The sequence below is a fragment of the Antedon mediterranea genome, chromosome 5, assembly GCF_964355755.1.
Source record: "Antedon mediterranea chromosome 5, ecAntMedi1.1, whole genome shotgun sequence".
NCBI lineage: Eukaryota > Metazoa > Echinodermata > Crinoidea > Comatulida > Antedonidae > Antedon > Antedon mediterranea.
The window spans coordinates 12,031,274-12,093,145 of NC_092674.1; the positions used below are offsets into that span (position 1 = coordinate 12,031,274).

The 61,872-nt window shown below is 33.0% G+C and overlaps 3 protein-coding genes across 3 annotated transcripts; 1 reads left to right on the top strand and 2 right to left on the bottom strand.

Annotated features, from left to right (window-relative positions):
• Positions 1-17,240: 17,240 nt before the first annotated feature.
• Positions 17,241-57,033, bottom strand: LOC140049693 (uncharacterized). The gene is made up of 43 exons (XM_072094643.1): positions 56,720-57,033; positions 56,125-56,238; positions 54,968-55,078; positions 54,328-54,576; positions 53,445-53,684; positions 53,012-53,125; positions 52,576-52,686; positions 51,842-52,090; positions 50,690-50,803; positions 50,484-50,543; positions 50,040-50,150; positions 49,340-49,588; positions 39,770-40,123; positions 39,147-39,389; positions 38,302-38,436; positions 33,046-33,192; positions 32,345-32,470; positions 32,024-32,176; positions 31,474-31,782; positions 31,075-31,142; positions 30,565-30,799; positions 29,904-30,176; positions 29,524-29,732; positions 29,150-29,228; positions 28,505-28,589; positions 28,091-28,176; positions 27,556-27,701; positions 26,844-26,931; positions 26,291-26,400; positions 25,919-26,006; positions 25,428-25,504; positions 25,009-25,045; positions 24,383-24,480; positions 24,041-24,163; positions 23,268-23,431; positions 22,816-22,951; positions 22,095-22,241; positions 21,572-21,650; positions 21,360-21,442; positions 20,827-21,090; positions 20,342-20,493; positions 19,496-19,631; positions 17,241-19,129 (listed from the first exon to the last, which is right to left on the bottom strand). The coding sequence occupies exons 1-43, from the start codon at positions 56,808-56,810 to the stop codon at positions 19,064-19,066; spliced, it is 6,309 nt and encodes a 2,102-aa protein (XP_071950744.1). The 5' UTR covers positions 56,811-57,033; the 3' UTR covers positions 17,241-19,063.
• On the bottom strand, positions 40,316-41,800 carry LOC140048880 (E3 ubiquitin-protein ligase XIAP-like). The gene has a single exon (XM_072093685.1). It carries the CDS (start codon positions 41,567-41,569, stop codon positions 40,316-40,318), a length of 1,254 nt encoding a protein of 417 aa, XP_071949786.1. The 5' UTR covers positions 41,570-41,800.
• Positions 57,034-58,232: 1,199 nt separating the features above from the next.
• Positions 58,233-58,601, top strand: LOC140049694 (uncharacterized). Its single transcript, XM_072094644.1, has one exon. The coding sequence runs from the start codon at positions 58,233-58,235 to the stop codon at positions 58,599-58,601; it is 369 nt and encodes a 122-aa protein (XP_071950745.1).
• Positions 58,602-61,872: the final 3,271 nt, after the last annotated feature.

The window sequence follows — 61,872 nt, forward strand, 5'->3', positions numbered from 1 at the left end:
GAAATTTCACCAATCAATATAGGCCTACTAAATTGAAATGGTATTAAATAAAATGAAATATAGTATATTCAGTAACATATGTAATGAAACGAGGATTCAGATTTGAGGTCTCATTTATACACAATGTAGCTATACAATTTTGTCCTGCATAGTATCCCAGTGAAGGTACTTACAGGCAACCATTGTCCTGATTGTTGTATTGTCAGTTGACCCGTTGACGTTTTGAAATGATGCAGATACTTCAAATGTATAAGTAGTACATGGTTGTATATCGTTGTCAAATAGAAGCTGAGTTTCTTCAGTAGATCCTATTTGATTATTACCATTGTCTGTGCTGAGTGAGTAATGATACACTATTTTGCTATCTTCTTGGCTACATCTTGATTCATCCCATGATATAAAAATGGATCGTTCCTCAATTGATGTATGTTTTGGTCGTATTTTAACATCTATGAAAATGTTAACTAATATTAATTTCTTTAATGCTATTAATGATAATATCATTAGTAAGATTACGATTACTTGCCACATTTAATTCATGATATTCATATACCACAGCTCATTGGCTGTAATATAAAATTACCAACCAACACTATGGTATGCCAATTAAAATACACTCCATCGCAACTCGTTATTTAAATTGTATTATTAATTAGCAAGTAAACTGTAATCAAGATAGCAACATACCGGATGGTGCTGTTTGTTGAATATAATCTTCACTCCATGGTCCGATATACTTCATATTATTAAATATTCTTGTATTCAAACGGTATTCAGTGCATTCAGATAAATCTTGCACATTATAAATAGTATTTGTTGTATTGAAATAGTTTACATCCACATTGCTTAAGGTAGTTTTAACTTGATAAAGTAGAATATCATCACATTGAATGTTGTAAGTACTGTCATCAACCACCTGTAATGAAGAAGCAGTACGTCCGGTAAAGTAATTTTTATTCAAAAAATGATCTTCATTAATTCTAATTCTTACACTATCTACTGTAGCAAAATAAAAAATAACTAAAATATGGCTAATATTGACGAAACATAAATACAACTAGTTAAAGTTTAGTATACAATTTAGGTATCGCTTCATGTTGAATATCAACACATACAGTAAAATGAATGTAATTGAATGTCCGTAGTTAAGCTAGATGTTATTCAAATAATAGTTTAAGACATCTTTACACATTCACAGTTTTTATTAAAATATTTCCGTTTACCTGAATATCAAGCCTCAATTCTTGTCCAGAGACAGAGATAACTTCTAAACTCGGTGAAATTAGCGGTTCTATACAAAAAATGAAAGGTAAACAGTTTCCAAAATAAAATGTAAGTAGGACAAAAAAGCTAATTAATAAATTTGAACCTCAAAATGGCAAACGGATCTAGAAAAAGTAAAAGCAATTGCATAAAAAAAAGTTGAATGGAGAGATATTGTCTAGCTGAAGAACGGCGACGAAGCTGTAAATTATAGTGTAGGTAATATTGATAGCCGACGAATTGTAACGTGTACACGAATGTATACAATATAATACTAACTCAGCCACATGTTATTTACATTTTTAAGAAACGAAAACCTAAATGTTCGATATTAAAATAGAAGCAGAAAGTGAAAAGTACACATCCGGGTTACTTTCTCACACGATCTTTCTAATAAAATAAATATAAAGTTATAGCTCCATGATAATACGTTCTAAAACTAACTTCAGAATTTGATAACTATATGTAAATAGTATGAAAGTACATATATAAGCCCACCTATGTTATGGTAGTATAATAGATTTTTGTTTTTGTCATCATTTCATACATTCAGCTATCATCAATAATAGTTATAAATAAATAAGTAACAACATTCCTAGTGTCGAGATTAAAGATATCACACAAATGTGTAATGAGGAAATGTTATCTAAATTAAAAAGTATTTTAGCTGATGAATCTCATATTCTCAACATTAAGTTAGTAGTTACCAGATCTGGAAGATTAACAACAATTACAATTAAAACAAATAGACATACATTTTCATTCTTACCTAGCGCTGAATGACTTAATAAATCGAATTTGAATCTGAATAATAATGATAATAATAATAATCTAAATATACTATTTTCTGCAGGAAATATAAAACAATACCCTACTGAGTGTGCCTAATGTCTAATATCGTCGGAGCTTCCTCGACCACTTGACGGCTCCAGAATGGATGCTAGATTTGCGGAGCTGCTACCACTGTTTGGTAAGTTTGAGTAAATTTATATGAATAAGAAACGAGTATGTTGAATATCACATGATGGATATTACACACGCAGAGTAAAAGTAGACATGTAGAGCGAACTGGTTACCTGAGCAAACTGTCTGTGTTTCTCCTAGTGAACTTGGCGGACCAGTAGATTCTGTATCATGAACGTCTCTAGAATGTCGAGCGTAAATGTGAATTGTATCATGAAGTTCAAGACCAGTTACATTCACAATATCATCTCGGCTACTGACAACTAACCATTTGCTATCTGTACTCAATCTGTACCAAAGTTGATGTTCTGTGATGATTCCTGTTCCATAATCTTCACCATAGATCCAGTTTACGTCAAAAGAAATGGATGTTGCCATCTGTTTAATGACTCTTGGTGGTTCTCTCAAGTAAGGCAAAGCTTAATAACATTCAGAAGGTTACAATTAGTTAGTAATATCCATTATTTAAAATGTCTTAATATTGAATAAACACTCAATAGATATTTAATTATCTATAGTACCCATTTTTATTTAACGCGATTTACTAAATGGAATTTATTTCATTGGTTTTAAAGGTAAATGTAAATACCATCACTTATTTGATTACCGTATGTGACAGAAAGCGTATAATTTAAAACTAATAACATTTTCCATTAAGTCTTGTTTCTGCAACAATTAGTGATATTTAAAACTAATAGGCCTAAAAGTCACGTTAAACCTATTTAAAAATAAATAGACGTACCGATACTACAGTTTGGTCCATCCCATGCTTCATCACATCCATTATCACAGCTTCCGTCCTCCCGATTACAACTATCAGAGTTGTTGCAATGGCATGGGTAGTTACATAATTCGCCGAAATAACCCATCGGACATGTGCCATTTTGCAATACTGTAGTTAAATAATAAGAACATCTTTCGATGATTCTGTTTTAAAACTAATTAAATCTAACACTGCGATAGTACAGTTTAAAAAAAAAAAAAAATAGTTTTATTTTATTCTCTCCTAATGTCACAGGCCTAAAATAGATTTAAAAAAAAAAAGAGGTTAACCAGTACACACACCGAATATTGTTTATAATACTGATTTTACCTCACTTTAAAGGGGTAAATGTATGGTAGGACCTAAATGTTAGAATTAGGAAAGATTGGTATAACAATTTATTTCAATGAAGTATAATTTATTGATCGATGCTGTTATATAAATTAAAATAATTCTACAACATTTAAGATGAGAAAAGAGAGTAGTACTAAAAGCAAAATAAATTTAACTTTGACTAAAAAATATTTGCCACGAGATGAATGTTATACCTTGGCATTGTGGGCCTTCGTATCCCTCAAAGCAACTAGAAGGAGAACAACCTTTTGCATTGTCACAATTGTTACAATTACATTTAATTTGACATCCGGCACCATAATATCCGTCATCACAATCTTAAAACAAACATCAGTACGTATAACCTACCATTGTTATGAATGCACATAGTGTTAGGCCTATATTTCCAAATCTTTTTTTTTCGCACACAAACCTCGAAATTAATTCAAATTTGTATTATGTTTGTAATTATAAGCAGCCTTCACAATTTTGTATTATTAAACATGTACATAACTTCAATTAAATTTTAAGCGAAACCATATTTTTTTATAATACAATTTTATATCAATTTTTAATAACACACTTATTTATTGTTTACCATCTTTGCAATCCAATCCTTGGTATCCAGCAGTACAACTGCAGCCGACAGGATCTGGAGGACAGACCAATTTACCTCTACAACTATCTCTATTGCCAGAACATTTATTTGGACAATCACGGCCCAATTTATTAAAGCCACACGCTATAAATAGAGTAACTTCTAAGTGTGATTATCATTCAAACAATTTTTAGTAGTAATAATTTTAATTTATTTGACTTGATATATTTGCATCAACATTTCAAGATTCACTGAAAGATTCTAAAAATGTATAAATACAAACAATTCTATCATGCAGCATTTCCAATAATTCTAAAACAAATGTATATAAAATCAGTAGAGTATTATCATACTATGTATTTAAATAAATCTCAAAATTTGAGATTTAATACCTATTTCACATTGTGTTCCTTTGAATCCAGAAGTACAAATACACAACCCCGTTTTGTCATCACAAACTCCACCATTGTAACAAACTGGACAATCCATTTCACAAGCTGGTGGATTCCACTTTGGGGATGGGCAATCTGGAATTTGTATTTGTGCAAGTATTATTTCAAATTACTTTCTGATTGCTACATCGGCCCAATTAAAAACTTGAAACTATTGATAAATGTAATTTCGTTGGACTTATTATGGTTTTTAATTTTAAAAAGGGTTACGGATTATATATTCTCAAATGTTTCCACCTCAGCCGAAACAATTATGGTGGTTTTTATTGTGGTTGTTAGTGTAAGGGTACAATTTCTAGGGAAGTATAAGTTCATATTTATTTACCGAACGAACAACAAAAAGAAAAACATAACAAATAACCTGGCATATATAAAAGCAAACAAAGAAAAGCGTACTGTTTCCTACTGAGCGGTGAAATAATTTCTAGTCCATCACACAGTGGTTGCAATGTTACTGTTCTCTCGTACACATTCGTACATTTTTGTAGTAGGCCTCCATAATTATAACACAATATACGATTGAGCCAACAATATCGCTACGATACTGAAACTATGCATTTCGTGCATTTCACTTACAACACGTCCCTATTATCGGATGCACTCTTAGTAATATTCCAATTTTTTCCGAACACAAACCAAACTCTCATCAATATATCAAATCTACTATTAGAAAGTGGTGATAAATATACTTATAAATCTATGTTTACCTCTTACAATCAGTCTCATTATACCGTTATTACCGTCAGGTTCATCGCCATGGAAACATTCATATACGCCGCCATCTTGTGCTCGTAAATTATCGATCTTGATTGAATGTATGTTGGTCCATGTGATATTGTCATAATTGTGTCTCCATTTGAGGTCACCAGTCTGATTCACACTAACATTCAACGTAACTGATTCTCCAACGCCAACTGTCACTGTTTTCTTTAAAAAAGTGATAGTGGCTAGAAACAAAAAAAGGTTGATATTAATCCTTCAGTATTCTATCAATAATATTCTGAATCACAAAAAAAACACATTTATTTTATAGTCAACATTATTTATATTTGCCCAACCAAATTTAAACTAGAGAATACATGTTTAATAGAACATGTATCCAGTCAGCCATTATTCATATTATTCATCCTTCACATTTACTTCTATTATTGTATTGGCAATAACTGGGGTCTGAAAAAAAGTTGGTGGCGTTTTGAACGTATAAGTACGTCAAAGTTACCAGTATTAAACACTTAATTTTTTGCACTGATTCTGGAATAAAAACCGCAATCGAGTTTAATAGTAATCTATATTAGTGATTGATAAACGTGATTCAACCAGTAAGTGCTGTATTTATAACTTCAGATCGCTTTTTGAGCCCGGTTTTGAGTTAGGCTAGCAAGTGCTTTGGGAGTTAGCTGATCGGATTACGAACGACACAGGTAAATAATCTCCGGTTAGACCCTTTGTTATTACCTAGCAACCGATCAAACACTTATTGCACAAGTTACGCCTCATTGAACAAGAAGTATACATATTGTTCGACGAACCGCTTGTAACTATGGATACAGCAGATAAAGTCAATATAACAGTTAAACCGGTTTTCGCAAAAGATGACGAAATTCGAAATAATCATGAAGAATATCTAAAAGAAAAAGAAATATACTTTGCTCTAAGCAAAATAATCAATTGTGAGCACTTAGTTGGTGTACAAAAAGTAAAGAACCTTTGGCGAATATACATAAATGATCATAACCAACGGGTGAAAGTTATAACTACGGGTCTAAACATCAAGGGTAGACACGTAAACATATATGACACTAATCCATATCTCAACCGCACTGATAATGCAATCAGAATCTTGATAAAAGATGTACCTTTATCAGTAAGGAATGAGGAAATACTCGACACTCTGAAAAAAATGGGCTGCAAAATTGTAAGTACTGTACAATACATAAAGTTTAGAATCGATGGGAAACTATCACGTTTTCTTAATGGAGACCGAGCGATAGTTGTTGAACCGTTTAAAAACAGTTTGCCAAGATTCTGCAAAATTAATAACTTTAATGCCAGGTTATTCCACAAAGAACAAGTAGTTGACTTCAAATGTTTCGAATGTGGTATGCTTGGACATAAGGTAAACGCGTGTCCGAAGAAGCTAGCCATAGTCGTAAGTCATCTTTGCAACAAACCCGGGCATACCGCCAACAATTGCGACAACAAAGTTTTTGATGATGAAAACGAGATAGAGAGAAAGAAGCAAGAAGTTACTACTATTATAAGTAGTGATGAAGGGAAAGATGAAAGCGAAAGCGAAGAAGAACAAGAAACCATTGTTGATGACAGTGACACAGAAAATGTAGGTAAAAAAGTTCCAACTAAAGCAGAATATGTGATCGAAGTGCTGACAGATTTGCTTAACAAACCGGCAAACCCAGAAAATGCATCAGATTCCTTGGAACTAGACGGAAAAGTTCAAGAAATTGTGGAAGAAGCCTATCCAAACGGAAATTTGAGTCAAGAGGATAAGACACCACAAGATTCACAAGAAGTTAAAAAAACCAAACAAGAAAAGGAAAAACAAAAGAAACAACAGAAAAAAAAGGTAAAAAAGCAACAAGTGTCGACAGTTGAACAAAAAGGAGAAAGAAGCTGCAATAAAACAGTGAAGGGAATGCGACCAATAACAGACTTTGCTACTACAGGAAAAGCTGATTTAGCCAGTGCAGACGCTGTGGTAGCAGCCAGACAAAACTTTGCAGCTAGTAAAAGAAAGAAGCTCACAGAAAGTGGAGAGAAAAATGCAGAAAAAAAAGAAAAAAGGTCAGATTCTGTAAATAAGGTGTAAATTTTTTTGAAAATTAACTGTATGAAAAAGAATATTTAAGGTAATAAATATGTGTATAAAATCAAGATGTAACTAAAAAAACACTATTATGAATTGGCTTCATTGTATCACCCTCAACGTTAGAGGGATTAGATCAAAAGATAAAGTGAAAAAAGTATTTCAATGGTGTAAAGACCAAAAAACAGATATAATTCTTTTACAGGAAACACATTTAACAAATGAATTAATCAATAAGTCTTTTTTTAATTGGGAAGGAGAAGCCATACACAGTGTTGGTAGTTCACATAGTAGAGGTGTTTCTGTTCTAATTAGAAAAGATTTAGAATGTAGCGTTATTAAATCTTTAATTGATAAAGACGGAAGATATATTTTTATAAAATTGGTTGTACATGGAAAGCCACTTATTATTATTAACGTATATGCGCCAAATGAATGTAAAAATAGAAGTACATTCTTCAGAAATATTCATAAAATTTATAAAGATTTTAATGATGAGAGTTGTAAAAAGGTTATCATGGGAGGAGACATGAACTGTATTTTAGATATAGATGTAGACCAAAAAGGAAGTGTAAATAAAATAGATAAATCTGTAATTACGCTTAAAAATCTAATAAAAAATGTAAAGTTGATAGATGGTTGGAGAACAATAAATCCAAACAAAAGGCAGTTCACATGGCGACAAAAACTAAAACATATTTATCGTAGGTTAGATTACTGGTTTATATCAGAAGATTTAGTAATAAATGGGGATATTATGTTTTGTGATATACGCCCGACGTTCTTTTCTGACCACCAAGCGGTCTCTATTAAGTTACATATGCATGAACCAAGACATGGTCCAGGGCTCTGGAAATGTAATAATAGTTATCTGCAAGATAAGACATACACAAATTCAATAAATAACATAATTGAAAAAACATTAGCGAACAAGGCAAATAACTGGAGTTCAGTCATGAAATTGGAAATTATAAAAACGAAAGTTAAAGAATTTTCAATTCAATACGGTAAAGCAAAAAGTAAAAAACAAAATATAAAAAAAGAAAAATTACAAAAAGAAATAAAAATTCTAGATCAAAACATTATTAATGATTCTAAGTATAATGTAGATGTTGAAACTATTATGGAAAACAAAAAAAAATGAATTAGAAAATATTTATGATGTTGAGGCCAGAGGTGCTCAGATAAGATCGAGGGCTAAATGGATTGAAGAAGGTGAACGTAGTACATCTTTTTTTCTTGGTCGTGAAAAATCAAACTGTAAAAATAAACAAATTAAGAGCCTGTTAAACAATAATGGAAAGATTGTAACAAAACCAGAAGATATACTTGATGTTCAAGTAAAACATTTTAAAAGTTTGTATGAAAATGTTAAAATATGCCCCAAAAAAATTGATGAATACCTGAAAAAAACAAAAGTGAATACACTCACTGATAAAGAGAAAGAGTTATGTGAAGGTAAAATCACTATTGAGGAATGTAAAGGGGCTCTTTTAAGTATGAAGAAAAATAAATCGCCTGGCTCAGATGGACTAGGTGTAGAATTTAACATTTTCTTTTGGGACGGTGTTGGACAACTGTTATGTGATGCGTTAAATGAATCATTTGATTCAAAGGAACTTTCAAACTCACAAAGAATAGGTGTTATTACCCTTTTATTTAAAAGTGGTGAAAAACAAAATTTAAATAACTGGCGTCCAATTACACTCCTAAATACTGATTATAAAATTCTTGCCCATGTGTTAAGTTATAGACTACGCAGGGTCATTAAGTCACTAATTGATTCAGACCAAAAGGGTTATATTAAAGATAGGTTTGCGGGTGAAAATATACGTTTAGCTAAAGATCTACTTTATTATACGGAAGAAAATGATATTGAAGGGGCTATGATGGTTTTTGACTTTAAAAAGGCTTTTGACTCGGTTAGTAGAGAGTTTATGTTTGCGGTATTAGCAAAATTAAAATTTGGTAATGTGTTTTGTGAATGGGTAAAAATTCTGTATAACAGAGTAGAGAGTGTCACAATTAATAATGGATGGGTATCAGAAAACATCAGAATGGAAAGAGGCGTTCGGCAAGGGTGTCCGCTATCGGCACTTTTATTTATTCTTGTGGTCGAAATAATGGCTTCTAATATAAGAAATAGTAATATTTACAAGGGAATTAAATTACCAAATGTAAATGTCGAAGCTAGAATAAGTCAGTTTTAGCTGATGACACAATACTTTATGTTGGTAATGAAAAGAGTCTTCATACAGCGGTTAAAACTGTGGAAGAATTTTGTGAAATGTCAGGCTTGAAATTAAACAAACATAAATCAAAAGCTATGTGGATGGGTAAATGGAAAAATAGAAGTGATAAACCACTTGATTTATGTTGGGAAAAAAAGCCGATAAAGATATTAGGAATATATGTGGGATATGATTACAAGACTTGTGAAACAAAAAATTGGAGTGATAAACTGGTTGATTTTGAAAAGATTTTGAAATTATGGAGTTCTAGAAATTTAACACTTTATGGGAAAGTAATTATATTGAAGTCACTTGCACTAGCAAAACTTACATACAATGCAAATATTATTACTGTTCCAAATTATGTTTATGACATAGTTAACAAACAAAGTTATACATTTTTATGGAGTAACAAATCTGAAAAAATAAAAAGGAAAACCTTAATTGGAAACCTAAACGAAGGTGGAATTAAAATGCCAGATTTTAAATTGCATACAAAAGCACTTAATGTCACATGGCTAAAAAGGTTGTTACATGAAGATGAAGCAAAATGGAAATTTATTCCAAAATGTTATATTAATAATTTATGTTCAGAAAATATTCTTTTTAACATGTCAGATGAAAACCACTTGATACATAAAATTCCTATGTTTTATGAGAGTATGTTGAAAGCATGCATAAAGTATAATAATTGCAATAAAAGAAGTGTAGACACATATGATGATATAATGAATGAACAGTTGTGGGGTAATAAGTTAATACAACTTAAAAAGCAATCACTATGTTATAAACGTTGGATTGAATGTGGCATTATTTTAGTGAAGGATATTATAAACGAAAATAGATTCATAACTTCAAAAGAATTGTTGGTAAAATTAAAGTACAAAGCAAACTGGTTAAATGAATACATGTGCTTATTAAAAGCGATACCAATACAATGGAAAACTATAATCAAATACGAGGAAAATTGTTATTATAATATAACAGAAAATGTCATTAAGAATAGATATAAGGACATCACAACAAAGAGTATTTATCTCTGTTTTGTGGAGGAAATTTTTGTCCCTCCGGTTTGTCAAGGAAAATGGGAAAAATATTTTCATAATTTGAATATTGATTGGAAGTGATGTTGGTTATCTAAAGTTTGTAAAATGAAAGATAAAAAATTAATACACTTTAATTACAAACTGTTAAATAGAATCTTAGCAACAAACAAAAGGTTGTTTATCTGGAAACTAAAAGATAATAATATATGTGGTAGATGTGGAGAGGTACAAGATGAGGAGCATATATTTTTTACTTGTAAATTTATTCAAGGTTTTTGGACAAAAATAGAGATTGTTTTAAAAGGTACCAATCATATAAACATGTCTTTTCAAAATCTGGTAATTGGAACAAGAAATATTCTTACTGATTTTATATATACATTTGCTGCTTTCACGGTTTATAAACAAAAGATACTGGCTGATGTTACAAATAAAAGTTATTTTAATTTATGGAAATCTTTTAAACAAGGAATTCTATTCAGAATGGAATGTGATATAGTGTATAAAAGAGAGGAAAGCATAAAAAAATGGGAAAAAGTAAAAAATATTATTTTAGCAATGTAAAAATGTATAATTGTTAAACAATAACAGGCTAAAAACACGAGAAAATATTATTATAACACGATACTTAGTATTCTAGTATGGCTTCTACCTTACTAGTTTTATTTACTGGTGCTATATGAGTTACAGTATATTTTATTTTGTGATGTTGTAATGGCAATTGTGAACCTATATTATGTGATGTATACTTTTATATAACTGTTGTCTATTTTTTTAATGCTTTAACTTTTTATATATGTAAAAGACTAAAAATAAGAAAAACAAAAAAACTTTAAGCTGCAGAGATAGTTTTCTACTGAAACAAAATTGATATAGATTATTGTAACAATTGTAAAGAATGAAATAAAAGTGAGTGAATCTCACAAAAGACAAAAAAAAAATAACTGGGGTCCCTCATTTGAAGAAATTTGCCAAAGCAGCAGCTGACATAAATTATTAAAAAAAATTTAAATATTATACACCATTAAAAAAAACCATGTCAATTTATTAAATTTACTTGTTTGTACACATTTGATAAAATCAGTAGATAATGGAGAAATGTATGTATTAGGGGGATTACCACCTATCTGATAGGACAGTGATTAATTTACTATTGGTAATCCTTGGCCACATTGCCTAAAAGTCATAACATAAAAAAAAAAAAATTGTTAGCAGGATTACTCAAAAAGTTATTGCAAGATCTTTACCAATTCTGGGACACTTTTTAATAATATTTTCAGATCTGCTAGCAGAAAAAAAAAGCCTTCGAGCAGTCTTAAAGTAACAAGTAAACTGAAATTGCATTTTCTCGAGAGCTACTAGACCAAACAACTTCATTTTTGTACAAGAGGCAAGAGTTATAATTTGTGATTTGTAATTTTAAAACATAATTTGATTTAATGTAAACGAGTAGTTTAAAAAAACATATTTTCCAATTCGTGTTATGTTGTTGGCTTTCTATATAAATCAATTGTGTTGCGTAGCACTGTGTAAATTATATATAAATCATACTGTCAAATTATAGAAACAGTGCTCATATTCGGAACATGATCTTATAATCGCGTCGAGCATAGCTCATCAGCGAAAGTTCCGTATTTTTAATTGTATGTAAAAATGTGGAATTCGAACCTGTGATCTGTCGTTTACCTATCATACCATAGATCACAGAGCCAAATGTGGTATTATCACAGATATTTACCGACCAGATACATTCTCTCATACAACAAACGCCCTCACAATCAGTGGAGGCTTAACTAGTCAGAATAAATTCCAACTGTGTTGTATGAGAGAATGTTTGTTGTATGAGACAATACACTAACATTCTTTTACCTGCTTTACGAATTATAACAATTGCCGTCCGTGTGCTTACTCCTTCAAATTTTGCCTCAATTGAAAAAACACCAACTTGTTCTGGTATATTGGCTGATTTAATGACAACACCAAGTCTAGAGAGGGACCCGGCATATTTTTGAATTAAAGAGCCAGATGGAAAAAAGTAGGAGTCGTCTTTAATTGGTGTTGGTGTGGTCCAATTTACATTTTGTTTGCCTCGTTTATCATTCAGTATTCCTAATGTAATGTCTTCAGTAACATCATCTCCAAATGTATAGCCAATAAATTTTGAATCCTGATTTCTCATAACTTCCGGTTTCGCTGACCAGCCTACCATATTAAGTATACGACCTGTAAGCAAATATAAACAACTTTGAAGCAAATAATCGCTTATGTCGGTATTATTATACCTTGGATGTTCTTAGATACAAAGTGTCCTGGCTGCTATCTTAACGAAATATCTACATTACTCCAGCCCCTGTGGCCAGGGTTAAGTTAAGACAACTTTGAAAAACAGAGCTGCTAGATCCTCTGAAATATGAAACAAAATAGTCTCCAGTACCTTAGACCCATCATGTGTGAACATTTTGGAATGGAAAAACATTTTGAAAAATACAGCAGCTAAGTCAATAGAAATTGGATTTTGAAATATGAAACAACATAAGTCTTATGTAGTTCAGTTTTAAAGGTAGGAAATATATTACTGACTACCTTTATAAGGCCAAATGACGTAAGCATGCGCACGATAATTCGATAATTTAACTCTTCCCTGGTAACAGTAAATGAGTAGTTTATTATTATGTTGAAATGCCTTATAAGGTCGATACTAATGCATATATATGCATGCAATTACAATTTCCTGTTTTCTTTCCTTACTAAATGTATCACTGAGTACTCTGGGATTGGCAATATACTATACGGCACTAGTTGATTACAGAATGTGCTACAGTACATGTCCCCGACGTTAACAGCTGGTATTTCCAGCTAGAGGCCCTAATTTTGTGAAAGTGTACTGCGATAATAATTACGATATTGAAATATATCAACATCATTGACGACGTTTATACACTGAGTAAGTACATGCCCAGTTTATTGAGAAAAATACTATGACACTAAATGCAAATTCCAATTAAATTCTCTCAGAGTAAATTGATTAAATCATGCATTTACTTACCCTGACATTTCAATATTAGAAGCATTAAACAAAATATTGTCAACGTATACTTAGTCAAGTACTTCATGTTTCGACCTGTATATTGATAGTGAAAGATAACGTGCTTTTATCACTATATATGTGTACAAGCTACAGAAGGCAAAATCAAACAGAAACAATAGCTTGTGTAAAATGACGTAATTGATTAAATGTTAAATGTTTAACAATTTATTAAAAACTGTACATAACGAAAGAGAAAAACTAAGGCTAAAATAATGAAAGGGAAGTATATGTTGTGCTATCATCATCAATGGAAAACGCCGAGTCAAATTGTGGTATATAAAACATTTTGAATCTATCGAAGTAATTTAGATACAAAATGAATATTCTTAGGCTAAAACAATCAGTAGGTCTATAAGTTTATTAATATACACTTATTCTAAAAATATAAAGTTAGTATCTATTTTAATTTTCTTTTGTTCATGATAGCTTGTTTTATATTGTCAGGATCAATTTCAATAATCCATTATATTTTTGCCTTGTGTTGATAAAAAATGTTTCGTTTTATGTTTTTTTTTTCAATCCTTTTTTTCTTTTTTTTCTTTTTATTTTGTTACATTTGTTAAAAATTTAAAATACAGGTATTAAACTTCCTCTAAAACTGCTACTGGTATTTAAATGCTAACAGTATCATCAAGTAAATATTTGATCCAGATGAAAACCGTCGACTCCCCCTGTTTCTGTTGTTACCCATCCCAAGCTTTGTGTACTTACATTCCTGGACACATATGCATGCACGTATCAACCTCCAAATGTTACTACTTTCTGGGTTTTGCCTCTTAATTATTTATATTTAAATTGTTATTTTGTTTACTTTGAAATGATAAGAAATAAATGTTATTATGAATGAATGGATGAACATTCCCATCTATTAATACACAAAAGTGAATTAACTCATGAAATATCAGTAACAATAGTAATATATTATATAAACTAGATGGTACGCTCGCTTCGCTCGCGTACCATCTAGGTCGTGCCCACAGATGGTTCTCAAATACATAATAATTTCAGCGTTAAAGAACTGGCGATTTCAAATGTACGTACCGCAGGACAATAATACATGTCGTTTACAGGAACGAATAAATAGACACTGTGATTTATGTACTCAACTAAAATTAGCACCCTGGGAATTACTTCCGAAAGAGAAACTTGTCACAAAATGAGACAAATTGTTTAAGTCAAATTTAAACAAACTTAATTTGTGTTTTGTATGTAACATTAGGGTTGAGGGATGGGGAAGAGGATGGGTGCAAAGAAGAACAATTTTTAAATATATTCTTTATCCATTTAGTAACGAAATATTAATTGTTTTCATGTTTTACAAATAATATACCACTATACACAGTAAAACATTGCGATTTAATACTTTGTTGAAACTATCACCGTCGATTGAAATAGTATAGGCCCTAGTACATGTAACGATACATCACTACGACGTGTATATGTTTATATAATTTAAAACAATTTGTGAAAACCACCTCTATTCGGGTAAAATCATGAATTCGATTTAATGGTCAATAATATTAAATTATCTAACTCAACTTAATTAGTAGGCATAATGGTTTTCAATTGTTTCTTAGAGCCAATTCATACTTAAGTTGGTTCCTATACCCTACCCTCCAAAGTTGTTCTGCGTTTAGGGCATGTGATGTACCGTAGGCCCATCCTCTACTGGTTTTACAACGCTACTCATGCCAGTGAGGGAAGGCTGGTGATGTGGGTGGTTTAACTGCAATAATAAAGATGTGTACATAATATACGGCGAGTGAAAGCGCTAGCTCATTATCTGTTTAAAAAAATGTATATCCAACCTCTGCAGCACAGATTGAAATGGTTGGGTTGGTTGAAAAAAAAAATGGATCGAATTTCTGTTATGAGTAGGCCTATACAGTACTTTCCTTTACGACGCCTGAGTGAATAGACACTTGTGGAACAGAGATTGGAATGTTCCATTCATCGCAAATCAATACATTTTTGTATAAACGTATATTAAATCTATCAAAATGGTATTTTAAAAAAAAATCGGCCTGTCTTCAACATTATGATGCTGTACTCGAGCTTTTCAACCGGTTTTCAGCCATTAAAAACAATTATCGTAGGAGGAGATAGGAAAATGCGAAGCATCCTCGTATTATTGTCTGCGGGTATTTTTCAAGACGGACATCCATTAGACAGTGTATACCACGATCGACAAACACCCCTATTTGGGGCAAATCGTTGAACCTAAATTCGTTTTAATCGTCAATAACTAATTATCGAACTCAATTTAATTAGTAAACAGGGTTACATCTGGTGGTTAAAATCAGTACCGAAAGTACGAACCAACTTTATATACCATCGAGTAAACATTCTAGAAATAACGCGCGATTTACCGAATTTTGCCCTTACGTAAATTTATATATAGATATCAGTTAAAGTAATACAGCGCCAACTAGAAAAAAACGCAATGTATAGTAACTAACAACCGGAAACATTAGCAGATGAATAACTTATAATTATATAGATGATTATTAGACAAGGGATCAAGCAAGTACATATATATACAGGCGGTTTAGAATTAATGTTCTTGCCTGATTTGTTTATATATATATATTTGTGGCAAACAGTACGTCGGAGAAACAAAAAACACTCTCCGTATGAGAATGACACAACATAGATCAGCTATCAAAACATTAAAGCTTGATCAACCTGTAGCCGAACATTATAATTCAGCTGGTCACTCGATTGCAAATTTCAGAGTTATTGCAATAGACCACGATGTCAAATGGAGCGACAAAACTCGCAAAGACAAAGAAAACCACTGGGAATTACTACTTAAAACCACAAAACCTTTTGGACTTAACATTAGGAACATACTCCCAGATCGGTAAAATTATTCCATTGACTACCAAAATTTAAGTTTCAATATTAACCTCCATTTAAGCTGTTTTTTAGTCTCATTCCAAAATTGTTTATATCCCTACCAAGCTACCTTCTTTGTTTTCCACTCTTATTCAGACTCCACCCTGGCTCCCTTTGTTATATTTCTTTTATTCCTGTCCACCCAGGCAGCACTTGCCAGCTTTATACTATGACGTTTCATTGATTTTCAGTAATTTGCCTTTGGATTTATATATATATATATATATAAATCCAAAGGCAAATTACTGAAATAAATGACAATGCTGTGGGTATCAGTGGCTGGATCTCAATGGAGATACAAAAATAAAAAGCGAAAAGCTAAATCAAAACGATAAAGTAAACAGCCAGAAAAGTTAGCAGAGCTTTCGGGCAACACTAGCCATTCATCAGTGCAAGTGAAGGAATTTGGATAACGTCATAGTATAAAGCTGGCAAGTGCTGCAAGTGCTGTAATTTGCCTTTGGATTTATATATATATATATATATATATATATATATATATAAATCCAAAGGCAAATTACTGAACAAAATGACAATGCTGTGGGTATCAATGGCTGGATCTCAATGGAGATACAAAAATAAAAAGCGAAAAGCTAAATCAAAACGATAAAGTAAACAGCCAGAAAAGTTAGCAGATATATATATATATATTACATCAAAATCCACCTAAGCAATATATGACAATAAAATAAAATTTGGTACTCATAAATTTCAGGTCCTATTTCACCATATGGCAATACAATTACGTGCGTATCGCATATAACGCATGCGTACGCGTGCTTGAAATTGTCAAAATTTATTTTCGATGAAATTAGAGTAGTTTCAGGCAATTTTAGGCGTTTAAAAAATTGCAATGAGTGCACAGTTTTTCCAAAGCGCACTGCGCTTTAAGCCTTAATATGCACTCTTTTTGCCCGATTTCTGTTTTACAACCTTTCTTTAGTAATATCATCAAGAATCTCCATGTAGGGCTTTCTCTTTCCAGACCTTGGTTTTCTCCTCTTGCCACCTCTTCTGATAATCTATAAGATTTCCTTTGTCATCTAACACCTTCTTCTTTAAAGCAAATTACAGCATCCACTGTAGTACTTTTCCTCTACTCTACAGCTCACTATGTCGGTCGGTTGGTGGGTCGGTCGGTTTATCGGTCGGTAAACACTAACTCAAATTTGAGCACGCGACTGCATATGGCTTTTTTTTTTCGAGACTCTTGGTTTAGGCCATTTACTTACATAATACATAGACCAGCGTCCCGTAGCATATAAACAATAAATACAAAAATTAGATGCAATTTGAATTATTACTATTTTAAATGCACACAAAAATAAATGTATACACTTTTTTCTATTCTATTAAAATTTATTGAAGCTAATATCAGTATGAGGATGTACTCCGTAATAATATTAAACAAATTGCAGTATTATTTGTATTATTCTATAGATAGTTTCTCAATATTTTTAGATGTAACTTCCTATTTGATAACATTATTACAAAATCTAGAACAAGAAGTTTCAAATGTAAATATTTCGCTACCACTTAAAATGTTCAAGAGTTTTTTTGATAACACACATTTATTTATTTATACTACACTGCAGTAATGTTTTATGGTTATTTTGGTATTAATAGGCCTACAATCTTTCATTTTATGTAGCTCTAATTTTACAACCAATTATAATAATAATATTAATTATTCATTGAAACTAAATTCCCATTTTTTTTGTTTATCATAAGAATTATTTCCTTTAGACACTTACTAACATTGTCAATATAAAAAAAAGACGACAAAGCGTTATTGATTATCTATGTTTTGTTACAATATGCATATTTCCAGTATTCCTTATAATAAATTTAGTTTGTAATGTTTCCGTTCAAATTGCTATACAATAATGTGCATACTAATCATCAATAAAAACCATCGTGTATTTGAGTTTGTTTGTTCTTGTGTACAATAGGAGGTCTATAATATTTTTGTAGGTAAGTAATGTAGAAAATATTATTCATTATTGATATTCCTGTATTATTGAAAAGTCATTGAAAAGTTTATTATTTATAGATCGCTATCTTTGACAATTAATGCTGAAAATAATATATATAAAAAAACGATATACATAATATATAACTACCAGTTTAGTATTATGCTCTAAAATAGTTCAGAATAAAACAAAATCCAAAAGTACCGTAGTGGATAAACAACCGTTCGGAAGATATTAGTGTACATGTTAAAGAATTTTTTAAAAGAATTTTCGCACAGTTACTTCAATCATTCTACATAATAAAACGTTTATTATTACGCAACACACAACTTTATGATAAAATATGCTTCCTGCCTATACACTGTTAATATTTCTAATTATTTTATTGGCAGAGGTTAATATGGAGATAATTAATTTGGGTTTACTAAATATAAGTACAAGTTATGATAGTGTGACTACCCTAATAATATCCACAGTAACATACTATAAACAAACTCGTTGAAAAAATACATATTAAATATTTTAATCGATATTGTATTTTTACGTTTTCGTAATGTTAGAAATGTTATAATTTATGATATTAAACTTTCATTTGTTGCTGGATATCAGATTGCAATGATTTTGAATTTGTTTAAATTTTCGTAATTTTGCGAACTAGCCAGGATGCGGCCGCATCGTAGCAAAACTTATACTGCTCCTAGAGTAAAAAATAGAAAGGAAAACAATATGAAAAAAATATACCATTCAATTCTGATAAATGTACAGAATCTAGTATTTTAGCATTAATCATGTTCTACACATGAGTTGAGCTACGCAAAAAGCATTGTATATTATTTGGTAATATGTATTTCTCTTTCTGTGAGTTTAAATACAAGAAAAAGTTGCGTTATGGGTATTTTAAATTATGCTATATTGAAATTTCTTTTCTTTTCTCTTTTCTTATGTACATTCTTATAATAAGAAACTACAGGCATTAACATACTGAAAAAAAACAAGCACATATAACACATGGATACGAATCAACACACTTTAAAATGTTAAAAAAGACGAATACGATACTAACCATGTTGTCAACCATATATGGACATGATTTACGTAATGTTTTTACTGTATGGTATACATCTACTAAAGTCTCCTCTTTGATCTTCTGAATAATCGATGACACTGCACAATAAAGTCCGCAACACATTGCGCCGTCCCTTTTGGATGGATGGATGGATGGAAGAATGATTAAAACAATTACAAATAAATTAATAGGCCTACAACTGTTATGGACACTGGTGCAATATGGATTCAAATTCGTAAGTATATAATAAATTAAGGCGATTGGTGGTAGATATAATAATATTTAGGGAGTACGTCGTTGAGAACTACACCTCTCTATAATATCATTATTTTATTATGATATTTTTTGTATTTTTACACTTCATAGAAATATTTATTTGTGTATCTATAAAACTAGACATATCGTTTATACGAGGAATGAGTGACTTGATTCACTTTTTATCACATAATTAATGCATATTTAGATAATATTATACTGTGTGAAGTCAATATTTGTGTTTTTAAGCATACTTAAGTTACTTTAGTCTTCTGTTACCGATTATATATAAAGTTGATATAAATAACAAAATTTCAGTCTCAATCTTATTAACATTCGTTTTAAGTCATGCAATTTAATGATATAACTTAATTTATTTCAGAAAGTCTGGTTGCTTCAACATTATCCCTTTCTCTAACACACTTACAAGTGAGTAAAACAAGATAGCACAGTCTATTTTAACAATTATTTGAACGTGTTACGTTTATCATCTTCTATATCATTTTCTGATCATCAGCACACTTTATCGTTATTTATCGTTGTTAAGACTCTTTACTGAAATAACAATTATTACATTCCACGACTTACTGGCAAACAATGACTGCTGGGAATCGTTTACAAGACTGTTGACGTCTCTCCACACTTGATATCAGAGATAGAAACGAATCCATGTCTGGTACGCTGCTATTCACCTGCCATTGTGTGTATACTAAACGAAATATCTGTTGTTTTGTTTTACCCTACAAAAGTAATGACATATTACTTTTAAAACGTGTAGTTCATAGAGTGCTTGATATCACAACCAAAAATAAAAAGATATGGTACTTCTGTCTTGCTATTTTAATGGAAATGTAAATCGTGGCATTCTTTTATGTTTTTTTAATTTTTAAGGTATTACTTATTGTTGTGACATTAATACAATATGAATATTCTACTGATAACAATAGAAGGTGTGATTACACGTGAAATGATGAAGATGATAATAATGATGATAATGAAGATGATGATGGTGATGATGATTTTTAATGGCACTATTTCTACTACATTTGATAAATATTATATTGTTTCTATACCTTCTGTAATTCGAGTGTCTGTTGAACGATAGCTTCATCTTTACGTTCAAACGACTTAAGTGTGACAATATACTCTCCACATTCAAGTTGTTCATTAATGTTTTCGGGTATGAAATTTGCATACGACTTGTCTTCCAACTCATTCAATGATACTATTATTTGAGACTCATAATCAAATACCATGTTCCAAAAGTCAGCATATGTGTTTACAGAATCCGAGATCGGTGACTGAGCTGTAACGAATGCCTTTGATCTATTGTACAGCTATAAAGAGTAACATAACACAATAACACTACACATTGATTTCTTTGGGTTTCAAATACATGCAACACAATATTAGGATTGTTGACAAAGTATACAGTATATCTGATGATCATCCGCTAGTAATGTCAAAAAAGAAACAATATTCTGTTTTTTAAACACCTAGAAATGTTCAACAAAGAAAAATTTAACTGTGCTATTGTTTATACTTTCTAGGTCTTAAGGTATTTTTATTGTATACTTATAGTTTTTAAGCATAAGTAATAGCATACATCACATATCGATGTGATTCCAAGGTAATATCCATCAGTCGACCGGTTCAGTCGACGAGGGTAACCTACCAGTTCCAGGTATTCTGAAATAAAATACGTAAGTGTAAACAATACGGTACAGCTTAATTATAGTACGAACATAGCAATATGCCTGTGTGTAAATGTGTTTAATTTACTTCATACAGTGAAAAATAAAAATACAAACAGCTTACCTGGTAGACCCATATACATTTTGTCTTTTCCATTCGATACAAATTCTCCTTTTGTGTTTGGTGTCATGCTTTGTAGGGTCTGTGCGATAATAAAACATCTATATATTTACAATTGTGTTATACAGCATGAAATTGAATCACATACCAGTGGAAAAAACACACAATGAAAAGACAAGAAATGAAAATAAATAAGTAGGCATACAACATGGAAATGATCTCCTTCTTAGGAAATATTGCTGTTTCAACATGCAAGTATCATAGGAATATCTGGTAATACAGCTTCTCATTTCTATCACATATAGTGCCTGTATCATGTAAGGTTAAGGGATATGTTAAGGTATACGGCACTAACGGAAACATGTGAAACATAATGATTTGTATAGACAAATATTCCTATGATACAACATAACGCCAGCATATAACATACATTGTTTTTAACAGAAATATACTATTAAAATGACGCTCTATTGTTTGCTATATGAAAGATGAGAAATAAGAAAAAAACAAACAATAGTGTAGTTACCGTAAATTGTTGAGATATTATGGATTCTTCATTAACTCCATTAGTTGTGAGATTACGTAAAGCATAACCCAGTTCCATTGCTGGAATTGTCGTTTGTCCGCAGAACAACATTTCAAGTAACACTTCGTAGATGAATATATACTGTTCCTACAGTAGATAAGATATGGAACTTTTATTTTACTGCTGTTAAGTAAGTACCATTTATAACTAAACGTTAAATCATTATGGTATCTTATAAGGATATAAATGTATTACACAAAACAAGAAATATAGACGCAAATTGTAAAAAATTTTCTATAAAGAGTGTTACCTTCTTTATTTTCTGCTGATAAATGTTGATAATTTAACTTTCTATACACTTTATACTTTCTATGTATAGAATGGGTTTCAACTATCCGTGACTAGACATATTTTAATACAGAATACATAAACTTTATGATAAAAATCATGCACACTGAATATACCGTATATAACAATTAGAGAAATACTATATAACAAAACGTTTTCTATTGAATTTAAAAATACAAATAAAAAAATAAAAAAAGATAAATAAAAAAAAAACGATTAAATTCCGCCTGGCCATCGCATTGTAAATACCTAGGCCTATAACAATTTGTTCAAAATGGTAGTACATATAATATTGATGTGAGCACAGAGTTTAATTCCTGATAATAACATATTATACTAAAATGATGTGTATTTCTTATTATATTATCATTACTTTTGTTTCGACCATCAGTATACGTTTGTCTCTCATGCTTCGCACAAAATTAAAAACATCAACACTTCCTTCATGTTTCGCCATATCCAACATAGCGAAGATGGATATGATAGTGCCAGTTCGTCCGGCTCCAGTGCTAAATAAACAACAATAATAGTAACATATTTATAAAAATATGAAAATTAATATTTTGATGTGGAACAAACAAATTACTTGAATTCAATATTATGAAGCACATACACTCATTTGATGATGTATTTTGTATTTTAACTTGTGATGTATAATACAAGACTGTAATTATTAAAACAATTTTAATACAAATGCATATATCAAATAGGCCTATTACCTACACCTTTATGAAATTATCAAAATTAGTATTATATAAATTATTTGTATTTATTCAAACATTTAAGATCTAACACAACCTAGTGAAAGCAATTTCTGTAACATACCTGCAATGAACAATAACAGGTCCAGTGTTTGGTGGTGCTTTTTTCTGTTCATCTTTAAATTTGTGAATGAAATCCACGAGATGTGTCACCTCACTCGGTACACTCTTGTCTGGCCATGATATGAAGTGATAGTGCCATACACTACGGATTTCTTCACATCCAGCCTAAACACATTGAAGTAAAAGTGTCTATATTACTAGTACCATGGCATCGTATTTTAGTATAGTTTTTAGTCGCGTTCGACTCTACAGCTCACTATGTCGGTCGGTTGGTCGGTCGGTCGATTGGTCGGTCGGTCGGTTGGTCGGTCGGTCGGTAAACACTAACTTGAGCACGCGACTGCCGCCATGTATATCGCCTTGTTTATTTAGTTTTGCACTAATAATTAGAAGGAAATCCTAATTATAGGCTTGATACCAGCTATTTTCCCACAAATAGCCAAAAATTGAAAAAAAAATGTCGAAGAGAAATATAATAATGATTGTAAAAATATTATTGTCTTTCTGAAAAAAAGAAAAAAAATAACTATAGCAAGGATAAGTTAGACAATGATTGTAGGGCCGTTACTGAACGTGTAATCTTAAGCTAACAACATGGTTGCGGACCTTACGCTTTACATGCTTCCGTGATTTTGGTCCACAATAACAAAAACATTAATCACAAAATGTCATTAATAAAACGGCCACTAAACAGTGCTAAAGTAACATTGCCAACTGCATCAGCTTGAGACTATTATCATTGTAAATAAATATCAACATTATTTTCGAAATTACCATTTGAACTTGAAATTTTCGAATAACATAATGTTTATGTTCCTGTTCTTCAGCATTTGTTACAATGATTTTTCCATACAGATTGACATGAGAAAATTCTGGCCAATATTTCTCAGATTCTTTCTGAAAACACGAACACATTTATGGTTAGTGTATAATGATAGCAGTGTGCGTGTGAAACACATGTGATGTTGTATTCCGAAATATTCTATGATACTAAAGAAATATAGATACAATATCGAGAATCTGTGTTTTTGCAGTATTTACTCTAATTACTATAAAGTTTGTTTTAGCAATCTGATTTTGATGCTACTCAAATAAATACATTTTTAAATAATTTACCTTTATTCCTTCTAAAACATTTGTTACCATGACGATAACCGTAGAATTCCCTTGCCAAACCATCCTCCACATATCATTTGCTGATGCTAAATTCGGTTCTATAATTAATAAAGGATTTATTAAATATTAAATTGTAGTTGTGCCGAAGGTAGCCTAAGGTAAATAAAATCTTATATCCTAAGTGAGTTAGTAATTTTTAAAAGGCACAAATCCCACATAGTAGGTTCATTATTCAATATAAGCAAAAAATACGATTACATTGTATAACTGTATTCTGACATACCAAGATGTGACTCGACTAGAATCTTTGACTGATTACAAACCATTCTCATGTGAAAATAGTTTTTTTGTTATCCAACCAAAAATAGATGATAAGTTACCTTCTTGACACGAATAGCAACTGTTAAGAAGGTAACTACCATTCTTACTGTTGATTTGATAAAAAGAAATGTCTATATTGATTTAGTATTACAAAACAGATGGCCATTTACAATAAGTACACCTGTGTGTAAACATTTAAAATTTTAAATATTGATTACGTGTGAGATTTTTTTTTTCAACACATAGATTAAAATAAAGATATTTGTAACGTTTCAAGTTACTCAATTATCTTCATAATATCGTACCTTGACATGCAATAAATTTGTTTGGTCGTTCAATTCCCTATAAACAAAAACACGAATTGTTTTGATATGTTTGTTGTGTATTGAAAAAAATAATATATATTTACATTTAAACTGATTTGCGATACTTTTGTTTTTTTCATTATACAAAGTTACAACATTGATTTGAAAAAGTATAAATGAAAAAAAAAACACTAAAACAATGACAAAAAGTGGAAGCGTCAAGTAAATCAATAAAACATGCCAAAAAAAAGAAAGAAAAACAGATTTAGGTTAAAAAACCGGTCAAAAAATAATGAATTTAATCTTAATTATACTATCTTATCTAACTGTACACGGCGTATAAACTAGGAAGTAGAAAAATATAATAACTAAATTACGAAATAACTCAGAAAAAATTGAATTTAAAAAAAAACACTTGCATCTAGATATGAAGCATTGATATAATCGGATCCGGTAACGATTTCTACAGAATGCAAAATAACTCGGGAATGATCATCTGAAACGAGATATAATATTAATTATTGTTATTAGTTAATGAATCCAATTGGATCTTTTATCAAGGTGATGAATAAACCGAATATTACATTAGAAAGAGTGATAAAAGTATAGATGGATGGATTTTGGGAAAAAAAATTGGAATTTATTAAGTACTGCTAGAAAAAAAGATAATAGTACAGAAAGGATTAAGTAGAGACTTGATATAACTACCGTAATAATTCGATGGTTGGAAAATAAAGAATAAGATAAGGAAAATTGTTCTCTTTACTTTCGCTGCCGATAAAGAATATTTACATTGGTGTAGATTAGTAGGCACTAAAATCATACATACAAAAATTACAATAAAAAATAATATAATACATGGTATGAACATTATAATCAATAATAGGTATTAAAATAGATATACACTCACATGGAATAATGTCATCGCATCTGTTTTTTGCCTTGTTTACAGAGCTCTTAGCTTCAATCCATTTATGAAGTTGTTGATCACCAAGGTTCTTAAAAAGAAACATTGCTATTCTTTTAGGATTATGATTGAAAGTATACGATTTATTATGATACTAATAATAATATGACAAGGTGATGTTTTATCCACCTGCCATTAGCAATGTTTTCTCTTTTTCTGTCACATGGTTAATCAATTGTATTTAAACTAACGTTTACATTCAGCAGAACTAGATTGAGATCCGCAACCAAGAAATCCAGACTATTGTTGGATTTGTTTCCGGATACCTCAATTTGCATTTAACTGTTCATTCAGATAGAAAGGTAAACAACAAACCTCAAAATCTTTCTCAAAGCCGTTTATTGGATCAACATTTTTTGACAAGACGTACGATGGAAGATCATGTATTGCTATTCCAAGTAGGCTTTTGTTGCTTGGTTCCAAGTCTAATGATTTGTTAAAAATATCTTCATGATATTTTGATTTATTTGTTTTATTAGCTGAAGCTTTACCTGGAAATTGACCTTATAAAGTATAATATGTTGTTTTAAAGTTTTTCTAAATATTAATATATTTAGTAATATAAATTGCTGGCGTCGTGCACTAAAAATATAGTACTATGGTAAGTAGAGGGTTTCTAATCTTATCCATCCATGCTGAATAATTAAAAACACTAAAGCATAAAACGATTCTATAATAAATTAAATCTTAGTAAAATGATTTTCAAGAAAAAAAATTCCCGATCGTAACATCAGTCCTGTAGGCCTACAGTATTGTATAAAACCAACCTAAATAATAATGTTGTGTATGGTTAAAAGCTAGGAAAAATATATATCACAATTCATAAATTCATTTTCTATTTTATTGCAGCACTAAAAATTCGACTTACTTGGCTCGTTATAATATATGCTTTCAATCTTAGTTGCAGTGCTCTTGGTTGTTTTCGGCAGATGTAGAGGGTTATAGTTGCCAAGTTCCTTAACAAAAATCGTATAAAAGATTAAGCTTGGTTCGCACTTGTTCGCAAAGCAATGACGTATGCGCAATGCTAATGAGTTGACCAATCAGAAGCGACAGTTCGAATAATCCAACTCATCGTGATTGGTTAATTACTAACTGCGTATGTCCTCACGTTGCTTTCAAGTGGGAACCAATCGCCATTATAATGCTAATTGTCACAAAACATGTATGTTTTTTAATAATAAAACCAACATGTAAAATAACATTAATTAAGATTTTAGGGAGTAGAATGGTGACACGTAAAAACGCAATGTATGCAATCGAACTGGCGTTTTCCCATTTTTTTTAAAAGTAAATATATACATGGATTAAATTGCGAAAGGATACGCATCGACGGTAACATCATAAAAAGAGTTTCCAACGCGCTAGCCTATGCTAAAGCACTGCCACCAATAAACAAACATTATGTTTAAACAATAATTATTGCGTTTTCTGCGAATATACTGCTGGCACGTAAACATAGATATATTTTTAAATATAATTACTTAAACATGAAGTCTTTATTATTATTTTCGATTGAGAAACTCAATAAACAGTTTTATTTGTAATATTTAAATGTACTATTAAATTTACTATTTTACCTCGTAAAAGTTATCAGAATCGTCGATTGTCTGATTGATAACTTCAGGTGAACGATTGCTGGGAATTGTCGGTTCCAAGTATATATCATTGTTGGAAATAACTATATCATTGTGTACAGTTCTTTCTGTCTCTTCAACAGTTGCAACTAAAAAAGTAACATACAGAACATTCTATGAATTGATGAGACGATTGTATGATTTGAAATTATCAGTGATACAATTGAGCATAGTATACAGGCCTACAGATGCCGAATAATAATTAATAAACCTATTACTTTATGTAGTATTATCAATCTTTTCTTCATGCGCTTAGCAATTTTATACGTAAATTTTCAAATAAATTGTATCCTCGCTCGCTAATCTGGGATTAGCTGGCCAGTTTTGATACGTCACTAACCGTTCCACTAGCGCTCGTTTTTTAAGAAGACGCCTGCCATACTTCAACGTACATGCGCTCTGTCGGTAAAAAGAGATGGAACATCTGATGTCAGACTGATGCATATTATTGTGCTATTTTATCCATGATTTATCTAACCTTTTCTGTTTGGTTTTTGATTTGAAATAAGTTCAATATCTTTCGCTGTAGCTTCTTGGTAGAAACGTGCACACAGCTGATACTTTCTGAAAAATTAGAGTAAATACATACAGTTAGGTTTATTTTAAAAGGTATAGCCGTTAAGATAATTGAATTTAGATTTTCTGTTGTCACCTTCTGTATACATAGGAATGTTCTAGTTATGTAACTATTAACCTATGACCAATAATAATACTTTATTAGTTATTAATAAATAATTCTTATAATGTTACAATGTTCACATTCACAATTCCCGTTTAATGACTTGGGCACTAACGGAAATAAATGTGTGAAGCACAGTGTTCTGTCGTTAGATAACATTGAATCTACGAATTTGTTTAACACTGCCACTAGAATATTATGTTAAGTGCATACCTTTTCTTAATCAAAACTATCGTGATAAGTATGGCAATCAAGCAAGCTACAGATCCAGTAACTGATCCTATAATAACACCTAGGCCTACAGTAAGAAAAATATATATTGTGCTAATGACCAATGTGTACATGTATGCTATAATATCGCATACAAATAATTTCCAGTTTAATGTACAGTGCATTCCCCGAAAATGAAATAACAATGAAAATGAATATTAATAACAATAGTATTACACTTACCACTCCAGTAACTATATAGTATTTACACAAACTAGTTATGTAAGTTTTTAAATTATTTTACATTTTCCTATTGTTGCTCCACAAATAAATTTGTCTGCGTCAAGGATTTGACAAGAAGGTATTGCAACTATTTTTAATTTCTTCAAAATCAGACAACGGAAACTTCCCTTGCTTACGACCGTATTTTAAAGTTGATATTAATATTTAATAAACTATGAAAACATTAAAAAAATGTAAAATTACGTTAATCTATAGAATATCTAATAATGCATTTGACCATGTATGTCTTTACCGTGTGCGGTGGTGTGCAGTGCAAAAATGTTGTTAATTATATGGATAAAGAATGCAAACAAATTTGATTTTTTAGTTTAAAAAAATAGCACAGTAATTAAAATCGGCACACACCTGTATTTGGTGATTCTAATGTTGTTATACTCGTTTCCTCTGAAAAGTTGCCATACCCTTTTAATGTCATTGCTGCTACCTATTTAACAATTAAACAATATAAATTATAAAACCAATAAATGATACAAAGCCATATTTTACAATGTTTAATTTATAGTCTTACAATTCAAAATTGTAAATAAATGTGATGTATGCTTCAGATTAACCTGGTACTGCTAATCGTATAGATAATTAATTTGGGTTAGAAACATTCTATTTTTAGAAAGAGGATGGCCTGTTTGACCTTTTGGAACTGGCATCTTTTCCCTTAATATTTCAAGTAAATGAACAGGTCTTTTTTTTTTGTCAACAGGTATGTTTCTAAATCAACTTACTTTTACCAAGTAAATAGTATTTGGAAGAACGTCATCTTGTATTTCTATGTTCTGTGCTGTAGTTGTCTTAAACATCTCCTCAGTGTTATCCGAAGTTATAGAGATATTGTACAACTCAACTTTACAAGAATTTATAGAAGATGGAGACCATTCTAACGTAATAGACAAGTGTGTAGATGACGTTTTAGTTATAGTTGGTATCCCTGGAACTAAAAAGAAGAATATTAATTTGATATATGCATACTGTAAATACGATAAATACTGTACATGACATTAAAAATAACAAACTATTATTATCATATCATTATAATTTTTAAATATTTTGTATCGGAAAATAGAGTTTATAATCAATTTAGCAAGGGCGTTTTTTCTAAACATACATGCGGTCAGTGTTGTCATTTTCGTTTTGTCGGCGGGACCAGTGATGTTTTCAAATGATGCAGATACTTCAAATGTATAAGTAGTACATGGTTGTATATCGTTGTCAAATAGAAGCTGCGTTTCTTCCGTAGTTCCTATTTGATGATTTTCATTTTCTGTGCTGAGTGAGTAATGATACATTATCTTATCTTCAACTTCTTTGCTACATCTTGATTCACCCCATGGTATAATAATTGATAGTTCCTCAACTGTGTGTTCTTGTAACTTGACATCTACATAATATGATTGTATATGTTATCATTATCCATTGTATCAATATTCTATTCTACGATATTTCAGACTCATTCCCTCCAGATATAAAAATCAAAAATTGAAAATATAGTAGAAAGGAGACTTTATAACATGGGTGCGATCGATTACTATATAATAATACATAAACTTTTATTCTTAGCATAGAGAATTTGATTATCTGACTATGCTTCAATCCGTGCAACTAATCACAATTATAAACACTAATTCTGAATAATCTATTTTATTGTGATTGGTTGTGGGGTAATGAGACAAATCAAATTTAGTGGAAAAACAGGGCTTTAAAAAAGGTATATCAACGACCAGTTATGCTTATTAAGTGTGACCTGTGTCTTGAGATACATAGCCTACCTGACGGTGCTGTTATTTGTTTATATGCCTCACTCCATGGTCCAATAAAATGTTCATTATTAACTAATCTTGCTTTAAAACTGTATTCAATGCATTCCGATAGATTTTGAAAATTCAAAGAAATCTCGCTATCTGTTTCATTGGATATGTTTATTTCCGCATTTGGTAATTTAACTTGAGCTTGATAAAGTATAATGTCGTCACATTGAATGTTCTCAATACTGTCATCAGCCACCTGTAATATTAATCAGAAGCCTACCGAATAATTTTTCATTTTGCAACCATTAGTTTTCATTTGAATTTGAATAAAATGTTTTTCTGCTGCATACTTACCTATGTAAGACGATAAATGCAAACTCGTTTCTTTACGTTTTGAGGCAAGAGATTCGTAAGCGCTTATGATAAATATTTGAACTGATGTTATTTTTCTTGTTATAGTTGATGGTACTGGTACTAATTACCATTTGTGTTGGTTTAAAAACAATATAAAATAAAACAGTTTACGTTTACCTGAATATTGATCCCAATTTCATTTCCAGAAACAGACGTGAATAACACGTTCGGCGAAATCATTGGTTCTATACATAAAACAATAGGCATTAAACAAATGTTACAGTATTAATACAAAAACATAAACTGCTATACTGCTTCATGCATAATGCATAAGGCATTATTATAAGCCATTCTATTATAGATATACGTTTGTCATCAAGTCAATAATAAAATATAAATATTTATTAGTAAAAGTAAAAGGAAAAAGGCAAATGAAACTAGCCATAATCACATAATTCTCTTGTTCTTCATAGTATACCATTTTTTTATATATAATAATGTTGATCCTCATATATTTATGAAGATGAGGCTACAAAAAATATAATTAAGTAAGAAATAGATACGTTATATGTTTACCTGAGCAAACTGTTTGCGTTATCCCGTGTGGACTTGATGGACCAGTAGATTCTGTATTATAAACGTTTCTTGAATGTCGAGCGTAAAATACAATATTGTCATTGAGTTCAAGTCCGGTTAAATTCACAATGTTAGTATTTCTGCTATATACAACTGACCATTTGCTATCTTTACTCAATCTGTACCAAAGTTGATGTTCTGTGATGATTCCTGTCCCATAATCTTCACCATAGATCCAGTTTACGTCAAAAGAAATGGATGTAGCGATCTGTTTAATGACTCTTGGTGGTTCTCTCAGGTAAGGTAAAGCTTAATGATAATATAAAAGAAGTGGTGAAATTGCCCAAAATGAAAAATGCATTACACATACACAAAATCATTAGACTGGAAACAAATCAAATATGCGTCCATTAAAATATTTATATTATTTGTTAATTGTTTAGATCAATTATTTTAACCAAGCCAAATCGACGTTATTCTGTATATTTTTATATTTCACCATCATTTGGATTATATTAGAACTTAGTAAATAACTAAAGAATATGCATACCGATACTGCAGTTGGGTCCAGCCCATGCTTCATCACATCCATTATCACAACTTCCATCATCACGATTACAAGTATCAGAGTTATTGCAATGACATGGGTAGTTGCACAATTCTCCGAAGTAACCCATCGGACATGGCTTTGTTGATAATATAGCTTTAAAAAAACACGTCTACAATATCAACCAGTAAACACCCGACAAGCGACACAATAGTGACTAGTTCAGTTCAAATGTTAAGGTATATTGTAACGTATTAAGCTACAAAACAAAACAAACTAACTTTATCTCTTTTAAAAAGGTTCATTTCACAAAAATACAAATACCTTGGCATTGTGGTCCTTCATATCCTTCAAAGCAACTCGATGTAGAGTTACAACCTGTTGTTTTGTCACAATTGTCACAATTACATTTCATGTTGCATCCGGAACCATAAAATCCAGCAGGACAATCTTAATACAAACACGTTAATTTACATTCGTAAGCAGAAGATAAACATGAATATAACGTTTTGTTAAACAGGGAAGAGAAGAGAGGCCTTTAAAAACAAAACAACCGAGACGCCGACATTTTCCTGAATATTCATATTAAACTTTACAGTTAAATTAAAAATTATTTGAAGTATTGATGAATTCAATTTAACTAAATTCAAGTTTATTCATCGTACAATATTAAAATAGGAAAAAATATTCAAATAGGAAAATTGATAAAAATTAAACAGACACAAACAAAGTTCAAACTTGCTTACAACAACTATTATTTTAACCCTATCTCTATTCAGGCAACACCCATGTAAAAGAGAGGGGTGCCACTTAATAGGTGTTATACTGTAATGAATTCATGATGATATGCATATAATAGGATAAATATACGGGATGTAATATCAATCTTGTTCAGAAACATATTAATATTTGTGTTTCAGATTATTATATGTTATCTTATGTTACTGTTCAATTTATAGCAAGCATGCATTTAATAAGATTGATATTATTGTTGCTATACATTAAAGACATTAGAAATTACTTACCTTCACTACAATCTAATCCTTGGTATCCAGCAGTACAGCTGCAGCCAACAGGATCTGGAGGACATACCAATTTACCTCTGCAAGAGTGTATATAGCTGATAGAGCACCTAATGCCACAACCACGGCCCCACAGACTATAGCCGCATGCTATGAAGAAAAATGGTCGTGCCCACAAATGGTTCTCGAATATACAGTAATTTCAGCGTAAAAAATAAAAACTAGCGATTTCAAATGTACGTATCGCAGCACTATAATAATGTCGTTGATAGGAACGAATACATAGACACGGTGATGTTTTACACTAATCCCCAAACTGTTCAGACACACATTCTTTTAGCGTCTAATGCTATGGGTCTGAACAAGGCCTGACAGATTTGAATGTTCCATTCATCGCCAATCAATACTTTTGTATAAACTTAGGGCCTGTTCAGACATACGGAGGTATGCTTTCGTATTGTACGCAACGTACAACTCCATAGGTCTGAACCAGGAAAAGATTAGTGGAAGCCACCTCGTACGAAACTGATTACGTTACGACAGCTCAAGATACAATTTCAATTTCAATTCAACTTTATTTAAGACAAACTGTCCATATGAAACATATAAATACAATAAAAAATAATACAAAGCATTATTTGACAACCGTCATGGAAAGAGGACTAATAAGTATTTGTTGACATATAGTGCATCTTAAAATACATATGGATTATGTTTTGGGATTTATTGGATTTACAGGATTAGTGAACTCCGCTTACGAAACGAAAGTCATGCATCAACGATTTTGACTTGTACCCAATTAAATTTACTACTGCATACCAGATGTTCACCCAAATCGGTGACAATTCAGTTTGAAACGAAAGCATTAGGTAGGCAAATCTGAACACTTTGCTGTTACGCCGACGCTAATTATAATATGACATTGCTTGCGATACAAAAGCATAACTCCATGGACCCTTATGTAAATTCTATTAAAATAGCATTTTTTCAAATAAAGTCGATTTGTCGTCAACATTATAATGCTATACTTACTCGACCTGTTTAACCGATTTTCAGCTATTAAAAAACAATTATTGTAGAAGGAGGTAGAATGCCAAGCATCCTCGTTTTATTGTGTGTGTGTGTGTGTGTTTTTTTTTTCAAGATGGACATCCATTAGACAGTGTATACCACGATCGGAAAACATCTTTATTTGGGGGTAAATCGTTGAACCAAAATTCTTTTTAATTGTCAATAACAAATTATCTAACTCAACATAATTAGCAAACATGGTTAAATCAGGTGGTTAAAATCAGTACCGAGATTTTAACCAACTTTATATACCATCGAGTAAACATTCTAGAAGTAACGCGCGATTTACCGAATTTTGCCCTTACGTAAATTTATATATTAGACCATGGGCTGAACACTGAAAAATGGCTTAGTTGTTTAATATCGTGGCACCCGTCTGGCAGCTACCTCATTTTTTGCAGAATTTTTCTACACATATATCTTATCATAAAAACCAAACTCGCCAGTGAAAAAAGTTGCACATTAATTAATTAGAACGATTTTAAGATTATTAATAAAAAAACATGCGCCCTCTATTGCCAAAATGTAAAACTCCCTATTCTTTTGCATTATACAATATCTATGTTTGCCAAAAGAGGGCGCATTTTTATAAATTAAATAAGCTCACAATACTGTACCTGTATCTGTATAGCAAATACAGTAGTGAGACATAGCAGTACCACAGATATTGTATTATATTACATTGGAAGTTGTTGATTTTGTATCAAAACGTTTTAAATTATAAAATAGAGTATGTATCAAAACGTTATAAATTATAAAATAGAGTATGTATCAAAATATTATAAATTATAAAATAGAGTGGAAACGTGATTGAAAAGGATTATTTTATATCAATTTTAAACAACAAACATGATTTGATTTGATTTGATTTATTTCGGCATCAGTACATAAAATATCACAGACATACAATTAAAATTAGCAAATATAAAAATACCAAAATAAAACAAGGATGCCAAGGATAACTCATAAAAGTCCTCTACGAACTTGTTTCCAATGAGGTCCTTTGAAAGAACAGCAAAAAGACAAACAATGCAACATATAACAATTACAAAAAACAGCAAAATAGGACTATCGAAAAAAGAAGAAGCGCTTATTAAATAGTTTCTAGAGCTAGTGAACGTTCATGTAGATACTTTTTAACTTTACTTTTATGTCAATGTATTGCGTGTATAATAATTGTAAAATACTATAGACAACCTTTATTTATATACTCATCACATTTATTAGAGACTTGGTAACATAAATACTATATACCAAGTTACAATTATCACAAAATTAATAAATTTTACTTGGATATTGCATATATTATTACAGGATATTACGAACAGTTTTTTAAAAACACCATCAAAAAGATATGTTATGTATAGCATGTTAATTTTTTATGATAATATATTTATTATTAGTAATATTTATTTCTACACAAATAAAAGAACATTATTAGGTGAATATCAATTTAACATGAGTTGCTAAAATGTATAAAGTAATCATAATTAGCTATGAAGTACAATGCATTACTTACAATATATTGGTAAAAATGTCGTTAGTAATATTAAAGTACAAGATATATGGAAACAAAATCAATAGATATAATATTATATATATTTTTTTGTAATTTGTTAATGCTATATAATATTTCCTAATTAAATTATTTTTCCCAGCAATCAAAGGCAGAGTTAAACCATTAACTGACTGTTGATCTGAAATTTCTTAGATTGGTAGATACGGTACTTGCACTGTAAAATAAAAGACATAATGTTACGAATAAGATGACATGAGTTGTCTGTGATCAGCTGAATTGTGAACTTAACAAGTATAGTAACAATTCACCTGATAACAAGGACTATAGTGATAATAATTTTTTATTTTGTATGAAAAATATAAAGGAAACATATAGGATAATGGAAGTACTGTAGATCATGTTTTTATGTGAACTGTATGTACTTACACTGTACAGTAAATATAACTGCAAACTACTTTTTTTTGTCATTGTCACTGAATCTGTATTCTTCAGCTCTTTAAATTCAAGATGTTGTGGAATTCTTGTTGACTTTCTTGGAAAAAAAAAGAATAACGTTACAAAATATAGGTAGACTTAGAGGTCTAAAGCTAGTCTCAATCTGTCAATGTTGAAATCAGTCAATGTTGAATGACATGATGACCACCAACTTAGCTGTATTATAACTATTAACACCATGGCATTATTGTGATTTATTCTAGGCATACCCAAGGCCTAGAATCAATCACAATAATGCCATGCTAGTAGGCCCTAGTACTGTACCTAGGCCTACTAGAGGCTAGTTAGGTAGGCCTATAAATAATATACATTATTATAATAACAGTATTAACATGAACAAATAGGCCTATATATAAAATAGCTGTAAAAATTACACACTCTTTTGTAGGCTTACCTAGTAGAAGGCAAATAGAGTACTGCTTGTTAACCATCTTCCAATCGAATAGGGTGCCTCTCTCTAGCAAGTAAGGTAGGATTAGCTAGGCCTAGTAGGCTAGCCCTTATCACTCTGCTGGTGGTGGCATGATGGAGTGAAGTCAAAATGCATAACATTTAGTAGGTAGCTTCCACCATGCGTAACATTTTTAAAATTTAGCGTGTGTTGCTGCTGCTAGTTTTATAAACTTTTTCACAGAGTTAGATACGTCAATACAACACTAATGTAATATAATGATATACTTTTATAATTAAGAAATTGACCTTTGTATCAGAATTCAAATAAGTTCACAAACTTAACACAGAAAGTCCAGAGGAGAGTTTTTCCAGATGTTTTAATGACCATTTAGTTTACAATCGAATCACTAAAGAATAACTTTGTGACTGTTCCCATCGTAAAACAATTAGATATTGACAGTTTATAGCAGAGATTAGACAGGGCCAATTCATCATTGTAACCTCCCCAGATAAGATCAATCACTTCTTAGTTAAACACCCCTGGATCAACTTAGGACCAATCGTTACCATCACAGATTACGTAGTGACATATGCAAATGAACCAAAGCCAATATACCCCCAAGTTTCAGAAGAGCACAGACACACCTTACAGCCACCTCACGGAGCACACACCTTACAGCCACTTCACGGAGCACACACCTTACAGCCACCTCATGGAGCACACACCTTACAGCCACTTCACGGAGCACACACCTTACAGCCACCTCACGGAGCACACACCTTACAGCCACCTCACGGAGCACACACCTTACAGCCACTTCTTCAGAAGCAGACCTACACACTTCACACCTCACCGAAAGCATCACTGATCCTCCGTTCCTTATCTATACTTATAGTTGTATATTGTACTGAAGTATTATACTGAATAAACAATATGTGTTACGACAGTTAAGCGAGTAAGAGTCTTCATTAGTACCTCAACACAACACTATATTACACTAATTCGGCATATTATATCATAAAAGTCACAAAGATTAGGCCTACAACATGTGTGTGACCGTCTACTAGCCTAGTGTTTTTTTTTTTTTTTGATACCAAGCTAGTACCGAATAGCTATATCAGAAGGCTTCTCATTGGTCAACATTTAATAAAACTCTCCAAACGCATATGGAAGCTTATTCGTGATTGGCTTATAATTTATATTCAACAACTCATAATTTGTTCCTAATTTGTAATTTTTTACAAAAACAGTGCCTTATTGGCGATGGCAAGTTTATGATTAATGTTGTAAATATTATTTTGAAACGTTATATGTAAAGAATATGTAGTTGCCAGAGGGGGCACCATGAAAAGTAACAATTTTGATGTTCAGCCCATGTCCTATATAGATAAATCAACACAACATTTAGTTCATTAACCAGTGGTTAAAGAATATTGGCTAATGATAAAATAAGGTTAATGTTAAACGTTTTTTTATCAATTAATTAATCTTTATTTCCATCATAATCACCAAAGTAAAAAGAAAAACACAATATTAAGATGGAGGACGTACAACAAAAGCAAAGCCAGAAAAACACAAACAAAGAACAAAGAAAAGACAATTAAATAAGATTGCATAGACCACCCACCCACCCCCATGCAAAGCCATAAGTAAACGGATGTGCTTAGAGATCTGCGAGTTTTTTGATTGGCAGACTATTCCAATATTTGAGTCCTGTCGAAAATACAGATTGAATGTAGTTTTAGTTTATTCAAAAATATAAAGAAACGTCAACAAATACCTGTTTCGCATTGTGTTCCTTGAAATCCAGGTGTACAGATACACAACCCTGTTTTGTCGTCACAAACTCCACCGTTGTAACAAACTGGACAATCCATTTCACAGGCTGGTGGATTCCACTTTGGGGATGGGCAATCTGAAATAGTTTTTTGTTTTTTGTTTTTTGTAGCCTGTGGACACTCAAAACACATAACAAAAATATCCCACAATGAATTTACTTTTAACTCGCAACAAAAATATTGTTAAGTGGGGTGCTTATAGGCACAGGGCAATAATAATATTGTTTATACCCTTTAATAAAGAAAAACACAGAATAGACCTACCAAACAAAGGCAATATATTGTATGATCACATAGAAGTAGATTTATGCAGAAAGGAAAATAGGTAGTATTAAAATGCCGAAAAGGTTTATAAAGGTTTTATTGAAGGATAGCTTATTAAGAATGTTTTCTAAATTTACCAGGTCTACATGGAATATATAATTTCTTTAAGTTGAAAATTGGATGGTGAGTCTACAATTTATTTGCATAGAATCATTAAATGAGGTATTCATAAATAATAGCTATGATGAAGCTGTTGTATTTGTCACTACATACTACATAATATTTACATAAAGCAACTATTACAATTTTTAAAATGTTAAACATTATGAAATTATAATATTTCAAACAAAATATTTGAGTGTGATATTTAAATAATATAAAGGCGAGAATGCTGATGATACGTTGTTAGCGTTTTTTCAGTCCTGCTATGCAGAATTGCTACTGGTCTACGTCCAAAAGGATATACTGTTATTAAATATATATACAAACGTCCTCTACAACCCAACCCATCCAAGCGTCTTACCTCTTACAATCAGTCTCGTGATCCCGTTATTACCGTCAGGAGCATTACCCTGGAAACATTCGTATACGCCGCCATCTTGTGCTCGTATATTCTCAATGTTGATTGATAGTGTGTTGTTCCATATGACGTTACCATAATTACGTCTCCATTTGAGACCATCAACTTGTGCTGATGATTCAGCCTGTATGGTGACAGAATCACCAACGCTAACCGTTATTGTTTTCCTTAAAATATTGATATTAGCTAAAAATGATATTGACAAAAAACATTATCATTAATATTATATTTTTTAATATTATTTTTTTTTAATAATTATGTTTATTACCGTACATCATGTATTTGATTATAAACTGTATTACAATAATAAGCAAAATGTATACACAAACTGCCTGGCAACTAACATGGTGTCACATTACATTTGTAATTGTCCTACATTATATTTTTTACGGAAGCCCGTTCGGGCCACTAGTTAATTATATTTTAAGAGCTGTTATATCTGGCGGCTGCCAGTTGTCTAATGTTTATTGAAATTTGTTAATTAATTTTTTTTTGAAATAACATTCATTATCATTAATAATATTATTATTAAGCGTTCGGTTTAACAATGCAATGGCATGTTTCACCTGCTTTACGAATTATAACAATTGCCGTTCTTGTGCATACACCTCTTAGTTTTGCTTCAATTGAAAATACACCAACTTGGTTTGGTATTTTAGTCGAGTCAATAATAACTTGAAGACGATTTAATACCACCGGTGCCATTCTTTCGTCTCTTCCAAATCTAGTATCAGCTGGAAAAACGTTCCCATCTAGTGAGGTTGTGTTCCAAGTTATATTTTTTAGTCCTCGTTCGTCATTTAGTATTCCTATTGTAATGTCAGTTGTACGATCATCTCCCAGTGTATAACCATAAATTACTGATGCCTGAGTTATAACTTGTGGTCGATCTGAATAACCTGCTATGTCAAGTATAGGATCTATTAAAAACAGTTCCAAAAAGATAAATATTATTATTACAGTAAATTTCAATTAAAATAGTACATATGCCTAATCATTTATCACATTCTAATAATACTAATTTAAGTTGAACTTTGTTTACTATAGTTCTATTTAATAATAACTAGATGGATGGATTCGAGAACCATCTAGGTCGTGCTCAAAGATGGTTCTCAAATACATAGTAATTTCAGCGTTAAAAAACTGGTGAAATTAAATTTACGTACCGAAGGACAATAATACATGTTGTTTACAGGAACGAATAAATAAACACGGTGAATTATGTACTCAACAAAAATTAGCACCTTGGGAATTACTTCCGAAAGAGAAATTTGCAAATTTGCAAATTTAAACAAACTTAATTTGTGTTTTGTATGTAACATTAGGCTTGAGGGATGGGGAAGATATTGGGTGCAAAGAGGAACAATTTTGCACGCTGCACGACCCGCCTCGACGTCGATCGCGAAGAATCCGGCTTCTGCAATTCTGCCTGCCGCAGGGATCTTCCAGCGTGCAAATGTCCGTCGTCTTTCGTACAAGTCGGCGAATTTAGGGTAGCACATTTTTAGAACCGATGACGACGACGATGACGTTTGTTTGTTCGTGGTGCTGTCGTCGACCCGGTAGGCGTTGCAACGTGACGGCAAGTACCCGCAGTGCGGGTAAAGTCTCTCGTGTTCTTGTTCCACGTTATCTCCAGATTTCAATCCTTTCAGTCGACCGCGGCAACAGAAGCATTCAACGCAGTCGCCGACTCCGGTGTAGTAGAATCCGGAGCGAGCCATGGAACTATAAGGCGCGACGCCGTTTTTTTTTGCCAGCCAGTTTTTGTAGGTTGCCAATCTGCTCCACAATGACGACATCCTGGCGATCTCCACCCGAGTCACGACGGCATCGTTGCTGCTCGTGCTGCTGCGGTTTGCTTCCTTGCGTTTCTGCGACAAAAATTCGCAGGTCCGGTTGAACTTTCCGTGCTCGACGTCAGCGACGTCCCCTTCCTCCCAGCCTTTAAGACCGACCATGCAGGAGAAGCATTTGACGTGGTCATCCGTGCCGGTGTAGTAAAATCCGGAACGAGCCAAAGAGATCGACGACACAACGTTCTGGATGGGCCAATTCTTGTAATATGCCAACCGAGCAACGTAACTGGACATGGGAGGCGGGGATGTGGGAGGCGGAGACGGTAACACGGACAGAGACGACATCTTGTCGGGTAGCGACGACGTCGAAGAACGTGGAAATGGTTCGTGTGCGTTTTCAGCGTTTTGCTTTTTCGTTTTATTCTTCACGACGGCGTCGTTGCTGCCCGTGCTGCTACGGTTTGCTTTCGCGAGTTTCTGCGACAAAAATTCGCAGGTGGGAGAAAATTTTCCGTGCACGACGTCTGCGACGTCCCCTGCCTGCAACCGCTCGTGCAGGAGAAGCATTTGACGCGGTCATCCGTGCCGGTGTAGTAAAATCCGGATTGGGCCAAAGAGATCGACGATACAGCGTTCTGGATGGGCCAATTCTTGTAAGATGCCAATTACCGAGCTACGTAACTGGACATGGGATTCGGGGACGTGGGATTCGGAGACGATAACACGAACGGAGACGACATTTTGTCGGGTAGCGGCAACGACGACGACGACAAAGAACATGGAAATGATTCGTATGCATTTTCAGCGTGTTGCTTTTTCGTTTTATTTTTTCTTTTTTTTTAATTATTTTTATTCTTTGACATGGTTGTTTTTGAAATTAGAAAGAAATGAAGATAAAAAAATATTCGTCATGACTTTTCTTCAGCTAGAGGCGACTGCAAGTGCGCTCGCTTCGGTTCGCCGCCAGGGACCGTTTCGCCAAGTAAACCGTCTGTTTTCGATCGAGATTTTGTTGCCGTTTTTTTTTCGGAGGTCCTTGCAACGCACGGCTCAGCGCGGAGTTCAGGTTGATGTAGTTACGCCAAAACGACAGTTCGGCGTTGCTCGTCGGGCCTCTTGTGTCGACCAGGTGCCTGCAAATTTTGACAAGGTCCTCGATCTTGTCGTTGTCGCCCCCTCTCTCTCTCTGCCTCTCTCGCAATTAACGTCGTAGTATTCCAACTGAGGCAAGGACGAAATCGATCGATTGTCTTCGGACAGCGTTGTGGCCACGGTCATCGTTGTACCGAACACGTCCGAAAATCTGTTGAGCATTTTCGACGGCCTGTCCGACATGACGTGACTTATGTCCCTGTAAGGAACTTTCGAAAACTTCGATCGACTCCTGACGCAGGAGTACATGGGACGAACGTCCGACATGCGGACGAGAGTTCCCTCCGGAACGTACTTCCACGCAAAAGAACCGGCTCGAACTTTTCCGATGGCACGATGGCCTTTCTTCGTATCGACGGCAATTCCGAGCTCGGTCGCTCCCAATTTGGCGAACTCGGCTGAATCGAAGGCGACGAGCTTGAAGCGATGTTCTGTTCTGTTGTACGTCACGTTCCTCGGCGTAATGTTGTTGTGAACGATGCCGATCTTGTTCAGATAAACGACCGCTTCGCAAATGTTTGACGTCAACAAAGTCACACAAGGGACGATGCAGTGCACGTAACGCAACATTTCCAGATCGCATCCTTCGTTGCTCATCTTGATGGAAAGTACCATGCCTTTCAGGAACGTCACGTCGATAAGAAGCGGCATGTACTTTCGGTTGTTCGCGACCGTCTTTGCGTGAGCGAGTATCATCGCCTCCTTGTTGCCGGTCGGATCAGGCTTCTTTGTGTCGCCGGCGGAATTCGAGAGGAGCAAAGTCTTTTTCACCACTCGCACATATTCCTTGCTGGACTTGACGTTTCCGAAGCGTCCGTTCTTGTCCACTCGAAAGGCCCCGTATCTGCTGACGGATTCGTCCATCTTGTCGAAAAGTATCGTGGTTATTTGCGTCGACGTGTCGTCGACGCCACCATATGCGGCGGTGGTAGGTTCAACTGCAGCCATGTCCCAAATTTACAGGTGGCAACACGTTTCGGCGAGGAAAAGTCCCAAATCGCTTTACGAAGCTCTTGTGGCGGAACGTAAATGGGTTATCCTTGGCCCTAGAATCCTAGGCCTACTGTAGAAAGTATCGTATCGCAGTTGTGTAATCGCTTCTTGTTGCTATACGCTTGGGTGCACACGGAACAACACATTTAACTGATGAATTATTCATGTTTATTTTGTGACGTTTCATCAGGGGGTCCCCAACTTATGTACGAAAAACAAAATCGCCGACGGGACGGTGAGCTGGAATCGATCTTCGGATTGTTTCGCTTTGTTTCGTCGGTGCGCCAGGGCTCTGCTCAAGTGCCACCCGACAACGGAATTCGTACGAAGTCCGTTACAATCCCACGGAACTTGCGTCAAAGTCATAGAACGGCTAGCTCTCGAAAGAGACGACCCTTCCAATCGATTTGCAGACGCCGACGAAGATTCCAGAGAAGACGGATTCGATTTTCCGCCCTCGAGATCGTTGCCTTGTCATCTGCCTCGGCCGTTCGACGAGCCGCGACTGCCTGCGCAGTACTCGCACGGCGGCGCTGATTACGATTTTTTTTTTCATTTCATTTCATTTATTTCAATATCATTATCGCAGCCTTAGCTGAATTACAAAGATATTTACATTTGTTCAATATTAAAATTTGTATAAAAGTATAAAACCAATGATAATTATACATAAAAAAGGAGGCAATTTACACAAGAAATACAATACAGGAACATTCAAAAAGTTTAGCTTAAAATATTAAAATACAAAAAAAAAACACCTAAAAGCATCAATAAGAATCGCAAAGCTGTACTGGGTGATATATACTGATTATTCATTTAGAAGCGAGATAAGGTATGGTATTGCACTTTTTCTATATCTTTCAACTCTGCATTTGGGTTGTTGATACTTTACACGTCTTAGTTTCATGTTACTTACATTCTTCACTGGAAACCATTTTCCAAAATGAATACTTTTTGAACAATTCAGAGCAAACTTATAGCATAGATTACGCCTTCTATCAGATAAAGTGTCTAAAGAAAGATCATTGAGTGCTTGGTCATAACATATGTAGTCATTACACAATATTATTCTGCAGGCCTTTTTTTGGACAGATTCTATCATATCACTTTGTTTCTTAGTGAGACTAGAATGCCATACTGGGACAGCATATTCAACACTTGGTCTTATGTAACTCTTAAATACATCTACAAGATCAAATTTCGGAAGATTGAACTTTCTTAATCTACATAATATATGCAGACGTCTACTGGCTTTGGATACAATTTCTTTAACATTACGGTCCCATTTGAGGTTAGCTTGTATCCATAAACCTAGTAACTTAGTTTCATTAACGATTTCAATTGTAGCATTACCAATGAAAAGGGGTTCAAGTTCATATTGATTTCTTTGAAAGTTAAAATACATAGTTTTACATTTAGTTGGGTTAAGTTTTAGTTTGTTTTCATTAGACCATACATTCAGTAAAGCAACATCATTCTGAATTGAGGAAGTTACGTCCTTTTTTACTATCTGTCCTATGCACAAATCATCTACATATTTCCAAGTTTTACATGGCGAGTCTTGCATGGCATCATTAATTAAAGCAAGAAAGATCATAGGCCCAAGGAGCGTACCTTGAGGGACGCCACATGTTAGATTAACACTCATTGATCAGGTGGATTTATAGCGTACTTGTTGGGTTCTGTTTGACAAAAAGCTAATTAAACACGGTACAATTTCAGGTCTACAGCCAAGTGTTACTAATTTAGAAACTGCTATTGTGTGATCAACACAATCGAATGCTTTACTAAAGTCAGTTAAAACAAACTGACCAACAGATTTGGGAATGTTACTACCTTCATAGAACACATTTAGTAGATCAACCAAATTATGGGTTGTAGAAAAGTGTTTACGGCAACCATATTGGTTGTTATCAAGATTTTTCTCGATATCTGTTAAGAGCCATTTTTTAATGAAGCCCTCAGCTACCTTAGCTAAGATACATGTAAGTGAGATTGGTCGAAATTTGTCAACCCTAGTACAACCATTTTCTTTGGGAACCGGAGTAACAATAGCATCCTTCCACATAGTTGGGACATGACCCTCACTGAGGGAGGCTTTTAAGATATTAGTCATAGGGATGCTTAGTTCGCATGCAAAATCTCTTATTAATCTGTTAGGCACATTATCAGGGCCCGGGGACTTATTTACTTTAACTTTTCTTAATTGATTGTACATTTCCCATTCTTTTACATTAGGGGGTTTATTAGCAGGTAAATACGTAGGGAACTTACATAAATCAATACTAGGTCTGCTTTGGGAAGTTATAGCAAAATGGTTGTTTACAAAATCACTTATACCATGATAGTCATCCTGCGGAATATCCTCAACACTAATAAGTGGTTGGGGCTTAGTTTTATTAGCTAACATCTGCACGCCTTGGTGCCATTTATGGGGATTAGTGGCTTTTAAGTTTAATAAACGTTCATTGTAAAAGTTCATTTTGTCTTTCTTGATCACTTTTTGTACCTTATTCCTATACTATTTCCATTCCAGCGATTTACCATGATTAGTAAAAGCGTGTTGACGTTTCATTATATAAGATCCTTTGCTTGTTGTGAAATCCATGGCTTATCAGTTGGATGTATCTTAATGGATTTAACCGGGAAGAAAGTGTTCATAGCAGAAGTCAATGACAAATAAAATGATTGCGTTTTCTGTTCAGTAGTACTCGCGTTAGTAACCTCGTACCAGTCATGGGTAGTTATCCAACGGCCAAATTCTTCAACACTTTTCGCTTTCATTGGTCTGATTACACGCTTTTCGATTTTGTTGCTATTCGTCCTTGTAGTTGCTGACAACAGAACACAATTATGATCGCTAGCACCCATCGGCGACACAATTCGGGGATCGCAATAATACTGCTTCAGATTGGTGGCTATAATATCTAGTATTGCATCCCCTCGCGTTGGTTCTTTCACAATTTGTTTTAGGTTATGTGCATGGCATAGCGGGGCTAGGTCAGTTCTGTTCAGGTCCCCCATAATAATGAAGTCAGCGTCTGGGTGTTTAAGTTTAAGACTGTCAAGAGATTTAATAATATGATCCAAAAGTAGTTGTTGGTCAGAAGAATTAGGTGGAATATATATTCCACAAACTATAATAGAGGATACAGCTCTAGGAAGCCTCTTCGGTCTTATAAAAACCCAAACACACTCTAGCTCTTCGGGTACTACTATTTCAGGTATTCTTCGCGACAGAAATTCAGAATTAACATATACAGCCACTCCACTACCCTTCCTATGCGTTCTATGATAGGTATAAATATCATCAGTGCATCATCTGTTATTTGCGGTGTTTGCCAAGTCTCTGTGACAACTGCTAAATCAATACAATTTTGAAGTAGAAGGGTTTCTAGTTCGTCCACACGGTAGATTAACGAACGCGGGTTAGTCAGGAAAATCGATGGGAGTGATGGCTGTAACATTGTATAGTTGACTTTACGAAGTGAATTAGGGAATAAACTACTTAGAAAACGCCCTCGCTTGTTGTCTATATAATCAGAAGCACGTGTAACAGTGATAATAGTGGGAATTTTTCTGCGTATATTTACACCACCTCTTCTACCTCTACTTTTACGATAGATGCCAAGATTATTCAGCTTAGTGAGGGTTCCCTTAGGTAGGTATTGCACCTTATTACGACGTTTAAAGAAGGCTGATCCAATATAAAATAGCTCATGTCTGGAATAACGAGTCATTTTGGCTTGCTCAGTGGCTTGTGTATCATTCCAATGTAAGAATTAAATCCCTTCTTGTTAAAATTTGAGAACTTATCTCACCTCAACAACAGCAGTACAGATAAAATGTTAAAAAGGAAAGTTATCTCAATCCAACACCAACACTCAACAGTACAGTTAAAATGTTAAAAAGTGGTTCCACATCAAAAAAATGTAAAGAAAAAGTACTTGCACTAAGTTAAATTAGATCACAAACACATAAAGATCATCATGCTACAGTCGCCCAATACTTCTGAAACCGCCGATTCTGTCGGTTGGTCTGGGCCTAGGCTAGGCTGCCCACTCGGCTTGCCTGAATTCTCCGCCGACAACCGTCCGACGATAGGTCGCGGTGAGCCCAGCCAGTATCCTGGTTATAGTTTCAGTTGTGGGATTAGCAAGTTAATGTTCAGATTGCAATTTATAAACATAACATGTAGCATTCAATCCCCAGTACAATGCACAAATTTTACTACTAAAGCAACAGATGTCCACAAAACAACAAAAAACCAGTCACAAAAGAGGAATTCCAGAGCCAAAAATCTGTAAACTAATTAAGAATGGCGACAGCTATAATGCGCCCTCAAGATGATGATGATGTTGATGACGATTGATAAGATGTATAAATGGTCAGTAAAGTGGCAGTTGCCCTTGAATATTAATAAATGTAAGGTTATGCATCTCGGTAAAAAATCCTTGAACACAACATACTTTATGGGAACAGGTTCAGATAGAATTCAGTTAGGAGTTGTACCTCAGATGAGAGATCTTGGTGTTTTAGTTGATAATAAATTGAATTTTCATGATCATATTGTTGAAGTTGTTAAAAAGGCTAACTCTAGACTTGGTTTAATTAAGAGAACCTTTGAATATTTAGACAGTCATTTAGTGTCTATCCTTTATAAATCAATGGTTAGACCGATTTTAGAATATTCAAGTACGGCTTGTCTTCTTCAGTTTGTTGGTGATTCTATTCTCTTAGAAAAAGTTCAGCAAAGAGCCACAAAACTTGCTGTGGAAATTAAAACTCCACCATATAGTGACCGAATGAAATTTATGAAACTGCCATCATTAGCATTTCGAAGAAAGAGGTCTTGCTGCTTACAGATTTTTAGAATGATACAAAAGTATGATAATGTTAATCTGGGTGTCTTTTTTGAATTAGCACTATCTACTGTAACTAGAGGCCACAATTTTAAAATTAAAAAAGTTCATAGTAAATCGAAACACAGACAGAAATTCTTTTCAATATCTGCAGTAAATGATTGGAATAGTTTGCCATAGCATATAGTAAATGCATCCTCTATAAATAATTTTAAAACCCATCTTGAAACACACTGGAAAACCCAGAACCTAAAGTTTGAGCCATATAACCAAGATGTTCAAAGAGGGACTCACAAACCTTAACAGGTTTATAGTCTAAAGGTCAAGGTAAATCAAGGTAAAAATAATTGAAAATGTAAACTTAGATGGTTGAATATCTAAAATAAAAGGAAGACCCCACCAAAAATAATGTAGCCACAACATTGTTAAACTCTACCCTAATGCTCTGACTAATGTATAAGCTTTCTACAATTTCACACACCCCTCTCTACCCACTCCAAGACTATCGCCTTTTACGTAGATGGTCTGTAGAGCATTTGAGGAGAACGAGTAGTTCTATTTTATTTTTCATTCGCCATTTAACTCTTAATTAATTAGACATTAGTAAGAATTTTTTTAACAATTTTTAAATTTTTTATTTATAGGTTTCTGGATTAAAAACTATTGTTTTTGGGGCATATTAACTTAGGATCCTCAACATCTAAATGAAAAAAAGAGTTATTATCTGGGTAAATATTAGCAAGAACATGAGACTAGCTTTCTTTGTTTTATAGTACACTTATTTCTTTCTTCTCATCACATACTGTATTGCATACCATTCCCAATAATCTAACCATCTCCAAGATACAACTCTAACAGGGGCATCCAAATTAACAATTCTAAAATATTAAAGCTTCTCAATTGGACACAAGTGAGTTGACCAATTACAAGCGTGTTGTGATTGGTACCATTACTTACAGTGAGCTTATATATCTGTGTTGTGCCAATGTGGAAGCAAGCAAATACATAAACACACCAACAATAATGTAGCCACAACGTTGTTAAACTCTACCCTAATGCTCTGACTAATGTATAAGCTTTCTACAATTTTACACACCCCTCTCCACCCACCCCAAGACTATCTCCTTTTACGTAGATGGTCTGTAGAGCATTTGAAGAGAACGAGTAGGTCTATTTTATTTTTCATTCGTCATTTAATTCTTAATTAGAATTTTTTTTTTTTTTTACAATTTTTTTTAATTTTATTTATGGGTTTCTGGATTAAAAAGTTTCATTGTTTATAAGTGAGATATTTCTCTTGGTTTTTAAAATTAGAATTAAAACATTTTACCATATATAGTAACAACAACACAGCATGACTCCATGTTACCAGTGGAATCTTGAGCTTCGTAAGTAATTTTCGTTTCTCCAATTACAAACACACCATTAGCAGGAAAGTCTGATGTAGTACTTAGGGTTTCTCCAGAATTATCAGACACTGTTACATTAACTGCAAAATCTTCTAGTGTGATATTTGCTTCCCCTAGTGGCGTGTTGTACGAGTATGGGCCGGGGCATATTAACTCAGGATCCTCAACATCTAAATGAAAAAAAGAGTTATTATCTGGGTAAATATTAGCAAGAACATGAGACTAGCTTTCTTTGTTTTATAGTACACTTATTTCTTTCTTCTCATCACATACTGTATTGCATACCATTCCCAATAATCTAACCATCTCCAAGATACAACTCTAACAGGGGCATCCACATTAACAATTCTAAAATATTAAAGCTTCTCAATTGGACACAAGTGAGTTGACCAATTACAAGCGTGTTGTGATTGGTACCATTACTTACAGTGAGCTTATATATCTGTGTTGTGTCAATGTGGAACCAAGCAAATAATTATCACTTCATGAAAAATTACACATTTCATTATTATGAACATTAAAGAATTTCAGTATCAGCATCAGTCCTACGCCTAGACTAAGCTAGGCCTGAAAATGGCGGTAGCCGGGGATTTTGTCTTTGGCAGATAGTATTAAATATACCTTGTTCACACGCAGTGCCATCATAGCCAGTTCCTGTGCAATCACAAGTTGCAACATTCATAAGAATATAACATTCACCATTCACACATGGCTCCAACAAACAGGGATTATCTAAAAAATAAACAATATTACACTCAATCACAGATTATGACAAAAATTACATTATACAAATAAATAATGTTTAGTTTAATCGGAAGAATAGTATCACACGTTAAACGATTTACCGTTCAACGAGGCAGATTTCAGTCATGAAAATAATGCAAAACATTTATGTCTTTTAGAACACACCTGAGTATCATTCAAATAATTTATTTCGTTATTAGTCAACAACAAATCTTATTCCGTTTCTGTCAAAGGCTAGGACACGTATAAAGCCACTTGAATTTTTGATTGGATAAATATTTTCACAACAAACAAGGTATAATATCTTTGTGTTCAACTTACAAGTTTCACATGTCGCTCCCTCATAGATACTTGTGCAATTATTATCATATTGGAGAAATACTTCGACAACAAACAATGTATAATATCATTGTGTTCAACTTACAAGTTTCACATGTCCCACCCTCATAGACACTTGTGCAATTATTATCATATTGGATAAATACTTCGACAACAAACAATGTATAATATCATTGTGTTCAACTTACAAGTTTCACATGTCCCACCCTCATAGACACTTGTGCAGTTACAAGTAAAGTTGCCATTTCCTAGATCTGTGCAAGTCCCACCATTCATACATGTAGCTCCAGAGCAAGGGTTAACTGAAAATTAAATACAACATACAAGTAACTTTATTTGTCAATGAACAAGACAATAATTGAAAATGTAAACTTAGATGGTTGAATATGTAAAATAAAAGGAAGACCCCACAAAAAATAAGGTAGCCACAACATTGTTAAACTCTACCCTAATGCTGTGACTAATGTATAAGCTTTCTACAATTTCACACACCCCTCTCTACCCACTCCAAGACTATCGCCTTTTACGTAGATGGTATGTAGAGCATTTGAGGAGAACGAGTAGTTCTATTTTATTTTTCATTCGCAGTTTAACTCTTAATTAATTAGACATTAGTAAGAATTTTTTTAACAATTTTTAAATTTTTTATTTATAGGTTTCTGGATTAAAAAGTATTGTTTTCGGGGCATATTAACTTTGGATCCCCAACATCTAAATGAAAAAAAGAGTTATTATCTGGGTAAATATTAGCAAGAACATGAGACTAGCTTTCTTTGTTTTATAGTACACTTATTTCTTTCTTCTCATCAGATATTGTATTGCATACCATTCCCAATAATCTAACCATCTCCAAGATACAACTCTAACAGGGGCATCCACATAAACAATTCTAAAATATTAAAGCTTCTCAATTGGACACAAGTGAGTCGACCAATTACAAGCATGTTGTGATTGGTACCATTACTTACAGTGAGCTTACATATCTGTGTTGTGTCAATGTGGAAGCAAGCAAATACATAAACACACCAAAAATAATGTAGCCACAACGTTGTTAAACTCTACCCTAATGCTCTGACTAATGTATAAGCTTTCTACAATCTCACAAACCCCTCTCCACCCACCCCAAGACTATCTCCTTTTACGTAGAGGGTCTGTAGAGCATTTGAAGAGAACGAGTAGATCTATTTTATTTTTCATTCGTCATTTAATTCTTAATTAGAATTTTTTTTTTTTTAACAATTTTTTTATTTTTTATTTATGGGTTTCTGGATTAAAAAGTTTCATTGTTTGTAAGTGAGATATGTGTCTTGGTTTTTAAAATTAGAATTAAAACATTTTACCATATATAGTAACAACAACACAGCATGACTCCATGTTACCAGTGGAATCTTGAGCTTCGTAAGTAATTTTCGTTTCTCCAATTACAAACACACCATTAGCGGGAAAGTCTGATGTAGTACTTAGGGTTTCTCCAGAATTATCAGACACTGTTACATTAACTGCAAAATCTTCTAGTGTAATATTTGCTTCCTCTAGTGGTGTGTTGTACGAGTATGGGCCGGGGCATATTAACTTGGGATCCTCAACATCTAAATGAAAAAACAGCTATTATCTGGGTAAATATTAGCAAGAACATGAGACTAGCTTTCTTTGTTTTATAGTACACTTATTTCTTTCTTCTCATCACATACTGTATTGCATACCATTCCCAATAATCTAACCATCTCCAAGATACAACTCTAACAGGGGCATCCACATTACCATTCTAAAATATAAAAGCTTCTCAATTGGACACAAGTGAGTTGACCAATTACAAGCGTGTTGTGATTGGTACCATTACTTACAGTGAGCTTATATATCTGTGTTGTGTCTTTGTGGAACCAAGCAAATAATTATCACTTCATGAAAAATTAACACATAATTTGATATTATGAGAGGTTAGGCCTCAACACATTTCATTATTATGAACATTAAAGAATTTCAGTATCAGCATCAGGCCTACGCCTAGACTAAGCTAGGCCTGACAATGGCGGTAGCTGGTGATTTTGTCATGGGCAGATAGTATTAAATATACCTTGTTCACACGCAGTGCCATCATAGCCAGTTCCTGTGCAATTACAAGTTGCAACATGCATAAGAATATAACATTCACCATTCTCACAAGGCTCCAACAAACAGGGATTATCTAAAAAATAAATATTACAGTAAATTACTGACTATGAAACAAATTACATTATACAAATAAATATTGTTTAGTTTAATTGAAAGAATAGTATCACATGTTAAACGATTTACCGTTCAATGAGGCAGATTTGAGTCAAGAAAATAATGCAAAACATTCATGTCTTTTAGAACACACCTGAATATCATTCAAATAATTTATTTCATTATTAGTCAACAAAAAATCTGATTCTCCGTTTCTGTCAAAGGCTAGGAAACGTATAAAGCCGCTTGGATTTTTTATTCGATATCACAACAAACAAGGTATAATATCATTGTGTTCAACTTACAAGTTTCACATGTCGCTCCCTCATAGACATCTGTGCAATTACAAGTAAAGTTGCCATTTCCTAGATCATTACAAGTCCCACCATTCATACATGCTGCTCCAGAGCAAGGGTTAACTGAAAATTAAATAAAATATATAAGAAACTTTATTTGTAAAGGAACAAGACAATAATTGAAAATGTAAACTTAGATGTTACTATCATATAGGTAGTAATCAAGGGAAAGTTTTTTGTTTTTTTTTGCAACTAGCAAAGGTTTACTAGCGGATACAAAAGTATATTTATAGATTATAGATATCAATAAATGAATGAATGCATTTAGACACTTGCAATGGTGCATTCATACAATTACAAAATTTAATTTACTTCTTTTTCGTATACACCATAATGACAGGTTTGGTTTTTATGATAATAAAAGATCTGTATTGCTGCATACCTTCAACTGTGATAGTAAAGTTACAATAAGCAGTGTTATTAGATGAATCTGTGGCATTACACATGACCAAGATTTCACCGATTGGAAACAGTGACCCAGATAACAGAGAGCACACAGGTGGTATCACTTCATTTGAATTATCCTCTACCAACACTGTGTAGTTATACTCTGCTCCAGGTAAACCGTCATCGGTTGTTACTGTGTCTGACGATGGACATGTGATATCTGGACTTTCCATATCTGTAAAGAACAATTGTATAACATTAGAAGGGATATATTTAGTTGAAGAAGGGTAATTTGGTTATTTATACCCTTTTCACATCTGCATAAACTGTTACAACTTGTAACAAGTTGTAACCAGGTTTGCATAGTGTGAAGGCAATTTTGTGGAAAATCTTCTGAGATTTCACAGGGGTCCCTTGTGAAATCAAAGAAGAAAAACACACCAACAAGAGGCTTGTGTTTTTGTTCCGAGATCTTTTGAGTTCTTAATGTAATGTATTGCCCTGGTATTAACTAGTAATCAAATAGCGTGCAACTATTCTTTCCTCCTGAGATTTCACAAGGTTCGCGTATGCGTGTGTGAAAACATGTAATAAGTCGGGAGATCAAACGTGGTTACAACTTATGAGGATGTGAAAAGGTAGAATATGTAAAATAAGAGGTAGATCCTCCCAAAAAATAATGTAGCCTCAGAATTGTTAAACTCTACCCTAATTTTGTGAAACATGTATAGGCTTTCTACAATTCCATATCGTCATTTAGTTCTTAATAAAGAATGTTTTTTTACAATTTCGTTATTTTTTATTTATGGGTTTCTGGATTAAAAAGTTTCACATTGTTTATCAGTGAGATATTTCTCTTGGTTTTTAAAACGTTTTACCATATATAGTAACAACAACACAGCATGACTCCATGTTACCAGTGGAATCTTGAGCTTCGTAAGTAATTTTCGTTTTTCCAATTACAAACACACCATCAGCAGGAAAGTCTGATGTAGTACTTAGGGTTTCTCCAGAATTATCAGACACTGTTACATTAACTGAAAAATCTTCTAGTGTGAAATTTGCTTCCCCTAGTGGTGTGTTGTATGAGAATGGGCCGGGGCATATTAACAAAGGATCCTCAACATCTAAATGAAAATAAAAATAGTTTGTCAGTGTAAATATAACGAATAACATGAGACAGGCTTTCTTTGTTTTATAGTACACTTATTTTTTTCTCCTCATCAAAGATTGCATACCATTCCCAATACTCTAAGCATCTCAAAGATACAATTCTAATACAGGCGTCCACACTAAAGAGTCTGAATATTAAAGCTTCCCAATTGGACGCAAGTTGATCAATCACAAGCGTGTTTTGATTGGTAACATTACTTACGGTGAACTAACAAATCTGTGTTGTGTGGAACCAAGCAAATAATAATCAGTTCATGAAAAGTTAACACATACTTTAAATCTGCTATTATGTGAGGCTAGGCCTACACCTAGACTAAGCTAGGCCTGCCACTGTATTAAATATACCTTGTTCACACGCAGTGCCATCATAGCCAGTTCCTGTGCAATTACAAGTTGCAATATTCACAAGAATATAACATTCACCATTCACACAAGGCTCCAACAAACAGGGATTATCTAAAAAAGAAAAATAATATTACAGTCAATTACCTATTACTAGATGGTACGCCGGCTTCGCTCGCGTACCATCTAGGTCGTGCCCACAGATGGTTCTCGAATACACAGTAATTTCAGCGTAACAAAACTGGCGATTTCAAATGTACGTACCGCAGGACTACAATACATTGTCGTTTACAGAAACGAATAAATAGACACGATGATTTATGTAGTCAACTAAAATTAGCACCTGGGGAATTACTTCCAAAGGAGAAACTTATCACAGAATGAGTCCAAATTTTTGATTTGGACTCATTTAAAGAAACCCAATTTGTGTTTTGTATGTAACATTAGGGTTGAGGGATGGGAAAGCGGATAGGTACAAAGAGGAACAATTTTTAAATATATTCTTTATCCACTCAGTAACGAAATATTTTGTTCATGTTTTATAGGCCTATAAATAATATAACTCTAAATACAGTAAAACATTTGCGATTTAATACTTTGTTAAAACTGTCACTGTCATAATCGATTGAAATATTAAAGTACATGTCACGATACACCACTACGACGTTTATATTATTGGTAATTATTAATTAATACAAACGTTGAGAAGGAACTGTCAGTATAAAGTTTATTTGTATATGTGTTTATATATCTAACAGTAGAGCCTAACCACAATCTCAGTAATAAAGTGTATTTGTATATATTTTTAGCTGTTCAACCAGTTTTCAGCTATTAAAAACAATTATCGTAGGAGGAGATAGGAAAATGCGAAGCCTCCTCGCATTTTTTGTGGCGGGTATTTTTCACGAATTTTGCCCTTACGTAAATTTATATATAGATGAAAAATAAAAAATATTAAATTATACAAATAAATAATGTTTAGTTGATTTGGAAGATTATTTTCATGTGTTGACAGATTTACCGCTCAACGAGGTGGAGTTTAGTCACGAAAATAATATAAAGTATTACAAAACATTTATGTTTTTTATAACTAATAAATAATTATATTGGATAAATACTTCGACAACAAACAAGGTATAATATCACTGTGTTCAACTTACAAGTTCCACATGTCGCTCCCTCATAGACATCTGTGCAATTACAAGTAAAATTGCCATTTCCTAGATCATTACAAGTCCCACCATTCATACATGCTGCTCCAGAGCAAGGGTTAACTGAAAATTAAATAAAATATATAAGAAACTTAATTATGAACTTTTCAATTGCCAATGAACGAGAAAATAATTGAACATGTATAAAGTTAGGCGATCAAGCATAAAATACAAACAATAATAAAAATAATAGTTCATTCTTATATAGCACATATAGCAAGCTCTTAATGCGCTGCACATTATTACTCATTTTTTGGATCAAACACGTATAGGCCAAGTAATCAGCGTAAGATTGTGTCTTGGATCTAACTCCGTACCCATTTTAAATAAACACTAGGCTTAGGTTAATCTATGTTTAAATTAATTGATAACAAGGCCTATGTCATTTTTTCTTCAAAATAGGCATGTTAAATTTTTTTTTAATGTTTTTTTCTGAATATTTTTATGAATGTTCAAAAAATAGGCTAGACCAAAAAAAAAAAATGCATGAGACTCACGCATACTGTACACGCATTATGCGCAAGAGATGGCAGGTAGCACTTACATGTTTCACAATCATCACCATAGTAGTTGGTGTTACTACAATCACATGTGTAGTTGCCACCTCCTTCATCCATACATTCACCCCCATTCATACAGGGTGACGGGGAGCAAGGGTCATCTGTAGACAAACAAAAATTGAGATTTATTTATTTGTAGAAAAACCAGATATGGTACTAGGCCTACAAATCAAAAAACAGTACTTCCACCAACTTTGGGTGGTACACGACCACACAATTCCACCAAGGAAAAGAGCAGGAAAAGAAACACCACATCGTAGTCGCATATTATTATGAAACAGGGGCCTAACTCTAGTGGCCACTGTATGCCAGTGACAGGTTGCATTATTATCAGTGTTTTTATTATTATTATTTTATATCTTAAATATAGCTTTCCACCAGTCCTAAACCTCTAACTAAATAAAACCTAGTCTATAAGAATGAATGTGCATTTTTGATGCAGAGATTTCTCGATGGGTTTTTGTTATTCGGTTAACCCGGTTAATACTTATGTATTGGTCTTTTGTACCACCAGTGGCACACATTGTCATTTGATGTAAACAAAATCATTTTTGCTTATATTGTCGGTTCCCAACAATTATGACAGATGTGTATAAGGTAGGCCTAATGTCATTTGATTGATATGTATATGCGCAACATGTGTTTCGTCCTAGTGGAACCAAGCTTTTATGTCCAATGTCACCTAATTTAAATTAACCGGTCTGCAGAAGTTCAGTACAAATCAAAAGTAACCCTCTCCATCTACAACAGATTAGATCATTCTGTCCAAGTTGTCTAGATAATATTATGTTATGAAGACTTTTTTTGCGATACATTGCACATGGACAAACATAAGATCGGCAAAAATAATTGAAGAAAATGCCTGTCATAAAATACTAAATGTGGAAGCATTTCGGCCGCAGTGTACACACTTTTAAAACTATTTTGAGATATATTTTGAGATTAGTTACTCACACCAGGGGCCGATTGCAATAAAGGTCTTAACCGCGGTCTTAGACTTAAGCCCAAGATGAAACCCTTAGCAACGATGGTCTTAGATTTAAGACCATTGCAATAAGAAGTCTTAGCCTTGGAATTTCACCGCCGTGGTCTTAGATTCTAAGCCTCCTCCAGGCCGGCTTACGCTAACCGCGTGACGCGAGCGCTCCTAGGCTAGCTAGTAATATCATGGCGAAATTCACTTCTTGTGGCCACTGTATGCCAGTGACATGTTGCATTATTATCAGTGTTTTTATTATTATTATTAAATATCTTAAATATAGCTTTCCACCAGTCCTAAACCTCTAACTAAATAAAACCTAGTCTATAAGTCTGAATGTACTAACAAATATTGTTAGTCAATCACTACAAACACGAAGTCTTCCAGATGACTGGATATCAGCTAATGTCTGTCCTATTTATAAGAAGGGAGATAAATCATCACCAGCAAACTATAGACCCGTTTCATGAACATCGTTATGCTGTAAGCTACTGGAACATATCCTATTTCACTACATCATGGCTCATATTGAAAAGTTCAACATCATCAAGCCATACCAGCATGGCTTTCTGAAGAAACATTCATGTGAAACTCAACTCTTAAACACAATTGAAGAAATCATCCGCCATTTTGACCAAGGAAGTAAACGCCAAATTGATGTACAAATACTTGACTTCAGTAAAGCGTTTGACACGGTTGCGCATCAGAGACTACTCCACAAACTCAGCAAATATGGAATATCAGGAAAAACTCTAAACTGGATCCAGTATTGGCTTACAAATAGAAACCAATGTGTCATAGTTGATGGAGAGATATCAAAAACAGCAAAGGTAACATCAGGAGTGTCTCAAGGCACGGTACTTGGTCCGTTAATGTTTCTAGTATAATACATCAATGACATCGGAGAAGATATTAGCACCGGTACAACCATAACATTATTTGCTGATGACTGTTTACTCTTTCGACCTGTAAATAAAAAGCAGACCAAGAACAAGTACAACATGACCTTGATCAAGTTGTCCAATGGTCTAAAAAATGGCAGATGTCTTTTAATTCATCAAAATGCTATACAATGAACATAACGAGGAGTAAAAGTCCACTTACACTTGACTACAAGATGAAGGGAAGCAGAAAAGAGAGCAGAAAATACCTTGGAGTCTTAATAACAAATGATCTATAATTGGAACCACACATAAACCAAGTTATAAACGATTCCAATAAGATTCTGGGCTTCCTAAGGAGAAACTTCTCTCGATGCGACACTCGTATTAAAGCAACTGCCTATCAATCACTAGTTTGTCCAAAACTTGAGAATCGGGTGGTTTTAAACATGCCGTGCTTTAATACATAAATATGATATACATAAATATAATTAATACATTATGACAAAGTACTAATAAAATTGGACGGAGTTAAAACAAGCTATCCAACAATATTAGATGTTGACCCTTTGACCTTTATTGCTCACATGATTTGTTTAATTGCTAAAACTATTATAACTATACATTTTCTGATATGAGTGTAATGGAATAAAATGTTCAGTAATGCTCTTTCCAATGACACCATGTATGCCCTTGTTTTGTGCATTACCGCTTTCACCTGAACAAATTGTGAGCAATCCTTCCATTATAGTTTGTTATACCACAATGAATAACATTTAGACTGTTATAATTTGAAGGATTTTCTTCAAGTATAAGTATCGTAACAGGTCTAACTGATAATTGGAAGGTACGACATTGAATCAATTATATTTTGTGTCCATTTATTGCGCGCTCTATGCACGCTCCACGCGTGTCCTTTTAGTTTGTGTTGCGATTCTCTATAGTACATAGTTTTTACATTTTTTTGTTTAAAATGTTCAGTAACTATCAAGTTCAGTAACGTAATGATTTCGTTTTTATTTTAACAACAACCTTTAAATAAATGGATTGTTTAGATATTCAATTTGATAGTCTTGTGAACCATATACATTTCTATAACAAATGATTGAACGTCATACTCTACATAGGAATAGTTGGACACAAAAATGGTCGGTTATATAAAACTTGACTTTCTAAAAAATAAAATAACTGTCGAAAATATAGCTGGAAAAATAGGGGTTTGACGACATACACTGCTCTAAAAATCTGGAATGATAATCCCAAATTAGCATTGTTGTTAGGCCAAGAATAAGAATAAGTATTTGTTTACTATGCTTTATTTTGATATCAATAAGTTTATAATACACACATCGAGCCTACGAAAGCAAGAAACCATCTGTATTACTATTAGGAAATTCGCACTTAAAAAAAGTCGAAGCAAGTCGTATTTTACCAAAAGCAGATGTAAGCATTACACACGCATACACTAATGACCAAATTGGAAATGCACTCGATGAAATCCACGAAACACTTGACTGTATAGTAATCCACGAAATAACTAACTCTGTAAAGGAATCAGCTCCAGAAAAGTGCGCAGAAACGCTATACAACACAGTCAGTGAGTATGTCACAAAACATCCAGACACTAAATGTTTGATATCACTTGGCTTACCACGAGCAGGCCCACTAAATTTCAGAGTTGAAATAGCAAACTCATGTATAAAGCACAAGATACGCACAGACAAAATACCAAACCTAACATTCTGCGACAATAGCAACTTCTTACGAAACGGCGAGCTGGTCGACACACTTCTAGCACCTGATTGATACCATCTATCAGATGGAGGCACCAGCCTATTGGCCAGTAACGTCAGATACAAAGTTGAAAACGTTCTAGGTCTATCTCGCAGCAGAAAAGCTAACACAGGAAGAGGTAGACCACGTTACCACACATTTCAACAATTGTAAGGTAACACAAATTCAGAAAGTTATTGTAACTGAAATTAAGCAGTAGACATAAGCATAGTATTATAAATTATATTAATTAAAATAGTTTTTTATAGACAAATACAATCAATAGCCTAAACATACAAAATCAAAGCATGGATAACAATAAAAATAACGGTGATGAAAACGAAATATAAAATCCAATGGATATACTATTTAATCCAATATCTATTGATAATGGTAATAATGACCATGACGAATTCATTGAATATAGTCTCAGAAACAAGCTAAATGCTATTGAGACATGTTCTTATATGAGTCCATATGACTTGAATGAATCTGTGAAGAAATTAAAAAATATTGGCTACTCATTTCTTCACTATAATATTCGAAGTATCAATAAACACATTGATGAACTAACTACATACCTAAACTTAATCAACCACTCCTTTACAGTTATTGGTATATCGGAAACATGGTTAAACAATACATCGTGCAAACCATATTTACCGAGCTATGACTTCCTCGCATTAGATAGGAAGAACCGTAAAGGAGGGGGAGTTGGTATGTTTGTTTCTGCTACAATTGACATAAAAGAAAGAAAAGATCTATTTATTGAATCTTGTGAATGTATTTTTATTGAAATAATTGAAAAAAAATGTAACAATACGATTGTTGGTATAATATATAGACCTCCCGATTCGAATATAGAACTTTTTAATAGATCACTAGACGATATTCTTAATACTATTGATATCGAGGGAAAATCATGCCACATTATGGGTGATTTTAACATTAATTTACTTAAGCATGCATCGACTGATTTTGTAAATAATTTTCTAGAAGTAATGATGTCGCATTCCTTCTACCCATCGATTTCTTCAAGACCCACTAGAATACAAAACAACACATCTTCATTAATTGATAACATTTTCTCCAATACACTTTCTGAACAAATGTTATCTGGTATACTAATCTCAGACATATCTGATCATTTACCGGTATACCAAATTATCCACTCCGTGCCCGACAAACATATTAAAGTAAAAACCGGTAATATAGAACCTCATAAATATGCAATAAACGAAAGAAATATAAATAAACTATATAATGACTTATTACCTGTTGATTGGGCTGATGTATATGTAAGGACAAACCCTGATGATGCTTACAATGCTTTTATCAACACTTTCAAAAAATTATATAATAAAAACTTTAAAAAAAAAAAAAAGTTCAAGAAAATCACAAAAAGTATAAAAAGTTCAAACAACCATGGATGAGCTCAAGACTCTTAAAGTCTAGCAAAAGAAAACATGTGTTGTACAACAAATTTATAAAACATCCCTCGTCT

Coding starts and splice junctions, on each gene's coding strand:
- LOC140049693 (XM_072094643.1), bottom strand. CDS start 56,810: ATGAATGGGGGTGAATGTATGGATGAAGGAGGTGGCAACTACACATGT. Junction 50,804..51,841: donor TGTTGTTGTTACTATATATG/GTAAAATGTTTT, acceptor TTTAATTTTCAG/TTAACCCTTGCTCTGGAGCT. Junction 29,229..29,523: donor ATACTATTTACTTGGTAAAA/GTAAGTTGATTT, acceptor ATTGTTAAATAG/GTAGCAGCAATGACATTAAA.
- LOC140048880 (XM_072093685.1), bottom strand. CDS start 41,569: ATGCTTCTCCTGCACGAGCGGTTGCAGGCAGGGGACGTCGCAGACGTC.
- LOC140049694 (XM_072094644.1), top strand. CDS start 58,233: ATGGCTCATATTGAAAAGTTCAACATCATCAAGCCATACCAGCATGGC.